Source organism: Orbicella faveolata, unplaced genomic scaffold, assembly GCF_042242905.1.
Source record: "Orbicella faveolata isolate gen_17 unplaced genomic scaffold, um_ofav_v1 contig_13, whole genome shotgun sequence".
Lineage (NCBI taxonomy): Eukaryota > Metazoa > Cnidaria > Anthozoa > Scleractinia > Merulinidae > Orbicella > Orbicella faveolata.
Window position 1 is genome coordinate 28,895,063 of NW_028301540.1, and position 70,789 is coordinate 28,965,851.

Sequence of the window (70,789 nt, forward strand, 5' to 3'; positions counted from 1 at the left end):
GACATGTGGCGCGCGCGCCCGGGGGGGGGTGCTTTAGGAATTTCTGGGTGGGGATGTGCTGCTGGGACCTTGGAACCCTCAGCCTATACCAGAGCTAGTTCAGCTGAATTTTGCTACCCTATATTAGAGTAAACTCCCTAAATCCCCCCATCTATCGATACTATTGAGGCTGATTTGCGTAAATTTTAACTTGCCGATTTGATTTTTTCATATTTTTGAGTGGCTATTCCTGGTTTCCTTAGTCGAGATAAAATCTTCAACTAACTAGTCAGTTTTGGGAAAAATGATACCCTATTCTAGACCCAAATGCTCTGCTTTATATACCCTATCCTAGAGTAAACTGCTTGAAAACCATACCCTTCACAGCGGCACATACCTATATAACTCATATATGGCAGTGCCCTCCCCCCGGGCGCGCGCGTGCTAAAATATATGTCTAACCCATAACTTGAAATTTGACGACGGTGGTCAAATATCTGTATTTTTAACGTACTTTGAAAAGCTCTCGCGTCGCTCACAATCATTTGCCCAAAGAAATTTTTACAGGAATCTGTAGACCATCCTTCTGCGATTCAACCACCAGAAGCTTAATCCATTTGAAGGTTTCTCACATGGTGAAAATCAATTATTTTTACGAAGTACTTTTAAGCGAATGAAATACATGTGTTCGAAATTTAATTATTTTGCACCCAACAAAAACCTCAACATTCCCTAAAATGAACCCAGTACACAATTAAACATTGCAAAAAAATATTTGAGTGTTTTAAAGACGGAAGAATGATGTGGTTTTGCATGCGAGGCTTTCAAACTTGTTTAATAAAATGGTGCGTCAAATGACGATTTGAACGGACTTTGGTAATTTGCATATTTCTTTGAAATAAAAGGATATTTCGCCAAAAAAACTATCCAGTAGTTTTTGTCATACCCTAGCCTATCTACCATAAGAATATGAGCGAAATCGAATTTTCGACCCTTGCCGCGAAATTAAGAATTTGTCTGATTTTTACAGGCAGGCTCTCTTAAGGTGTTTCCATAGGGTAATCATTTATGGCGTTGCGCGCGCAAGTGATTTTTTTTTTAATGCTGTTTTTGCATTCTCTTTCACACCTAGTCCTCTCAAACTTATGACATATAATATGCAATGATTAAATAGTATTTTGCTATCATCTCTTTGCTAAAATTTTGAGATTTAGTCTTGAATTATAAATGCCCAAACAAATGTGTTTTTTATTGTTTTCATGGAAGGAAACGCGAGAAAATTCACTGTCAGCTTTGCTTTTTGTGCTCATGTTGACGTAATAAAATATCGAAAAACACTAACGTTTTCCTTTGAGCGCGCGCAGATTACTTCCTCAGCCCTCGTGCCATCGTAAAACTATAGGGAGCCACATTAAAATAGACATATTTGTTGCGAGAATGTTGTGTATAATCTTATATTAAAACATTGTTATTTTAATGTCGTATTTGATCTAGAAAGGTAATTCGTATACTTTTTGGACGGTTTCGGGGGAGAAACCATGTTTTAAGATCTTAGTTTCAGCAGTAGGTGGTGCGAAGAATTTCTTCAACAGTAATTTGTACACATTTTTGGTGGAGCTTCTTTTTCCTCTCTGTCAAGAGCAAAGCTAAAACCTTTTATCATGTCAAGATGCAATTCTCCCCAAAACGATTTATAAAACTCTGCAGGTAATCCTTCTGTCCGCGGCGAGTTTTCATTTTGGAAATCCTTTAAGGCATTTAGGCATTCCTCAGTGGAGACATTGCCTTCATTCAACATTTCCTGCAACGCTCTCTCTCTCTCTCCCTCTGAAGAAGTGATGCTGAGAAAGTAGTGTCCACCATGCTCTCCCCCCTTTTCTATTCAATGGTGTGAAAGCAGACCTCGTGAACGTAGCGCGCCCTTTGGAAAACTAGCTCAGCGAGCGAGGTACTCCGTGTCCACAACAGCCAAACAATTCAAAAATAAGATTTACTTAGGTATTTCTTACTTTCAATTCTTCCTTTCTCCTTTTCTCACTAGGTATAACTCCACTCTGGAGATCCGGTCTCTATTTGTGTCACATTCAATATTCCTTCCTGCTTCTTACGATTACTAGTTATATATGTTTTGGAAGGTCTTAATTACATGCACACAGGAGGGAGGGGGCGACTCTATTGTTTTCCATTTTGGATTCTTCTCCTGCATGCACATAAACTGATTATATTTTCTTAACAACTAATGGGTTAAAAGATCATTATCGTATGCTTATTATGATCACGCAATTTTCGTTACTAACCAAACTTTTACACTTAGGGCCTGTTTACATGGAGGGAGGGTGCTCCGGCTAACCGAGCTACCCTGGGAGGGCTAACTTCTCATACATTTCTTTAGAAAACGCATTGAGGCGTTTACATGCTAGACAGGGGCGCCTACCCGGGGCATCCGGCTAGGCGGGATAGCTTTTTATCCCGGCTAGCCGAGGTGAGATAAATCGCGAAAACATGGCGGCCCGAGGTGAATTTTTTCGTAGTTACCATTACCAACAGTCCTATACACTGAAAGGAGGCCGCTAGCGGAATGAGCGATAAAAAAATTGCACTTGTCGCCAAAAAGTTTCTTTGCTCGGCCATTTTGTTTGTTGTGCTTAGCGGCCGCTCAAAGAATAGCCCACGCAATCCACTCACTGTCCCGGTTAGGTGAGTTACATGTAAAGGCGGGCTGTGTCAACCCTCCTAGCCGGGTAGGCTGATTAGCCGGGGCACCCTCCCTCAATGAAAACAGGCCCTAAGGCTAAACCTGTACAAATATAATACAGCTTTCACTGGTAAGTAACAACACTAGATGTTACTAGAAACTATTTAACGGTGAGAAACCTAAGTTTAATCAAATAAACACATAGTTAAATCACGACTAACCTCTTGGCTGTTCTACGAAACTGTAAACAAGAGGCAACTCCCAAAAGATAAAAGTCTTAAACTAATGAAAGTGGCACTGAGCCACTAAACTCAGAAAATGAATTATAAAAAGCCAAGTTATAAACACACACACACAGCTACTCCAGCTCCATTGAGTGACGAATGACGCCATTACATCCAAACAGATCCACTAATCAGTGGCGCAGTGGAGTAGGTGAGAGTGAGTTCGATTCCTACCAGGTATATTCCATTTTTGCGTTTTTTTTTTTTTCGATTAGTTCGGAAAACGGAAAAAAGGAAAATTGACAAAAATATCGTTTTTAGCCACGAACAAGATTTTTTAATTTCTAGATTTATCTTAAAATTAGAAAAATGGAAAAATGAAGCGTTTTTACTGACCCGTTTTCTAATTTAATATTTTTCTTGGTCAGCTGAAAATGAATACAGACAGTTTAGTTGAGTAATATTTGCTTATTCCATTTTTTCAAGAAAATTGAAAAATTGAATTGGCCGAACCGTGCACGGGTCTATCTCAGTCAAAATCGTACGAAATATTTGTTTATATCCGAGATAGAGAATTTTTAGCTGAAGAACTGATGAATTATCTTCTCTTCGTTCAAGAAAAATCGACTTCCTTTCACCTGATTTGATCATTTACGAGTTCATTGCCACTTACTCAGCACCGAGATTGTTTCCTCCGAAATTTAGTAACAGCGTGAGACTCTAAGTATTGTTACTCACGTACAGGTCCACAAATATGGTTGAGAATAGGGCAGTTCACGGCTAGTGAGCGTAGAGGAGCGGCGAGAGATGGAACACGGAGGGTTATTTACTCTTACTTTTCATCGCCCCATTGGGGCTCAAAAAATGCGGCACAAGTCGCAATTTACCCGCTCGTATTATACTCGGTTAAACCATCGAATAAGGTCTACTTATTCCCTAGTAACATTAAGTAGATACGAGCGTTACATAACCAAACCTGAGTGCTCACCTTGCTCATTTGAAGTGAGGATCCTGTCCACATTCCACAGTAATAGTAATAGCGAGAAAATAATGTTCATGGTGGAAAATAACTGTCTGTCCAATTCCTCTGTGCTGTTAAGTCACCTCTCCTGCATATAAAGATATCATGACAATGCAATAGATACCTCTTACTAACCGAGTTCTCGGTCCGTACTGTAAGTTACGGACCGAGGTTTTTCCCCTTCGATTTATATGGCGAATCGAAGGGGAAAAGCGAGGATCCTTTACTTACAGTACGGACCGAGACGAAGAGGTTAGTAAGATATTTATTATATCTCTACTGTGTGTCGGACGAGTTCGGGAACGATTTCTGTTCACGCGGAACGGCTTATTCCTGACGCACGTCCAGAGCAAAAGGAGTCAATTTGAAATCGTTGTTAAGTCGTTAGCCCCTTTTAATACACAGTTCAAAGTAAAAGAAAGGTTTAAACTTTTGCTTGCTATCAAAGTCAAGAACAGTTAGCGATAAATCACGAAAATACTTGGCAATAAAAACAGCTTTAAAGTTTAGTGGGTCGTACAGTAGAATACGGCCCACTAAACTGAACAATTACATTGCACGTAGTAACTGAGTGACATAATAAAGAGCAGTAACTGGACTTGACAACCACCAGTTTAACTTAGGGAAAACGACGGATCCGAGAAAGCGTTTCAAGCGAGTTAATTTTATGACAAACCAGTCAGTCTTTGTATAAAGCCCGTACCAGGCATTTTTCCATGGTGTCATTGGCTTGTTTTATCAGTGATACTGCGGAAGTTTCTCTATGGCATGATGAGAAGCAATGGAAAGCAAACAAAACGAGAACGAAGCAAGCGGTGATCCAAGGCTGAAAAATGTACCAATTCGTGAAAGCAAGGTAAGAGAAAGTTGAACGCTTTCAACAACTGAGGAGCAATCGATTTATGGTCTGTGATTCAGTTACACCCCTAAGCAAGACAACGGGCATCATGCACCGACTCATTGAAAGTCGAATGATTTCAAGAACTTTTGAATCAACTGGATATCAAACGTAGGTTAAATCTGCATACGGGCCAATGAATCTAGCTGCTTGTTGTCGGTAATTTCGCATTTCACGTTCGTCATGCGATTTTCTCCACTGATCAAATGACTAAACAAAACCCGATTTTTGGTTTCGTTGCGAAAGTTGTCAGATAGCTCAGTTTGTATGTTTCTATGTGCAACACCGTACCACTCGTTCGATTTAATCATGCCTTCTTCCCAAAATCACAGCAAAGTATTGCATCTTGACAACTGACAGAAGGGGCAGCTAATATTAATTTGTATTGCACTTATTAATCAAATAAGGCAAAGCCAAACGAGATCAAGGACAATACCTTTTACATTGCTTGAAAGATTTCAAATATCCAGCGTCGTCTTGAATTAGATGCCGTCCGAGTTACTGGACAAACCCGGCCGTTCTTGTTCAGGTCAGCAACGTTATATTAGAAGCCTTTATCGACTTTATCGTGATTGGTCTGGATAATGCTAGGCAATCTGTTGAGTGTTTATTGGTCGACAGAATCATCTGGTGCACGTTAACCACAATATGTAGTGATAAAAAACTGTAATGGCACAAATATTATCAGCGCATGGCTTTATTAGTAAAAACTAGGTGCCGTAGTGACTGGCAGAAACCGTCCATTCTGCAAATGTTCATATAATATGTTCAATTAATTCGGTTTCTGAATAGCCCTGCTTTAGTTTTTCTTCAAGGAAATTAGAATCACCGGATATGATTAGGGATTTCAGCAGATCGTTAGGCTACAATTTCTCAAACACATTAGTAATTCATCACGTTTAAAACCTTGATGTTTGGATAACTTATCTTAATTAGCACAGATTTATACGACTTTTTTTACCTTTTTTTCTCAGTTTAGTTTTGATTGGGAAGATTTATCGAGTACTCGAGACAGTCTTTCAGCCCATTTCCAAACACCTTGAAGTTTACCGGAAAAAAAAGTGTTTAAGGTGATTAAAAATGTAGTAAAACACTGTCGATCGTGTTTGATATATTACCTCAAAGCACCCCTTTTTGTCGTAATATCAGTTGAATTCTGAGGATCGACACCGACGATAGCAGAACTCTCAGTAAGTTTCTAAATTAAGGGTTTCCTGTGAACGAATAAAACTCATACAAGGTATCGTTTTCAATTGTGTCATTTACTTATTTTATTAATACTGAAGTTATTTATACGACGTGTAGAAGAAATACAATACATGCCAGTATAATAAAAGAAAGAAGTAAGCGGTGATGCAACGCTGAGAAACGTTGAAATGCGCTGAAACTTTTAAGGAAAGTAAGATAATCATAAGCTAAGGGCTTGAGTCGCTTCCTTATTGCCAATAAGGCGGAGCTCGATCAATTCGTTGCCACCGTTTCCACGCCGATACCGTAGCCCGCTGACCCACTATCGCTTGGAAATCTAATTCACCTTAGACTATCCATTTGCAAACGTACCTAGACCTTTCGCAAGCCATGCCTTCATCCTTAAAATAGAAATCCGGAATTAAAGCTTGTGGCCTTCTTGCTTGATCTAAGTTCCAAACTTTAATTTGACATGGTTGGTGTCGGTCATGATTATCAAAACATATTGAGCAAACTCCTGTGGCATTGTTCCCGTATGCGCTAATAGCAGAGTTATTGGGTCTCTTTTTTTGTAAAAATAGCAATGACAAAATATTTAGTCCCCTAATCATTGAGTCTGGCGTCTGAGTTATTGTATACTCTCGTGAACTAATCTGTTGCTTAATTCTACAGCAGAAGCTGTTATTTTCCTAGAATGGCGATCAACGGAAAACAAGAAAATAGCTAATATATGCATAGTTTTGATAGCTTTTTTGTTAAAAGAGCTTATTTAAAAGCACATCTGTTCGAGAAATCTTAAAGTTTCAAGTTCCACCCATTCAACCATTCTTTCTTCTCGAAATCACAACCTACTGCAAGTTACCAAGTGTCAACAGAGAGCAAATATTTCTAGTTACACGTCGGTGATAACACAGGGAACAGCCAAAGCAGATCAAGGACAATACACCTTTTATATTGCCTCATCATGAAAGATTTGAAATATCCAACGTCGTCTTGAATTAGATACCGTCGGAGTTAGTGGGTAAGGCAAGCAAACTAAAAAAAAAAATCAATTCAAGCTTCACAGTTTCTGTTCAGGTTATCAACGTTCTGTTAAAAGCATTTAACATCATTGGCTATGATAACCAAACCCCATTAACAATCTGTTGAGAATGAATTGGTTTCAATGACAGAGTCATCTGGTACGCTTGCACAATATGATATAAAATCCAATTATACAAGCCTCACCAGGGTGCAGCTTGATTAATATAGGTTAGAGCCCCGAAGTGACACTGTCCATGCTACAAATCTATTACTTCTCAAACTCATTAATACATCATGACGTTGACGTTACCAAGTGTCAGAAAGGACAGCTAATGATTCTAGTTACACGTGATAACACAGGAAACAGCCAAAGCACCTTTGATATTGCCTGGAAGATTTGAAATGTCCTGCGTCACCGCCTGAGTTAGTGGCTAAGGCAAGCAAATTTAAAAAAATCAATTCAAACCTCACAGTTTCTGTTTAGGTCATCAACGTTCTGTTAAAAGCTTTTATTATGCATTAGCTTTAAGCACAAACCCCAGCTAACAATCTGTCGAGTATTAATTAGTCTTAATGACAGAGTCATCTGCTACGCTTTAACCACACTGGTGATTCAAAACCTAATCGATACAAACCTCACCAGTGTGCAGCTTGATTAATACAGTAGAACTCCGCCTTACGGTCACCTCGTTATTACGGCGACTTTTTTTTGTCCCGGCGAAACGCATATACAGTTTCCCATAGGAAAACCCCGTTAATGCGGCCACCCGGTTAATACGGCCAACGGCCACATTTTGAAATCCCAGTAATTTGTCCGTTTTCTCCGTAGTTTTATTTTCGATTGGGAAGATATATCAAACACTGAACACAATATTTGACCACATTTCCAAACACCTCACCTTCTCAGTATTTGGTCGCGTTTGATCTATTACTTCTTAAACAAAAGTGGTTTGCTGTTCAGTTTCTAAAAAGTTCTGTTTTAGTGTTTCGCCGTAAGAATCGTCAAAGCTAATTCAGGAATCTTATAGTCAACAGTTTTGTCACGTTTACAAGTCGTTAGGAAAGAAATTTCTCAAATCAATAATTCGTCACGTTGAATTTGAAACCTTGGCGGTGTTTGGATATCTGACCTTAATTAGCACAGATTTTCAGGGGTTTTTTTCGTTTTCTTCTCTAAGTTTTAGTTTTGACTGAGAAGTTATATCAAACAAGAAAGTCTTTCAACATAACTTCTCAAACTCATTGATAATTCATCGAATTAAAGCAAAGAAAATCACGACCGTGGAGGAGGTTTGGATACCCAGTGTTAATTAGCATAGATCTTGACGATTTTACTTCACCGTTTACTCCTTAGTTTTTGCTTCGATTGGGAAGATACATCAAACACTCGAGACAGTGTCTCAAGTAGGCTATCCAAACACCTTGAACTTCGTCAAAAATACTTCGCAGCGCGTCGTATTTCTCGGTGTTTGGATATCCCGATGAAACACTGTCTTTCGTGTTTGATATATCACTTCAAATTGAAATCGCCCTAATTTGTCGTAATACCAGTTGAACTGTGAGGACATCGACAATAGCAGAAATCTCATCAAACTTTTACAGGTCACAGCTTAGGCTCCACATTACGCTGGAGAAATTAGACAACGCGACCTTCACCGGTTATTTGTATTTGTATTTGAGGAAAAAAAATTACCTGATTATCGTGACGTTTTCAAAATGTTTTCCGCCTACACTTAAACGCAAAGCCGGCGCGTTTTCAAATTCCTCCGGCTTGAAGGGTATTTTCGAAATGCTCCGTTTTTGTGACGGATTAGTGTGGACGGTAGGTCTAACCGTAGAAATAAAGTTTTCAAATTTCAATTTTTTCAAATTTTTGCGGCCTGGTGTGGACGAGGCCTTATAATTGTAGGTTACATATGAATCTGAGTCCAAGCAAGATTGATCTCGTGACAATATCCTTTTAAATTTTGCCCAGTTAATAAAAATGGAATTGGAAATTAAAGATTTTGGCGGCCAGTCTAATAAAGTGGCTCGACAAGACACAATCAGTACATTGGGGCATCGAGATGTTTTAGGAGCAAACCATGCAAGGAACTTGCAATGTTCACAGACACGCCCGCCGCCACCCCTCCTCCACCCCCTTAGAAGATTTTGAGGCAAAACCTGCATCCAAAAAGATGGAAGGGTACATGCAGTTTAGTGCCAAGGTAACTCATATGTAACGCAGGGTTAGCGTGTATTTCAGTCTGCAAATTCACAGTTTTCGCTAGTGACGAATGGTCAGCGTGTCCACATATTTCTCTGTCAAAACAGTTACTGACAAAATATTTTTTGACTATATTGCGCTTCTAAAGTTGCAGCCTATCACCAATGGTAATCCGGAGGCATCTTTTAAATACTTTTGGCTAAAGCAGCAGGAAAATAGTGGTCGCGGAGTGGTTTATAGCTAACCCCCTCATTTGAGAGACTGCCTTAAAAAATATTACTTAAGGGTCTTGTGCTTTGATTTGAGTCCATTGCGTCCACTAATTAGGTATAAATATCCTGATATTTATTACAATTTGTCTTTTCTTTTTGTAAGAGCTAGGATACAAAGGAACAGACCACTCTGTAAACTTGAAATATCCTGTGGAACTCTGCTTCATTCCTTGGAAGAAAACCAGAGAGAGAATATTTCTGTCTTTCTGTCAGTTTGAGGTGAGAAGGTGAATATACACAGTATTACTTCAAGGAAATAGTCGGTGAGTCGTCACGAAATCTCTCCTTCCATCATTACGTGGCGATTGCGTGACAGGACCAAAGATGGTCTCCTTAGGAGGCTACAAAGAGCAGTGATCTTACCAATCTTACGTTGAATTTCTCTTGTTAAAATACTGTTAAAACAGACTGACTATTCAGTCCTTTAATTCCTTTGATTTTCCTGTTCAAATCATAAAGCTGTATTCGAGAAGATTGTGGCGAATGTCTTGGTGTTAGGAGTAGAAGGTGCGTGTCCGAAGAAGAGGTGTGGGGAAAGGTACATTTTCCAGGTTTTGATCGTCAGGATTTTGAAGACAACAGCTTGATGATTAATCAGGCTCTGTTAACAAGTCTATCAAGGAAAGAGATCAGTTTTTATTTTCTTCTTTGTAGCACTTGTTCAGTGATCTTGACAAGGGCATCCCTCTCAGGTGATGGAGACAACTTGTTTATTTGCTTCACTGCTTCCTTGGCATACTGGCTTGCCAATGTATACGATCGAGCTATACCATCACTCTGTAAACAACGAATTTATATTTTGTTCTATATTCAACATGCTTCTCTCGTATTTGTAGACCACGTGTAGTCCCTCTTTCGCTTAGTCCGTCGTGCGTGACGCGAAAGAAAACCGCGAGAAAAAAAAAATGGCCGCGCGTTTTATTTACGGTCTCGCGCGACGGACTAAGCGAAAGAGGGAATACACGTAGTCTATCGTATCTGCTAATTAAAAGTTAACATATGAAGAGTCCTGTTTCGAGTTAATTATGTCCGCTGAATAAAGACTAATCTGTATGGTACTAATCTCAATCTGAGGTGAACTACTCACAAATACCTCTAGTAAAGTGCTGAAGCGTAAAATGAAACAATCCACAGAGCTGCAGACATTTCATGTTCTCGCTGGCGTTTGCCAATACTTTACTTCAGACTCACTGTACAGACGCGTCCTAGGTCTAATTTTTTCAGCTCGTAACTGGAGCTTGTATTGAGTTAACAATTGTGCCAGCCTGAACTTTTTTCTACGAGCATAGACCAGAAAAACAAGATCACAATCCAAATACATGAATAAAGATGCCTATGTATGGGTACACCGAGGAAGGAGACACCACAAACTTAAATGAAAGAACACTAGACCTTATGGACAGCTTGACGTGCTTCCTCTACATCATTAGGTCCTTTAAATCTACGCATAATAAGGGCATTTAGGTCAGGGAACTGTAAAAAAGATAGGATATGATAACCGTTAATGCTACTTCTCAGACTCATTAATAATTCATTAAGATTAAACAAAGGAAATCATGACCGTGGCGGTGTTAGGATATCTGATCTTAATTAGCATGGATTTTGACGATTTTATTTCTCCGTTTTCTCCTTAGTTTTAGTCTCGACTGAGAAGATATATCAAACACTGAAGACAGCGTTTGACCACATTTCCAAACACCTCGAAGTTCGTCAAAAATACTCCGCTGCGCGTCGTGTTTTTAACGCTCTTCTCGGTGTTTGGAGATGTGGTCAAACACGGTCTTTCGTGTTTGACATATTACATGACATCATGTAGTGTGTGTTTAAAAGACAGAGTCCACGCTCAGAATATATGCAAAATAATCAATTATAACATAGCCCGCGCGCTAGTCCTATCTAGTTCCTATTGAGCCATCGTGAACGAAATCTCTATCTGCCTAGCTGTCGCCTCGAGCAACTCTTTCATGCTCTCCAAACCTCCCGCGTATATCCATAACTCGATATACGCACGCTAAGCATGTTCCTCGTTCTGTAACGGTGAGGTTGAAGTACCAAAGTAAGCTTGTCCCACGTAAAAACTCCAGGGCTGGCGTTTTGACCTACAGTCCAAGATGTGTGTGCACATACCTTTGTGTATTGAACTTATATTTAACTTTCTCGACCTCATTATGGCGCGTTCCTCTGCGATTTTCTGGATCAGGAATAGTGAACTGATCCAGATCCAGATCACCCCAAAGAAACGCACCCTTATTAATCATCAAGTTTAAACAAAGAAAATCATGACCGAGACGGTGTTTGGATATCTGATCTTAATTACCCGGTTAATCAGCATACAGATTTCTACGATTTTATCAGTCCGTTTTCCCCTTAGTTTTAGTTTCGATTGAGAAGATATATCAAACACTCAAGACAAGGTCATGTTTGACCACATTTCCAAACACCTCGAATTTCGTCAAAAATATTCCGCTGCGCGTCGCATTTTCAACTCGCTTCTCCGCGGTGTTTAGAAATGTGGTCAAACACGGTCTTTCCTGTTTGATGTATTATTCCATCATCATCATCGTCATCATCACCTGCTCACAAGCAAACAAAACAGGTGCCGTCGCCAGTCCAAGTCTTAGATCTGCAGCTGTTGGCTTTCCCATCTCTCCATCACTGGCAACAAAGTCCAGAATATCATCCACTACCTACACCACCACCAAAGACATTATAGAAAATAAGGTGTTATCCTTTCAGGGTTCCATATGAAATGAGGATGGTCAACTTGCGAAGAGTCCAGTGAAATTTATTTCTACAGAAAATCACACAATGCACAACCTCAATTACAATTCGTGACGTCACTTCCAATTCCGGGTTTCGATTGGCAGGTACGAAGCTTCATGACGTCACTTCCTGTCAACGAATTTCCGGTTATGTTGTAATTACTCCCTGGGGTGATGTTTTCAAAGTTTTCAACATTGCTTTGGGAACTTTGAAAACACCAAGAGCATCCACTGAACATTGACCTGTACAAGAAGGCTGTGCCTTTTTCTCACAATATATTCACACGTAACAAAATTGCGACTAGGATGATAAATGGTATTATTGCTCTGTGTTTTACTCATACAAGATTTGCTTATTTTGTATGACAGTAACGAACGCATAAAATAGATTTATAAAGATAATAACAACAAGAGTGCTACAGTACGTACCTGAAATGCCATTCCAATATTTCTGCCATATTGAAAAGCTATCTCCTGTACTGTAGGGCTACAGTTTCCAAACACAGCAACCTAAAAAAACAACCATGCATATTAATGCCCTTTAATGTGTGTTTAAAATTACACTTACAATAGCTTTATGGAATTGGTGATGGAAAGTGTCCATTTGTACAACTTAGTCAGCTGGTACAATTCTGCCATGCTATGCCGCAAGTTGCACAGTGAGACATCCAGAACAAAGGAATTTGCACCAGTCAAACTTGAATTTCCTTTGTTTCGAGTTGCACTGACCCTGCCCAACTTTCACCCCAGCATAAACAATTTTGTACTATGTGACCAGGTCGAGCAAAGAGGCCATTTGGTGATTTTCTAGGAAGCTACAGTCTGTATAAACATGGCTGTGTTGTATTACATTTGAATTTTGTTATTTACATCAATTAGAAATAGAAAATGATCCCTCAATGTTAGCCTGATAGAAACATGCAAGAAACCTTGGAAAATTACATGAACACCTGAATTTCCCAAAGCTTCTTAGATGTTTACATCAACCCACGGAAATAAAAACCGAGGCTTCCTCTATGGCTGTCAGTATGACGTACTGTAAGGTGTCCCACAAATAATATCTTTCGAATGGTATACAATGTGTGGTTCTTGAGTCTATGGCTACTGTTTAACAAAATATGTGGTTTTCCCCACGGGAGTGAAAAGGTTGAGCTTTGACCATGGATGTGGTTATTGCACATTAACATTTAGTACTGGCCACCATTATTACGTGAACTGGATAGTTAACTTTGCTGGAACTCAAAGTACTAGAGGAAATGACAACAATGACAAACTTACTGCCTTACAGCAGCAAGCTATCAAACTTGCAGTCTTCTTGTATGTCTTTTCTAAGTAGTGATTAAACCTCTCGTCTGGATGTTCTTTAGAACCTAGTTGCATAAATTCACCTGAATAAAAGCAAGGTGTGAAATACATATTTTATAAATTAGTAAAATTACATGGAGATCTATGCATTTATGCTGATCTGCAATCAAGAAAAAATCATCACAAGTTCTTCTGTTTAGGCTTAGTAATTTGGAGCTTTTTTGTAAAAATATAGACTGATGATATTCATTTTTACACTTTACAAGTTTCTTAGCTTGTATTTAATGTTAGGAGGGCAGCTGGTTTATTTAGTGACTTTATGCTATTTTTATGCTTCCCTTGATAAATTAAGACCTTATAATTAAAACAGTTTTGCAATAACTGCAATGCACAAGTCACACATTCTATTTTTGTCTGGTTTACAAAACGTTCACCTCTTACAGGTATGCGGACAACAGCTTGACAAAATTTTCAATAGCACAAGGTTATGAACTATTAGGTGGCAATTCAAGGAATCTTGAGACATGTACCATTCTATATCTAACCTTGAGTTGTGACTGATTACCATTGATAGCATGCCCTACAGAGGTTGCACCTTGATAGGCACTTAGTCTAGTAAACCTTTCAGACTCCAAGATCAGAGTCACTCCATCAACGATGCAACTTATTCTTATTTGTTATTTACTTAAAATTCACCTTTTACTAGGTCATCTACAACTTTGGCTAATAACTCTACCACTTCACTGTTTCCAAGCTTTGCCAAAGCCTGGGAAGCACAGGAAAGGATGTAGTCTCCAGCCAAAACTGACATTTTTTCTCCGAACATTTTGTTCACAGAGACTTTGCCACGTCTTGTATCCGCACCATCAATAACATCATCATGTATCAAGCTAGCAGTGTGAATCATTTCTGATACCATAACTACAATTTCTTGAGATGGAAGGATTGTCCTGAAGAAGAAAAAGAAGGGAGGTTCAAGCAAGCAGCCCAGTCAAAAAAAAAAAAATTGGTGTGTGACAGGAAACTGTTCACACAATGGACAAAATGTTGGGGGATGACAGGCAGAGTACTTACAGCATCTTGTGTTGGATTATCACCCTTTCCAGGGGGAGTAGCAATATTAATAATAAAAAAAAATTATAATAGTAGAAAAGTTGATCCCAGCTCTCCTAACCCTTACATATGATGTACTTGTCCATTTGTCCATACATAATAAGAAATTGAATGATTTGATTTGGTGGCACCCTCCTTTCAATAAAAATCAGCTTCCAATAACTGCCTCCACAGTGAAAGTGACATTCAGGGCACTGACATCAGTCTGACTGATTAGACAAACAAATTATGAAATCTGCTTTGTCAGCTGAACATACACTGTACCAATGCCACTAGGACTACCAGAACATCGACTTACTGATTGTAGTTCATTTCTTAAGTTTAACTATCTGTTGTTTTATATACATTTAAAAATTGTTAGCATCACTTACATATACAGATGTACAGAGGTATATGATCAAAAAGAAATGACCACCCTGTACCCAATGTTTCTGCCAGACCGCGCCATTGCGGGAATCCCGTGTCAAAATCAGAGATGGCCCCAAGAAAAAGAAAAAAAAGGGCCAATTTTGCCCTTCCTTTTTCAAGGCTGCAGGCATACAGGCATAGTACAGGCATAGTATTTTAAAAGACATCCCAGGGCTCAAAATTGCAACCGATACAGTCACCAAATTGAATGCAACTAACATTTCATCTTTGGCAACCAAGCAAAAAGTCTGGTTTAGTTGCCATAAAGGCAACTACATTTCTCAGTGTTGACGATCAATAACCGTTATTTTGTCACACATTACGCCATTCTATAAAATGACATTGAAAGACCTTTGCTTCTAAAACATTCAACACAAGAAAAGAAGTCAATCCATCCTTTTGCTTCTATCACATCAAAAAACTTCGAAATGGCTGACCGTGTTTGAAATCACCCTATAATGCATAATTTGCAAACTCTTGATCACTGACTATGTCATGTATGCCTATGGATTGCTCTCTTATAATACACGGATCCTTCATACTAGTATCTGATTCAAAAGAAACTGTATTAAGTAGAAACCCTTCAAAAAGCACTTACTGTTAAATTTTATCATAGATCCTAATAAAATGCTTTATTTTCCTTGGTACACTGATGCATTTTTTCTCTCTATAGCTTTCAATTTATTGGCCCCTTTCCTAAAACATTGGCCCCTAAATATGGTCTTCAGGGGCCACTTTAGCCCTCAAGTAAAATTTTCTGGCTGAAACACTGTGTACTGTACTACTGTAATATGATCATGTGTACTAAAGGCATCCGCGGACGAGTGTGGATCGATACCCTTGATTGATACCATCAATCAACCCCCGATCAACTCTCCATCAACACCTCAGTTGACACTTGATCGACACCCCATCGATATCTTGGTCGACAGTCAATCAACTGTCAACTAATGTTAAATCGATGCATATGAGTCGGTTGACACTTGGCCGACTATTGACCGTCTGTTGATCAAGTGTCAATCGAGTGTCGACTGAGTATTAATCAGGATGTCGATCGAGTACCAATCAAGATGATGATCAAGGGTATTGATCGAAGGCATGGATTGACAGTCGATCGCGGATGCCATTAGTACATATGATCCCTGTAGTAAGTGTCCCCTCTCCACTAACAGGAGTTTCAGGAGGGAAAATGGTTGTCACAGCCGGGTAAAACTTTTTGAACTTAACTTCCCTATAAGAAAACCTTTCCTCTATGGTCAATCCAGGCAGGAGGAAAATCATCCTTGCAGCTGGTCAATTTGCCCAGTGACCAGCCTTTAATGAAACCCCTGCAATAAATGTCCCCTCTTGAGCAACCAAAAGTACGTTTAGTGCCTCGGGCACAAACTTGAATCACAGGACTACACAGTTAACTGCCTCTAGTTCCCATATACATGTACCTGATAATAACACTAACCTGGTGTCAGATGCATGTAAGTTGCATGCCCCTGCTGCCAGCAGTACAATCATTGGTCTGATGTACTTTCCTTGACCATCAAAGTAATAATGGCTTACCTCTCTAAGAGGTGTTATGGATGAGTTGAGTTCCTGCCAGACCAAAAAATAATTTCAACTTCCTTACTTTTCATAAATTAACATCTTGAAATCTGATCTTCTGGTATCTTTCTACTGTGGAGCCAGACTTTCAGCCAGGAATCAAACTAACCTTTTGGAGGAGGGAGGGGGTGGAGAGTTTAGAGATATCACCCCTGACCATTTAAAGGGTATTTTCTGCATTTGTAAACATGATTTATTTGAATTTTTCCCAATGTACTGATAACAACCCTCAAGCCAGCAACAAGTTAGATGTACAATTTATTATGTGGGAAAGAAATTAAAACACTCTTGTTTTTCAAAACAGTGAATGTCCACAGCACGATAAATGCCCATTCTGCTAAACTATGTAGTGAGTGCTCTCTTAAAACTTCTTTACTTTCTTTCCTTTGATGCAAAATAAACTTTGGTTTACCTTCTTTATTGTTTCACACAGATGAGAAAGATGCGGTCTTGTTAATGTCTTTGGGTCAGTTTGTGTTTTCTCAATATGTGAACTACCTGAACAATATCTCCTAAAAGGGAAGCAAGAAAAATAATTCAGCCACTTGCATACGGCAAAGACGTAGATCGAAAAAAAAAATGTAGAAAGCACACAGCCTCCTAGAAAATGGGAGAGAGAGGTCGGCAGCCTCAAAGTGATATGGGTTGTCCAAAACAGCTGGCAGCTGGCGAAACCAGTGCCTCATGATCATGGCAAGCTATTCTGTAGGTGGATGTTTATAGTCTATAGATTTTCTTGCGCAACCCTTATTCCATCAAGCGAATATAACGCAAAACAAGCTACACTTTGCTTGACAATCCCACGTATATATGTACACACGGGTCAGCCGTACTTTAAGTCTGAGGTAACAACCTGGGACAGTTACGTAATTCATCCGGACACACACTGTACCGTGAAAATGCCGCCACTGAAAGCAAATAAACACTGATTCAGATAATCCTCCCACTCAAGAAAATACACCTACCTACAGCAATACCAAAATAAACTCCGGTTCCACAGTCGCGGAAAATTGTGTGCGTTTCTTGGTGCCATGAGAGATAACAGTCTAAATCCAAAACGATCGTGAAGAGACGCCGGCAAGCGATTATACGAAAATACATCATTGCTGAAAGAATTGTTGTTGGATGCATGACGCTTGCAGACTACTACAAATTTCTTAACACCTTGGATGAGATCCCGGAGAGCGACATGTTTACAGGGTGACAAACGTCCAAACGGACATGCTGCTCCCGCCATATTGGATTCACATTATCTCGTTCCCAGGATCTCTGTTACACGAAATATTGACGGAACCGACGAAACCTGAGTTCTAGTTTTTCCACTGACCACAAGGAACGAAGATTTTTGTGACAGGCATCCTGGGATTTGTTTGATGTTTTTGGCGTCGCGTCGCTCTTTTGTTTTGATTGTTTGTGTTGTGTTTTTCCCAACGGTCGCTTGTTTTACAGTTCCCAGTTGTGCGCAGCTAATATTGGGTAAGTTTTTAATCGTCCATCGTTATTCTGCGCTCAAAAGTGCTAGAGATCTCCTCGATTACTTCTTTTTTTGATTTATTTTGTTCGCGTGACATTTTCGCGCCTCTAATGCCCCTCTGTGGTGTTCTCCCTTATCAACTCTGTTGTGAAATTGACATGACTGAAATTTGCACGCTTAAAAATAATGCATCCACAAACGCAAATTCAACCATGTTGCTCCCAGATGAAAGCTTCTAAAATTTATCTAATCGTTTCAGGATTTTCTGGTAGAGTGCATAAAGAAGAAGACCTGTGATCAGAATGCCAGACGTCGAGGCAGCAGCGAGCTCAGCAAAAAAGCGTGGTCGAACCGCCAAATCGCCCGCTCCGGCCGCCGTTAGCGAACAATCTGGCGAACCTGTCGTTAAAAGAGGCAGGGGTCGACCCAAGGGCTCGAAATCGACGAAAAAGAAAGAGGCAGCTCCTAAACCCACAGGACCAAAGCGACCTCGTGGACGCCCTAAGGGTTCAGTGAAAAAGAAGCCAGAAACGAATGACAAATCAGCCACTCCAAAGAAGAGCGCGAAGAAACCAAGCGAATGATGGAAGTTTCTCCGTTTCACTCCGAACGATTACAGCCGTTGTATCAGAGAAGACAAGACATGAAAACTGTTACTTGATATATCTATATACACCTTTGCATATGGTATTTTCCATGCTGGATACACACGTACTTAATCTAAGATGTAACTCGAAACCAACCAGCTATATGCGCTTTCGGAGATTGTATCTGAACACTAGCTAGCGTCCCGCTGTTATACAAACTGTGCGATAGTTTATTTCAATATGTAGTGGATGGTGTACTTGCATGAAAATATTTTTGGAAGTCAGCACTGTTTTGCATTACACTCATTCTTTTAATGTTTTGTTTTTAACTGTTATTTTGGGGGGCGACAGAACACAGAAACAATATCAAATTTTAAAATGAAGGTTCTAGAATTAACCATTTTCTTTTAAAGATAGTAATAAATAGCACATAGAGACCCTGTCTATTAATATTATTTTTATACTTGCTTGGAAAACTGACAGTTCTTCATTTCCAGAGCGACGTCTGTTTACTCAACAGTGGCTACCTAATATAGTGTGTATCTTTATCAAATATGAAAGGTTTGCATACACTGATTACCTTTGTAATAAACCCTTGATAAAAATCCTTTTTTTGTTCATTTTGTGACTTTTTAGCTAGATACTGGTATCCACTGTATTCCAGGTTTCCCTGTTCAGTCTTAGTGGAGTCACTGAGTATTGCAATCTTTCAGTAGAGAGGACCAAATGCCCTTTGGTTTCTGTATCAGGACAAGCATAATTTTGCAGTGTAGCTGTAAATTCCTTACTCCTTACTCTTGACCTGTTGTGAGGACATTTTTACTTGCCTGGTTTGACCATCTAAAGGAACATTTTTCTTGAATAGTAGTTCAGTTCAAAAAGTTTTGCCCGCCTATAAAAACCAGTTGCCCTCTGCTGAAAATTTAAATAGAACCCTGCTTACTAGTCCATAACAAGGCACAAAATGCTGTCATAATATGTCCTGCCTTGCACTCCTAGGGGCAGATCCAGGATTTTTCAAAGTGGATGGCTGGTACCTTAGGGATGCTGAATCAATGACGCTTGCCCTTAAAATGTCGCAAATTTGAGAATTGCAACCTACTGAAAACTCTCACACTAGAAATGACGTATTTTTATCACTGTTTTAACTAGGAAAAAATACCTGTAATTACAATCAGGTACCTGTGTTCAGAGTGTTTGCCTTTAGTTCTGCTATTATGTCACAATCATTTTTATTTTTATTTTTTGCTTCTCCATCCAAACAGGGGAAGGGGAGGGTCAGTAACCACCCAATCCAGCTCACCTCCACTCCACCTTAAATTTATGTGCCCCTCCACATATCTGGATAAATTTGCCCACCGGCAGCCCTCTTTCTAGAAGCTAGTTTACCAGCTGCTTTTCTCAAGGTATAATTTTATCATTCTGGAGAAGCCCCATACTGCTTGCATCTAATCTCCATAATTTTTTAGGAATTGTTTTGAATGTGAAAAATTGGTTGGAACAAATTTCTTGATCTGCCTAAGTTTTATCATAATTCGGATTCCCAAATTTGGCCCTTACTTCTAAGTGGCCGAAGATTTCTGAAAGTATCTGGTTCAAGAAAGCGCCAATCAATGTTTTAGAACACATGTACAGTGATTTTAAATATTTTTAAAGACAGATTTTGTTATTTAAGAAATACATCTTATTTGTTACACCAGCAACTAAAGTTTTTTGAATCCACTCCCTTGCTGCAATGTGAAAGAAATTTTGGTTGAGCCATGCAAAAGTTTGCACACATCCACAAAAATGATATAATTTATAATCTGGTCAAGAACTCAGCCATATCAGTGGAAAAATTTGCAACAGACCAGCTCAAAATGTCCAGCGAGGTTAAAATGAGACTAAAAAAATTGTCAATGGACCAGTCAAAAAATACACACTAGTTATAAAAAAGGAAAAGTTTCTAGAGTTTAGGGGCTATGTCGTGTGATGGTCTGCGACAGGTCGCAGCGATGTGGGCGGGTGGTGGGGGGTGAATCATCCCTTCATCCCCACCCCCCCCCCCCCCCCCGCGCCACCCTAACCTTCCCTTTTCTCGATCCGTTCGACCCAGATCCTACTCCTGTCGAAAGGACTGGAACAAATCACTGGGACATGGAACGAGCAAAACAATCTGATCGGATCATTGCAAAATCGTCAAGGAGTCACACAGCGTGGTCTTTGGACTTTACGGAGACTGTAATAACCACATATCTGTTTCTAAGTAGGTCTTGGTTGTCAGAGTGGTTGAACATTGGTCAAAGTCGACTGCGAAGGATATCTGAAACCTTATATCACCACGTGAGTTCCTTCTCTACGGGCTTCTTTGACCGGGTAGTTTGACCCAACTGGTTCAACTTTCGACTTAACTTATTGTCTTAAACTGAAGGAGCTCACTTCTGGCTTTCTGGTACCTTGAGATGGAAAAGGTTTCCCTATTTCTCAAGTGAGGAGGTTTTGGAAGTAGTTTGGAGAGGAACATGAGTGGGAAAAACAGGTCGAGATTTTCGAGCTTTTTGTCCAGTGGATGAGTAATGGAAGCCAACAGCGATGGAGATGTTGCAGAACAGATATTTTATGATACAGTGAGAGAATATGTGGTGAGTGTTAAGTTAAGCGTTTTCTTATACTTTGTTAAGATTTGGTCGACAAATGACCGCAGAAGAAGCAACGAAAAGGCAAGCATAATTGTAGCTAATCGAATGAAAACCACTGACAGTAAGCTTATAATGTGAGTAGTTCTAGTGTCAAAACTTGTTTATTACCAAACCTAATTGATGTTGCGCCGTAATGAAGACTGTTTTCGTGTTTTTCCTATCTTTTCGTGGTATGCAGGTATCATAACTGCAGATCACTCGAGGGTGAGAAATATTGCATTATATGAATCTTGATAACCTTATTAATATTGGTAATCAATAATTTAAAAAAAGCTTTAAAAAGTGATTTATTACTCTTATGATCAATTTCTATCTCGGGTTTTATTTCCATTGTGACTGGATCAGAAGTACTATTTCAATATTCAGCTGCAATTTGTCATTTAAAATTGTCCAGAGATATTTAACTGACTGTCTGGTTCAGAAAATTTAATGAATTATAAAGCAGGACAAAAGTTTCAAATGGTTTCATTGTGTCTAGCATTTGTAATGGAAGTCATGGCTGCCAGATTAAATTTATCTCTTCCAATTAATGATCACAGATCACTAATCACACATGCAACATTTGAATTTGTTTTGGCATGACATCTTTAAGCTCAGGAAAATATATCGGAGTTGCTTTAGTTACAAATGCAGAAAACTTGAAAATGAAGTTTAACCCCCATGAATGAGGCTGTGTTCTTACAAAATCAATCTATGAAACCCATGCCCTGGGTTCAGCCCCCTTGAACAGATCCCAGTAAAAAGAAGAAATAAAGGGGGGAGGGGGTATTTAGCATGGGGCCTTAGTTTTTGCCAATTGAAGACAAAAACTAACTCCCTGTTGTTAAAAGAAGAAAAAGGGAGCCTTAGTTTTTGGTCTTCAGGTAAATTCGCTTTTGGTGTAATGAGTAATGAGTAATGAGTACAAGAGGATGTGTAATGAGTAATGACTTATGAGTAATGAGTAATGGTGTAATGAGCAATGAGTACCAGTAATGAGGCTGGACAAGACGACCCAAGAATAGCAAACTCAGAATGGTTTAATGACAAAAACTAGAACTACAACACAATCGCAATGAGTACATTGCGATAATTACAAAATCAATCCATGAAGCCCATGCCCTCAGTTCAGACCCTTTGTTAAAGAAAAAGAAAGAACGAAAGAAAGGGGGGAGGGGGTATTTAGCATTTGGTCTTAGTTTTTTGGCCAGTTGAAACCAAAACTTACTCCCTGTGGTTAAAAGAAGAAAAAAGGGAGCCTAAGTTTTTAGTCATCAGGTTTTGCTTTTGGTGTTAAATGTTTGGTCTTTAGGTCTTTATTTTTGAGGGACTTTCACTAGGTATTCAACCTTTTATGCATGGGTAATTAATTGACCAAGCATGAGCTCAAGGGGATTGCATATTTGCCGAGTTCTTTTTTTGAATGTTTATTGACCAAGCTGGAGTCAAGGTTCATTATAAACAGGGTAAAAAATGAATGATTCCAATATCCAGTGATCTTGACCAAACAAGCTGGGTCAATAAAGAATTTACTGTCAGTATGAGTTTTGGGGAACCTTGTGGGACACAGGGCGTAATCCTGAGCGGACAAGATCATGTCAGCTTGCGTATTTGGGTAGCCAATCACAGTGTAGTATTTGGTCCATCTTTCCTGCTTACGCAGCTAGCCATATAATGAGCTCTATTATTATTAATGAGTGTGTTATTTTGTCCAATTTAGATATCCCTGCTTGTGTTCATTATTTTGTATGGTATTTCTCATGCTGTAATCAGCACTTACAAAAGACGAAGAGATGAACTTGATTCAGGTGAGAGAGGTGACAAACTTCACCTAATGTTGTTGCCAATTACATGTGGTTCCCTGTGCATCTAATCAATATGTAAATTCTCTAAATAAAATACCAGGGCTTGAAAAGAACTTACTTTTAGCTTGCCCTTGGGACAATTAGCTGTAAAATTTTGCTTGCCCTGGGCATAAGTCTTAGTTTGCTTTTTCAATGATTTGGTCGACAGAGGACTTAATTGACTGAATCACTCTGCGATTTGGGCAAGTTAGAATAAAAAGTTACTTGCCCAGAGGGAAAATCTACTTGTCCTGGACAACTGGACCATACTTTTTTTGAGCCCTGATTTCATACAATTGCAGTCAAACCAGATTTAATTTCTCAAGGGGAACTATCTATGCAATGCTGTCGGTCATAATAATATTATTGAAAGCTTTCTACGCCACAAAAATTCAATTTTCCATGAGCAAGTGGTCAATTTTAGTTTCAAATTTCTTTAATTTACAAGTTTTGGCTATCATTTTTTCTGTGATATAAAATACAATATTTAACACCATTTTGGGATCGGAGTAGGAGCAAATAATTGGTCATTTATCAACAGAATGGGAGAAACAAGCAACCGATTGAGTTTAAATATGTTACCAGTCAAATGACCACGAGAGATTTATTTTCTACCTTTTTATCACCAAATGAAAGTGGTAATTATTGCATTTTATATCAGAAACATGTAAACCAGAACTTGTCAAAACTCAAAGTTCCAAGTTTCTTGATGCTTGACTGTACAGTGTAATATGGACACCTGACAGTAAAATTTTTAAAACTGAAATTAATGCAAATTTTTATACATGTATGTGTATTTTCCAATCTGACCAACATTAATAGATGCTTATTGCATGTTGCTCCAGAAAATATCATGGAATGGGCCGATACTTCCCCCACAGAAGGGATTGGAATTTTCTGGAGGTGTGAAAGGGGGCCAGCTGGTGGGGAGGGCGAGGGAATGTATGAAGCTTTATTGCAACTTCTAAAGGGGTGGGGATGGGGTCTTAGAAAAAAAGCCCCTTCCGTGGGGGAGGAATCAATGGATGTTTTCTGAAACTACACATTAATACATGAGGTATCTATTTATTAGAATTAAAACTTTTAACAACACCACAGAAAATGTTACTGAATTCAATACAAATTACTGTACCTGTAGTAGTTAACTTAATTTTTCTGCTTCATTTAAAGATGAAGAAGATGCCTTTGTTTATCGGATTTCGTAAGTATTCTGTCAAGTTATTTCATACATGAGAAATATGTATCATTTTATATATGATCATTTTCCATTAGGATGACTTTGAACATTTAATATGCTGTGTATACATGATATTTTGCAGGTTTTGGCTGTGCACGTTTACCCTGACAGTGTCTCTTGGTGCAGTCCTTCTGTTGCCAATGTCAATCTTCAGTAATGAGATCATGATTATGTATCCCAATAGTTACTACATCAAATGGCTTAACGGCTCACTTATCCATGGTAAGTGACTTAAGATAACAGGGTTGTCATTAATGGCTGTCGCCCATTACACGTGTCTTGGTCTTGGTATTCTTGGTTTTTCCTTGATGCTTCGGGTAAAATAGCCCTTTTCACAATTAGTTCTTCTCATTTGCATTACAATGTAATCCAACATAGACGCCAGGCAATTTTGGGCTGAGCCTGAAACTACAAAATAACCCAAAATTGCCTCACATACTGTACATCTTAGATTACATTGTAAACAGTAATGCAAATGAGAAAAGTTAACCGTGAATTTGAGTGCCATTGCTTGCTGTTGATTCACCCACAAAGTGACAAGTTTGCTACAGTTATGGACAACAATGCTGCACTGGTGACTCAAATTTTAATGACGGCCCATGTTATGTATGCATCTAGTGAAACAATGCAAACAATAGCAACAGCAACAACAATGACAAACACACATTGTATTAATTTATATTTTTTGTATGTATATTTGCTCATGATTTTCCTCTTTGACCATCTCCGACAGGAATGTGGAACCAGATATTTCTAGGCTCATACATGTCACTCTTTGTTGCTATTCCATTTGCATACTTCTTTACTGAGTCAGAAGGATTCGCTGGTTCACGAAAGGTAACATTCATTATAATTACTTTAGTTAATAACCTCTTAAGTTACATGTACTGTACATATATACATTGCATTGTATTTACTAATAATAGTCAATGCAACAACCAGTTCATTATCAATGACTTGGTCAGTGATCTACTGACTGGGCTACACCTAAGTTAGTGGTTGATGAAACAACTAATTTATAAGCTGCATGGGCAAGATTACATGTTAAAAATTATCCCTCTTACTTGTAAGGTGGCTGGTAGAAGTTTCCAGCATTTTCCAGCAGTATTACTTGGAGAGGTCAATATTACTACAGTGATGTTGCAATATTAATATCGTGTAAAATACGCCAAATCGTCGGTGTCATCTTCATGGCATAATAGGTTACCATAACAATGGTAGAACCTATTAAATTAGGTCTCTCTTGACTTTACGTCCTCATGGCTGTTCCATGTTCATCTTTCATATGTCGTGTGAATTCCATTTTCTTGTAGGGTATCATGGCACGCGTTTATGAGACATCAGTGGTTCTATTCTTGCTGGCCATTCTGGTGACCAGCATCGTCTGGGTGGGTTTAGCTCTGATTGACAGGGGACGGACAAGTGATGAAGGTTAGGCATTAGTGGACAGACTGTTTGTCAGTGCTCCAAAACACCATTAATAGTAGAGCAGACAGTGACAGTGAGTTGTAAAGTTAAAAGTCCGTTTCAGTTACACCTGATGGCTTATCAGTACCAAGCTTAACTCTGGATCATGTATGGTGAATTCATTTTTCAGCCCTGCTCTACGATCCAGAGTCCAACATGGTCTAGACCATGAGGCATACTATTTTGTTCTGTGATAACTTTGAATGTGGCATATGATGTAAATTAATTGTAAGTGAATTATCAAGTGAACATGGAATACTGTGATGTACCTACTGTGTATACTTCATCTACATTGTATAACTTTGTGTGGCTCTGTGTAAGGCATACAGTATACATAGCACCAAGGCCTTACAGTGCCTGTTCACGTGAAGAGAGATGATGATGATGATGATGATGATGATGACATCAACGACCAGAATGATGATGATGATGATGATGATGATGATGATTGTGGTGGTGGGGGTGGTGGTGGTGGTGGTGGTGACACAACAAAATCATGGCATACCCAGTTTATAAGATAAAGAAGTTGAGTCATGGAACAAAGGAAGGGGAAAAGGAGTATAATTACAATTATAATAATTCATTGATGACAGTCGGGATGTCAATAGGACAGTCAGTCATACAAACTGGGTAGTTTTCAACTTGTTAATTAAGTGAACATTCTGTTTGTTTCAATTCAGAAGTTTGGATTCCTGGTCTTCCATTCATCTATTCATGTATATCACTACTTGGATGTCTGATGCTACTAAGTAAGTGCAAATACATACATTGTAGTTTCTGACTTAGAGCATTATTTCTATTTATTCCAGGTATGAACAGAACTTAATAGATAATCCTGTGTGTTCCTCTGAGGCAGCCTGGCAGTTTTTCATTGCACATATATAGCCTGTAAAACCCAGTAGTGACTTTGCCAACTCAGGGAGACCTGAATCCATTGACGACTAAACACTGCTTCATATTTTCTTCTGATCTTTAGTTTGCACCCCAGTTGGATTTGCACGGATGTTTACTGTCTTGGGACAGTACGTGGTCAAACCTCAGGTACATGTATACTTGTGAACGTCAAGGCTTTAAGAAATAATTATATACTCAACATACACTGTACATTACACTGTACATGTACAGTGTCACAAATCATGATAAATAACACCAATCAACAATCTTTTAAGTTTCAAATGCACATTTCTTGCTCGAAGCCACATTACATGTACGTCTAGCAAGATTGATTTAAACTATAATAGAGCAGTTTTCACTTGAGTATTGAAAAGTAATCTCTACACCATTTGCTTGCTTGCACACATTTTGCCTGGCATGCTTTGTGACAGCTATATGTATGTACTTCAGGTTTTGATTGGTGTACAGTGTAATTGGATTGTATGTCTCCTTTGTGCAGTGTACTTCAGTATTAGTAGTAGGATTTTTTCCTTGTGTCATGTTCTTTTTCCTTTTACCATAATTTTTCAGTTTCTTCGAGACCTGGATGACGAAATAAGTGCAATTAGATTAGAAGAAGAGAGTTTAAAAAGGAAAATGAATGGTAAGTTGCTTGTATACCATGTAGAATGAGAAACTGAGTACTTAGTACAGTTAGGTTACTGGTAGATTTTTCGACTTCTAATATTAATTATTACATCATAAGAGTGGAACTTTAAAGTGGACATGGAATTGAACGTCAGCATGTGCAAAGAAAGTTTCGTTTGGTACTTACACATGTGACTCTATTGTGTATTTGTTTCAGGTTATAACAATGGAATGACGGTGCGCAATGGTGTTCACCATGATCCAGACAAATTGAAACAACTGGAGATCGAAAGACTAGAGCTTGGTTTGTATCACCTTCAAGAAATTGTTTTTCTTTTTTGGCCATTGAAGTTTACCGCTATTATCACCACTATGAGTTAGAGGACAAGTTTGAGTTTTCCCAAACTAGGTTATGTTTGCAGCGAAGCCTAAGTAAATGCTCTTGAAATGTTAAGATGTTCCTTGTGATAGACTAGCACGGCAGTGCTGTGTTTTTATTCTCTGATCTTGCTATTGTTGTTTGTTCGTCAGAAAGGAGCATCAGGGCATCATCATTACAAAGGAACTGTGTGTATCCGATTCTGCTTCTCGCTCTGTTGATCCTAACAGTAAGTACCTGAAGAAGATGACTCCTTTAACTTGAAGCAATAGTACAGTAATTATAACAAACTGAGCACTTGGTGAAGATCAGTGTAACTCTGGTATAGTACACAACCTTCTAAACATATGCAATCAAGTCATAGGTGTAATAAGATGTTCTCATCATGCTATAAGTAATCACTGCTTGGTGCTGATGCCTGGGTGGGGTACGGGGGGTGGGGGTGGGGGTGGGGGTGGGGATGGTATCAGCTTGTAATCCAAATTTACATAGATATGTACCACATCAAAAGACCTGGTTTTTGAGCTTTCTTGGTCTCAACATGGGACATAGATGTCGCCATTTTGCTTTGAAGGTATTAAACTTGAAGTTGAAAGAGAGCGAAAGAAGTAAATAGAAACATATCACTTGGTGTAGTTTGTTAGATTCACGAAAGAGCTAGGTCTGAAAAGGAGTGGATTTTAGGAGCATAAATGGGTCCTGGCAGATTGCAAGGAAGAGAAATCTTGAAAGAAAGAAAACTAACTAATGTTGGGGAGGGGCGTCATAAACTTGTTGTATCTGTGATGGATTACCATCCTATTATTGTTTGTTAATCAGACCAGCTGCATGGCCATGGTAGCGTTAAATGTCCTCAGTCTGTTGTTTGTTCATGGAGCCCTGCCCAGAAAATCCACGGTATGTCACTTAGATTAGATTGACAGTCTTTTAAAATATGCTTGATTTACAACTTGTCGTCTTTCTTTTTTTGATACAAGGTCAGAAGAGTTAAATGCAATTTTAACTTGCCTGTAGTGTTAGTAGAGACATCCAGGACACCACGTCTCCCTCAGCGCGAGCTGAGGCCGTGTTCTCACAAGACCAAGCGAGTAGTGTACTTTAATCCATAAGCGTATGTTTGAAATCGAGCTTGTATTGCTCAATGAGGAACACTCCATCGAATTCGCAGCGTTTGGACATACATTCCTGAGTTGCTGATTAGTTATGTAATTATAAAGTACTGTGACGGTATACTGCTGCATGTGGTAACGTTTTCTCGCTCAACCCGACTTTTACGCTAAGTGCATGCGTGGTATTTTCTTCAACACATCGCATTTTATGGATATTTGTCTTGGCCGACCTGAAGCGATTTAATTTTGGAAACAGTAAACTCTGTTGGTTGTTTGCAGGGTTTGAGAATAGCACTGGAAAAGAAAGTGTAATAGGACTGTTTCTTTACAAGGTTTGTTTAATGTCTTTCAGGTCCTTGTGTTGGGGAAAGTATCTTCGTCGATGATGGGAACACTTGGTGCTCTTCTAGAAATAATCCTGATATTGTATCCTTTTGAACTTTTTACCAGTTTACAGGCTTAAATGCAAGTTTGAGTAGAGAGATTTAGCAAAGGCAATGCATATATATAGATAGCGCCCACACGGAATAGGCTTAAAAACGACTTCGCTTCAACAGCATAACCTACTGTATTCTTTACAGCGGTGAGTTAAAATCAGAAATGCAAGCCCGTGTTTTACTTTAACCGCCTTTAGTTACTTGATGATTGCGTCCTTGGTGGGATTGTACAGCGTTCCATACTTCGCGCGCCTGCGTCCTGTGGTGCGGGAAACTGCCACAATAAAGGTAAGCATGCCGTGCCAATCGGAGTTTTCGCCCTTCTTGGAGTCAAAAGGCTTCTTTTTAGCTGTAATTGAAGCCCGTGAACTGTATTTTGAAGCAACAATTAAATCAAATTAACTCTTACAGTGCCTCTTCACCCATGGGTTTAAGCGTGGGTGCCAGCGAATTACCGAAACAATGCTAGGGGGTTGGGAAGCGCTTCTAGGCGAAGTATAGCACATGTTCAGGTACCAATTCTCCTCGTCGCTCTAAGCTTCAGATTTAAGCCGACATACGCGCTGGCACCGATCGGTTTCTTTCTCCCTCTTTGATCGCCAGCGAACGGACTTACACTCGACTACATCCTTCCGTTTTCCATGAAGGTCAGAATGCATGTAAGGCCTTGCTTTTATAATTCATTGTTGTTTTAATAATCTTTTGCCATTTGATCCGCAGGTGATCGTTAACTGTATCGTGCTGTTGATTCTTAGTTCAGCTTTACCAGTTCTGTCTAGAACGCTTGGTAAGTACGTGGGAATAATTTGACGTGAATAATCGTGACGTCGTCACGATACAGGTCTTTAGGACATACATGTAATGATTAAGAAAACCTGTGTGACGAGGATTCCTTTAGACTGACGTGATGGTCAAGTTTTCTGTCGCAACAAGACGAAAGTTAACGTGCGCCTTTCGACGACATAAGTTCAGGTAAATCGAATAAGGTCAAATTTTGACACAAGCCAACGGAAGCTTTCACCACTTGGTCATTCATGTAAGACAATGCATTTACTTCGAGTCCTAAAAAGTGAGTTGTAGCTTACGGAGGAGCAAACCTCTAGCATTGGTTCAACATTGAACTAGCGTTTTTGACACTTTGTGAGTGCACCAAAGAGCAAACTTCTGAAGTGTGTACTCTCCTTTGCCCGTCGCTCGTCAGTGAAGCATAGGCCATCTGCAGTCCTCAGCTAACTTCGCGGGTCCCGAGCTGGCTGCCGTAGCGTTTCTTTAGCTGACCGCCCTTAGGTGGGCTTAGGTCTCTCTCGATTCCTTTTCCCTTGTGGGTTTCTGTGGACACTTACCTTCAATTTTTACGTGTTTTCCATTTTAGGGATTACCAAGTTTGACCTGATGGGCGAGTTTGGCCGACTGGATTGGCTGGGGAATTTTCGTGTGGTAATCCTTTATAACCTTGTGTTTGAGGTATCCACCGCCTTCTGTTTGGTGAATAAGTTCACGGCTTCTGTCAGGAACGCTTTGTACGAACAGGTTCATGTACCTACTGTGCAGTTCTTCAGACGATTCAAACCAAAGGCCAAGGCGTCGGATTGAAGAAATGTTACGAAAGGGTATTAGGTCGTTAGACAGTTTGAAGCAACGACATAAGACCTTGACACATAAGAGAATATGTCATGAAGGATGATGTGGAGTCTATTCGAAGATGTAGGAGTTCAGTGATACGAGAAGCTAGGTCTTGTTTTAGGAAGAGACGAGAGGATGTTGGCAATTCTCGAATTTACCACGACAGATAAGATAGTGGAACAGACGATTCAAACTCTTGTACCGAGACTTTGTTCCAACTAAAAAGAAATTCTGAAAGGATGTCAAATATGCTTGAATGTATCTACGATGTTGAATTAATGAGAAGATAATTGACTGCTCCACTTTGTTACAAACAAATTGGAAAACAAATACACTGCGGTGAGATAATGAGTCTACACGAAAACGGGAGGTTGAACTCTCAAATTATCACAAAGGTGGCGCCAAGACCTTAAAAAAGAAAACAGGAAAAAAAAAAAAAACTATTGGAGAGGAAGGAAATGTCGTATAAAGATATACTGATTCGCTTTGCTATGAAGCTGGAAGTCTTTGTGCGTTTCGCACAAACTAGAACACGCAAAATGTGGCGTCTGCGCACTCTGAGAATTTGGTTGACGGTTTTCTATATTCTCATTACTTGTTTGGTTAACTGTGTCCATGTACCAAGGAGAAACTACATGATGATAATGGCACTTGAATGGTCGAACGTTTTTAACCCAGTAAAACAAATATCTTGTTATGGCTGTTGTACATGCATCCCTGTACACAACAGCAAAGTATGTACGTTAGCTAACTTATAGTTAGGTATCTTAAAATTTTCTAGTTACTAAGTATTTTGTAGAAAACACACCAAAAAGCTTTGTTAGGTTGACAGTGTTATAACTGAAAGCTCTTTACAGAGTTGGGCTTCAGCTCTCATGTGGTGCTATTAGTGATAACATAACAGGTAAAGTTAGGTGTCTTTTTTATTTGTGTAAAGCTACAATTTTGGTCGCGTATTCGTCAGGACAGTTCTAATGTTTGCTTTCATTCCTCAAGTGACTGAAATGCCAGAGTCGAAAGAGATACGCTAAGGTGGGACAAGAAGTTGTTGTCCATAGCGACTGTTACCAACGTAACTGTCTTCTCTCATAGAATGGGCTATTTCCGAATTACCAGTTGCCTCTGTGTCGAAGCGTGTCCTTTTGTGAAATCATTCATATGAAATTGTGTTCATTTACAAGTTCATTTTCACGCAAATCAAACTCATTTTCATATGAAAGGTTTTGCACGGGGACTCGTTTTGAAACAGAGGCACAAGGTTATTCGGAAATGGCCTGTTATGACGTAATTGTAGTCACATGGAGAGTAAAAAAATGTTTAGAACTTAACGTCATTGTGGCTCTCCTACACAAGGAGAGACAAATGACTGTACGTATTATAGTTAGTCATTGCCGAAAATACTTTAGGTTTAAATATTGTGGATAAATGAAAAGATTTAGAAATGAAAAGGATCGAACGAAAAATTCAAAATGGTACAATAAGTCAGGACAAAAGCAATAATTACTTATTATCATTATGATCTGGCCTTCTTCTCTTTGTTCAATTTACTTTGAGCCCCCAGGCAGTGGCGCCTCTATTGGGGGGAAGAAGAAAGATGACTTTCGGAAGCGGTGCACCATTCCTTACACAATGATTACTGTAAATAATCCTTCTCGCAATCGTACGCTCAATAATGTCGTTATAGTTGATCTTATATTTATTTATTGCTTTTGTGCACGAATTACACAGCTTAATATTGCAAATAAATGGAAATTTAGAACAACATAAAGTTTTTCTACATTCTTTTGTTGACAAACAACTGTGGGCAATCCTGAAGTCCATTCCTCTATTACTAATCCAGCTGTACGTCTTGACTGTTTAAGACGAACCGGTGAAGATCATTCGAATAAAATCTTTACTAGTCTCGTTACGAGTTGGCTATAATCATAATCATCTCTTATCCAGCAAGCGCGAGTGGAATAATTATTTTGTTAAAAACGCACCCGGTCTAGAGAAACCTGAAATAAAATAGAAACAGAAACGCCCCAAAAATTGCGCATAGGCTTACCTTATTTGTAGAGCATGGCATAATTGCTCTTATAATCCATCAAATATTTTCACTCGCGCGCGGTTGGTCTAAACACGTCACGTGACCGAATATTCCCCAGCTAGAACTTGGGAATATCCGAGAATATTCCCCAATTTTCCAAATTAAACTTGTTGCGAAAAAGATTTGCGGAAGGATAATAAACACAGTAGCCTCCATTTGGCGCGAAAATATACTCGAATATTTGTCCTTGGACATTATCTGTTCCTCGAAGCTCACAGTTTTCTTCGAGCTACGCTCTCGGAAAACTGTTCGCTTCCCGGAACAGATAATGTCCGCGGACAAATATCCTATATTAGTATATACCACACAAGTGAATAGTGCTTTTCGCGCGAGCGATTTTAAAATTTCCGACCGCTTGTCACACATAAAATAAAGTTTTGGTCCGCTAATTATTCAGCTTGTGTGGTATATACTAAATCAATTATTCACCTCAGAGTCGGTGAAAGTGTTGAGTGTTTACCGAGCCGCGAAGCGGCGAGGTAAATATCCACCACTATTCACCTCCACTTCGGTGAATAATTGTTAACTAGCATATTTTCGCGCCAAATGGAGGCTATTGTTTATGTATACTACGCTGGCTAAGCCAATAAAATCTCTTGAATTGCGTTATCCAATAGAAGTAGGCCTCCGTCGGTCAGGGTTGACCATGAGTAGCAGCCTAGTTGTCTGCTTGGCTGGAGCACCGGCGTCTGTGGCTGCAGAGGTCGATGCAGAGTGACAGTCTCTGTTGCAGAGGCGGCATCTGTGCTCTGTCTCTGATCTGTCGAGGCTGTCGCTTTGTTTTCTGCGGGTCCGCCTCTCTGTGGCGGCTTGTGTCAGCTTCTCCTCCCCTTATTTGAGGGGTCAAATCAGGGGAATCCAGTGTTTAATATAAGCAATAATACTCTTATCACGATAGTGATTACTTTGAATATCCATTTCCTTTTTTTTTTGCTACATAACCACCTACAGTACATGTAATTTCCCTGTGCCAAAAAACGTTTTGCCGTTCGAGTTCTGCAAAGAGAAATGACTATGGAATCAGTTGAATCCCATTTCTCAGCCCAAAGTTTTCCCTAATCCCATTTCATGATACCCGTAAATTCTTGCCGAAATCTCAGTCCCAATCTCGTCCCAATCTAGTCCCAATCTCTCTGGCACACATATGTCATTTCCCGGAAAAAATTGGTAAATTTTAGCTCCTGTATTGGGGGTATACCTCTTTAAGACCCTTATCATGATATATAGTCGGTCTCGTTGTATAATTAATCAGCAGGAACATCACACTGAACAGTTGCCAAACAATGCTGAGAACATTGAAATTGAAACTTGGATTTTATTTTAAGAATGTGTTAGTTGCATGGTTAGTTACACACTGACCTCATGTGAGATCATGTCACAACATAAATGGGGAGGAAGCCTTTTTATCTCAAGTTACCTGATTCCTGAAAGGGCCACTATGATCAAATTCTCCATACCCTTTTTTGACATTTTCGCACACAATAGGTCTTTCCTAGATTTTTTGCCAAATTTCAATCCATTATAAACATTAGAACTCATGTTGTTTGGACCTTTATTTCCGGGAATTTACGGCCGCCATTAATTTTCCTTGTTCCAAGTCTTGGTTGAGAATTTGAGAAAATGACGTCATTTTCTCAAAAATACCACACGGGGTGAAATTATAATAACAATTAGCACAGCAATTCGCATAAAAAGTAACAAAAACTATGGCTCATATATTCGTGCAATTTTTGACATTAATTGTTATCATAATTTCAACCCGTGCGGTATTTTTGAGAAAATGACGTCATTTTGTCAAATTTTCAACCAAGACTTGGAACAAGGAAAATTAATGGCGGCCGTAAATTCTCGGAAATTAAGGTCCAAAAACCACGAGTTTTAATGTTCGTAGAAAATTGAAATTTGGCAAGATATCTAGGAAAGACCTAATGTGTACGAAAATGTAAAGAAATGGATATCGAGATTTCATCATAGTGGCACTTTAAATCTCATGATTAACCTTTGACCAAAAGCAAGATCTGTGTATTTTCTGTCACAAAACAATTGTAATCTTCTAATGACTATGTGCCAAAACTAAAACTGACGACGACATCTTACTATGGGACATCTTGGTATTTGCAAAGCTGCCTGCGCGACGAATGGGTAATAACTGCAACAGAGAGACTGGAACCAATACCTTTGAGTGACTTGCTATGAACAACAATAGAAGTTTCGATTCCTGCTTTATAATCCATCCCGACCTTTGCCCCTGAAGATTCGTCGCGTCTGCTGGAAAGCACGATTCTTTTCTGTCCGAAAGCACGATTCGTTTCAGTCTTTACCAAAAGAGACTCCGTTTTCTCCTCGGGCAGTGTTAAGCGAATACTCAAAGAGAAATAGTACCAAAGCACTGACTAGCATGCCAACGACAAAACTCAAGTGGTACAGTCCTTTTGTGCTTCTTGCTGGAGCCATTTTGAGTGTTGCTGACCAGTTTACAGACATACTCACACTGGTGGAATTTCGCCGCGGGGATCAAAAGACATGGTTTGTCATGGGGTCCATTATTGTTTCATTCCAAATTTCCGTGGTCCCGTTGACTACGTGCATTTTTTGTGGTTTTGCACCACCTTGGAGCGTCAAAAAAAATGCTTGAAAAATTTAAAAACTTCCTATTGTTAGATAGAAGAAAAGCAAAGCTCTTATGCTAAGTTTACACCGTGTTCTAGTTTTGTAAATTGTTTCAACGTGAATACCAAGAACTTTGTCAATTTTCCAGATATTTGTTGCATATTTAATGAGGCAAAAAGCTATATTTTCGTTGTTTTGCGAATTTCTCGAAGACTCTAAATTCTAAGAAAATCGGAATAATATTTTCGAAAGTAGCTCCCTAAAAGCGTTCTTTAGGCAAAGTCTCAGTATTTTCGATTTTTCTAACTTGGCCAGCCATTCTCGATATTTCTAGTCAGTGACTCTTAAGTCTTGCTCGGAATTCTTTTTACTCAAACACCTGAAAGAAAAAACGAAGACCTTTGTGCGACGTGTTTTGAGTGGAAACATGGAACTGGTAGAAAATTTGCATTTGATAGATTTTGCACCGGACATAAAGTTTTGATTAATGTAGAAATAGCATCAACTCTGAAAAAAATCCGAGTTCCAGTCAGTGTGATTTGAACCCACGACAGCTTTCATAGCTCGATGTTTTCCCATATCGAATTGCACACTAGTTTCAGGAAATGCACGATGATAGCATAGCAGGCCTCTTAGATATAGCAGCTGGTATAATGTTAGAATTACAGTGAATGTTATAAGGAACGATGAGTGCGAGAATCTTAAATGTAGAATAATAAATAATCTTGCAAATGTTAACATGAAAAGAAATGTCACTTTAAGAAAAATCTTCATAACAACTGATAGTTCGGTTTTTTCGTTCAACATCAACATGTTGCTTATCATGAAATGCGAAGCAGCATATTTCCAACTTACACCATCATTTACTTCTACATCTTGAGGAAATCCTAGAAGTTTTCGTTTACGGAAAGTCTAAATGTTTATAATTTGTCGTAACTTCTTTCCCGGTATTGTTATATCGTTAGAAATAAACCTATTTAACCAGACATGCACTTTATAACACATTCCATTTAATCTAACTGACCAGATGTACACTAAGAGTTACCTTTGATTTACCCTCTACGAGGTTTAAACAACAACAGAGAAAGGAAGGAAATCCAAGAATTTTTTTTTACTCGCCGGCTGAGCGAATAATTGAAAAACGGCACGGTGAAATTTTTTTTATATTATCCGTTATTGATTAGCTGGATCTTTAAGGTAGCTCTGAACCCCATTTACAGATTTCTTTTAAAACTTTGCCAAAAGTTTCATCTTATCTTGCTAATCAATATTTGATAATATAAAAAAAAATTTCACCGTGCCGTTTTTCAATTATATGCCCATAATGCTATCATTAGGGGTGTTTTTAGCAGGTTATACTGTTGCTATGGCAACCTATTGTGTCACGAGAATAATAGCAGCATGTTCGCCAATGATTGAGCAGTTTCTTGATAGCATGATTATAGCATCAGTTGATGAAGAGTGGTCATAATGACCCATCAAAATTTAAGTCTTGGAAAATGCTGAAAACTGTTTCGAGCCACCCGGTTACAGACATACTCATACTTTAAGAATTCTACCGCGCGGATCACACGGAAGACATGGCTTTTCCTTGTTTGGAGTTCTTATTATTGTACGTTTTAAGGGCTCTGGAATTACCCGGACTCTCCAGTTGCACTAGAGCACGTTTTCAAACATTTCTTTGTGGTTCCCACCATTTGCATGCGCCTTTGCTTGATTATAAGCGTTTCATTACTGCTTGGAGAAATGGTGCAATCGAAATCAATTAGAGCAAACTGTTTTCAAAACTAGTGCGTTTTTCAAATGCTCAGAGATGTTGAACGTTCACCTCAGGAAAACGGTTTTCCGCGAAAAACGTTATATTTCAGAGTATAAGACCACCGTAAAACATTTAAGGGCAAAAACACTTAACAATTACAGGGCCTCTCTCCACGTTCAAAGCTGGGAGTAACCCTATCATGGATAAACAGCCCGCTTCATGCTACAGAAACCGGAATAAGCACCGGCCTGATGGGCCACTTGGCTCGTATGGAGACTTTGCCCTTACCCCTTTACCTATTACACGCAGTACTTTAAATACAGCACTAACACAGTTTTTGTTGCATTTAGACACAAATAATAGAGGGGCTCTGTCACGGGTTTTTAACTGTTTATCTTCGTAAGCTGTGAGTTCTAAACTTCAAATTGGCAGAGCAACAGTCTTAACAGTCATGCATGTATTTAGGTAAAATAACGGCCACAAAACCAACAATGATGGTGTTTGAGCATTATGCCGGCATGGCACTTTAGGCGGACAAACTGAGGTTAACTTGAACCACGTCGGCCCGACCGTTATCCAAGTTTGCTTGAATATTTTAATCTTCTCCAGTTTTCTTCATGCGCTGCCCTTTTTTGGCTTCTCTTTGTTTCCTTGAGTTTTCCTTCAGGTTAAGCCGTTATTGTGATATTTCAGTTTATACCATGCCATATAATAAATACAGCCAATAGGAATACAGGAAACGAAGAATTGTTACTGAGAGTGAACTATGCCATGTATGCTGTGTAATGCATGGATATGTTTCTCATTCACAATTTTTGGTTTGTTATTTCCGGTCCCTCTTAAACACAACGCCTTTTTCCTCGGCAGTGTAAAGATAGATAAATCGTACCTCATTATAATATATAGTCGGCCTCGCTGTGTAAATAAACAGCATGAACATCAGACAACACGGTTAAGATAATTCAGAATTTTAACTGATTGATTATCAGAACAACGCTTCTAGATATGCGCTAGTTGCAAACTGGCTCATGTGCGATTAAGTCATAACACACATAGAGAGGAAACATATATATATATATATATTTTTTTTATAGATAACTGATTCCTATATATGAATAACCTTTGTCCAAGCTGTGCGTTTTCCGTCTTAAAACAATTCTTTCAGCGGATTGTATGTATGTCGAAACTTTAAATCAAGGAAAATTTTGTAAATTATCCTCTTCTTTTAGTTTTATTCAAAGGCTGGAGCGATAATCATTTTATTCTGTGATTTAATTATACTTATTGTTGTTAGTTATACTGCATTTTAAATTGATTTTATCTCTTATCTATTGTATTTTTATTCGTTATATTATCTCATAATTATGCCATAGTTTTAACATCCGTATTGTACATAATTTTTAGAGGGCCACTGGTTTGTTAGTATTTTTATACTATTTCAGTGCTACCCTCTTTAAATAAAGTCTTTACTTACTCACTTACTTACTTACTTACTTACTTACTTACTTACTAATCAATAACAATGATAATTTAACAGGTCGTCAGTCGACATGTTGAACCATCGACACATCATGAAACAATATACCAAGTCATAGACTACTGGGCCTGCAAGTGTCTAATTTACAACTCTGTCTTTTTAGCACTATGTATTTACTGCTGAACTCTACTGAGTACAAAAAAGACGGCATTTCTGACATTTCTTGTCAAGGTAATTAGCATAAGGATAGCTACCCTCTCTGAGAAAAGTTCGTTTTGGGCGTGACTCAGATTCAAAACAAATAGAGTCTTGCTCTTAATATCGCCTGGAGGGGTGCAAAATGAAAAAAAAAAAAAGGAAATCCGCCAGAATGTGGATCTATGGAAGTATTTTATACAATTTGTTTTAAGTTCGATCACATTTGTCTTTTACGCGAACCTTCTTCTATACCTTACCCTTCTTCAGATGACAGTAGACAAAGTAAGCGAGCTGTAAGCTTTCTTTTCTTTCCAAAAACCAGCGACTTTGTAAATAAATAAAGTCCGCTTTGTTTGCCTGGTTTACCTGGTTCACGTATTCACAAGGCTAGCTCACTTGGTCTACGTCGTTTATACTTCGTTGCTTGCTTCATAAGGTTCGGCCGGCGCCTTTAGCCAAGTTAACGGCTTGGTTCACTAGATTTGCAAGTATCGTATTCCTTTGGTTCAATTGTTACACTAAACTGACAAATCTGGTCAATAGAACTTCCACTTCGCTGGTTCTCTTGGTTCAACTGATTCACCAAGATGGTTAACTGGGAGTCGTTAATATGGGTCAACTGGATAGTTTGGCTGGCTCAAGTTGCTAGTTTGCTTCGTTTACTTGGCTCACACGACTGATTCACTTGGTTAACCTGGTTCATCTGGGTCACTTATAACTAAGCTGCTTCCAACCAGATAAACAAGTAAAGTAGCTAAGAGCATACGAAAATCAGCCAATTGGACGAGTTAAACCAGGCGAACCAGCAATGTAAACTGGGTCAACTAGGTGAACCAGGCAAGTGGACCAGCCTTGTTAGTAAGGTTAATCAAGTGAACCTGCGAAGTGAATTTTTGAGGACGAATTGAACCAGCAAAGTAACCGCGAGAACAGTCAATCAATCAATCAATCAATCAGTCAATCAGTCAATCAGTCCATCAGTCAAACCGCCAATCAGTCAGTCAGTCAGTCAGTCAGTCAACCAGTCAATCAGTCAATCAGTCAATCAGTCAATCAGTCAATCAGTCAATCAGTCAATCAGTCAATCAGTCAGTCAATCAATCAATCAATCAATCAGTCATTCAAAAATTTTATTAATGCATGTGTCAAAGTTTAGCAAGGCAGGGGGAAACAGCCCTCTACTAATTGGGGACACTTATGATATAATTATATTATCTCAAAGGACTATAGGAGCCAACTTAATGAACTATAATAGGTGAGCCAAGTGCAGAATCTGGGCGAACCAGGTGACCAAATGAACCTGCCATGTTAACCATGCGAACAAAGCAAACCCGCCTGGGTTGTCATGTAAACCCAGCCTGGTTCACATGCATGGCTTGGCTCACTTGGCTGACTGACCTAACTTGTTTCCCTGGCCAATTTGGCTGGTTCACTTGGTTAACCTGGTTTAGTTGCCAAGTTTACCACTTTCAACTAGTTCACCTTGCTCGCACGTCTTGTTTATTTAGTTCACTTGGGTAACCATGTTTGCATTCTTCCTCGCCATTAATCACCTGGTTCAGTTTATTTAATTTGGCCGGCTGTTTCGTTTGCTTAAGATGGTTCACTTTGCTGAGTTTCTTAGTTGATCTTCAAGACTTGTTTACTGAGCTCACCTGGTTTCCTTGGTTAACCTTGTTATGGTTTGCCTGGTTTTAATTGCCTAGCGGTTTAGGTATCTATAGTTTAAACCGGACGCGCTACATCGCCTTCACGCGATGAAGCCTAAACGTATGGTAAAGTCTGCATATGAGCCAAGTGGTCCATCACACCGGAGCATATTCCGTTTCTGAAACACGAAACCGACTGGGAGTATTTCTACTCCCTCCTGGATGGGATGTTAGTCAATTGTAGGGTTACCGCCAGCATTAAGTTCCTCGGTACCCATTTATACACCTGGGTTGAGAGAGGCACTGTGAGAGTAAAATGTCTTGCCCAAGAACACAACGCAATGTCCCTGGCCAGGGCTTCAACCCGGACCGCTCGATCCGGAGACGAGCGCACTAACCATGAGGCCACCGCGCCTCCCTCGTAAACAGTATCGGTAAACGTAATTCCTATGCGTGTGCTATCTGTTTTATTCTCTGGAGCGGAACTTATGGTTCAATCACTTGCTTATCATTTTGTAATTTAGAACGACCAGTCACTAACATAAAATGGTTGCATGGGTCCATATGTATGTCTTGAGACGTCATAAAATGGCGGGTTCGCGAAGCGGGTGTACCTTTGTCGAATGGCGAGGTTACACCTGACGTTGCTAGCCCGTTGCAGCACGCAAAAATGATAAACATACTATTTATCCTATATTTAATCGCTTTTTTTTTGTTATACCTAAAATATATTGGTGTACAATATAACAGAAACCGAAAAAGTAGTGGTCCCCATATACTTCTTCTCTTTTGCTTTTCTGTCGAAAAATATACGATTAATCATTTTATTTAAATTTAGAAAGCCACTTGCATAAAATGTCTGATCATTTCGCTACATCTTTTAATTATGATCATTATTATTCCTAATGAAACACACCGCAGTTTGAACTTTATGACCTTCGCTATGTCTGCCAAGTAAATTGTCAAACCAAGAATTATTTAGGATAGTCCCTTTTGAATTTTAGCTCATATGATTCACGGTTACCATTGCTTGGTCACTGATCTTAGTCCAATCCCTAACGATTGCAATGATTGTTGTTTACTCCAGTTCTGTATTAGTGTCGTACCCTCGAGGCTAAACTGCTTCAACCGTGAAATAATCCTATATTTTGGAGACACCTTAAATTATTCAGCTGTTTTTACAACTGAATTCAACTTAAATTTGGCCGTTTTAACAACTGAAGAATGTTGAAAAAGCCCTGTATGTTTGAGGCCATCGCAAGCAGATTGTGAATTGCTAAAAAGGCTGATCATAATTTACCACTACGGTACAAGATTAATTCTAGTGTCAGACACAGTCCAATTCACAGTTTGGCAGCAACTTCAGTTAAAATGTTTGGCTTTCCAGTCAAACAGCACCTTCGAGTTTCCTAGTAGGAAAAGCAAAATCTCAGTCACAAGCAGTTGGTCCATATTTTCTTAAGGTTTCGTTCTTACGAAGTCCTTGAATGGTTTTACGATTCATCGGTTTATTGTATTCTAATTCCTGTCTAACTTCCGGCCTCGTTAATCTTTGATCAATTAAGTCCAAATGAGGTTTTACGTGTCGTGACATGCCCCAAGGACGCACATAAACATGAAAGGAGTCGAGGATACCAGATTTGCCCAGAACTCCAGGCTAAGTACCCTCAAAATGTAGAGAAAATAGGTTTTTAGGCATTAGTACGTACTAACGGTTTGAGCTTATTGGCAATTTATTAAGCGACACCGATTTCATTGTTTTGTACCGGACATTTGATTGGCTGGATTCGAAAATGTTGGAATCTTTTGTTTCAGTTTCTGCCTTCTGATTGGTTTTCATTGTCTGAGTGGCCCCGGTTTCAGTAAACGCACTGTATCGCTGGAATCTAACTCGGTGCTGTTTATCAACATTTCATGCTTCATTTGATAGCTCGACTGCCGGACAACAAAGCATTTTGTTAACCCTAACATATAGCTACCCATAACTCTCAATCCGAAACGTCGCAGGTCCTCCTTGTTATGAAGGCGAGGAAACTCAAGTGGTACAGTCCTTTGCTACTTCTTTTTGGAGCCATTTTAAGTTTTGCTGACCCTTTGACAGACATACTCACGCTGGTGAAATTTTACCTCGCGGATCAAAAGATATGGTTTGTCGTGGGGCTTACTTTTGTCATTTTGCCCTGTCTGGTGTTCCCAATAATATACACTGTCTTTAAGGATCGGGATCTATCACAATACAGCGATTCTAGAAAATGTGCGCAAGTTTTTCTTTGTGGTTTCCATCCGTTTTCGTGTGCTTTGGTGAGACTGCAGGGCTTTGTTTACTTCTTGAAGAAATGGCTGAGGAGCAGCGAAATCGTGCCTGCAGGCATCACCTTAGCGAACAGTGTTGATGCTGACGATCTTGTGACCCACATCGATTTTGCTGTGCTCTTTGAGTCAGTTGTAGAATCAGCCCCTCAGTTTATAATTCAGCTGTACGCCGCGAGTGTTCAAGAGGAACCGGTGGAGGTTATTCAAGTAATTTCCTTACCTGTCTCTTTCCTGAGTCTAACTTGGGCCTTCACAATCGCTGATGAGATCATCCACGAAGGACATATCATCCCCTTGAAGATAAGACACAAACTTGCGCTTTTTGTGACACATTCCTTTCTTTTGAGCAGTCGGTTGTTTGCTATCTGTTACTTCGCCGTCGGCTACTTAACAATTATTCCATGAAACCGCGTTGGATATGAAGTGATAAATAACCAACGAGCGCGTAGCGCGAGTTGGTTATGATCACTTCATATCCAACAAGGTCGAATGGAATAATTGTTTTAGTATATTCTTAATCGGGTTTTTGCCGCCGATTTTTATTTCAACAATTTTACAGAGCGGAAAATTTTTAAACTTGGCGCACTGTTTTCCATATAAGGTAAAACTCCGACTAATGGCTCATAGTCGGAGTTTTTGAGCCAATCAGAGAGCTAGAAATGCAATAGTCGGAGCTGAGAATATACTAAAAGTGGCTAGTTCTGGTCGTCTTGTCGTTTCACACTTTAGTGATTGTGGTGGCAGACAACATTCGGTATTGCCAAAAAGGCAGTTACTGGGTCCATTTCGGATTTGGATCAGTCTTCTTCGTCTGCGTCCACTGGCTAAGAGATGACCTCGCAGGACAGCAAGCTGAAGATGATGACTTCGACACAGAAAACAGGAAGAGCAGAGTATTAAGAATGCAGCTGTTTTCTAATGTACTGTTCGTCTTAGAAAACCTGATGATGATTATGCTGTTCTATTTTAGCGAACGGTCCAACACGTGGTACTCGTTACCAGTAACAGTCTGCGTGTGTTTGTTGGGTGTTATGGGAGCGGTGATCAGAATAACTCTCTTCAAATTTCTTCTCCTACTCAGTAACAGTGACAGATATAGTGACATTGAAAATGACAGTAACTGCAATGAAACTCCAGAGTTAAACAACGATGATAATTCGCCAGATGATGGGTGGTACGTGACACCAACAGTGTGGCTGTAGAATCTGGACCACATGGAAACCGGGGAGAGGGGAAATCAAGTTCTTGAAAGCCACGCGGGTACATTTTGTAAATTCTGTAAATGTACTATAAACATTTCGCAGGGAGTTACAATAATAGATGACTAGGCTCGTAAATAAATGATTTAGGAATAAATTCATTCAAGATTTTATACAGTTGGGATGGAAAGTGAACTTCGGGAATGTCAAATCAAAAACAACGAATTAAAACAAATATGCTCAAATGTTCCTTCAAATATTCAACTTTTGCTTGTTTGTGTATATCACTACTTTCTATTTCATGGATGACTAAGACTCGTTTGCATAAAAATGTAATGCGATTATTTTTGTAGCTTGCTTTCAGCAAAGCCATTCGTGGACAACGAAATGCCAACATTAAAATTGTTGTTGTTAGTCGAGTGGGACACGTTGCATGGCGTTTTTCTCAAATCTTCCAATGTATCTACCTCAAAATAACGGGAAATTAAGAGAACTCGTTCTGTTTACACATTCATGCAGAATAAAGTAGAGCTAAGTAGAATCTTGAAGAGTGACTTTTCGTAAATAGTAAAATATGACCCATTCAACTTTGTTTACTTTGCATTAGGGGATGCACGCCAGGGTTACGGTTGAAATCGAAGATAACATGTCGCGTAAATAACGATTGTGTTGTTTCTATCGTAAGTTCAAAATCTGCGGCGATAAAACACACTGAAATTATGACCGAATCGTACTAGAATTGCACCCAATTTACACGCGCGATTTGGAAATGCTAGCAAATTGAAGCCAAATACTTTCCTGAGTAGTGATTAGGGTTCTTAGGCAATGACGACAACGACGCCCAGCAAGAAATGATTTTTATTTTACTTTGGAATATCGCAATTATCTTGATCTGTAGAGTACTACGATTACTTAAAAAAAAAACCTGCGTTCAACTCCGAAAGGAAATACCAAAAATTAGCCGTCCTGGCTACCTTTCTAAATGATAACTCTCTTTGTTTGGTTACGTAAACCATATCGTTGCCATTGCCGTTAACGTTACCGTTGCCATTGCCGTCAACGCCATAGACTGTTCCCAGCCTCTCTATTTTACGCACGCGAAAGAAAAAGCGAGCGAAGCGAGTGCGAAGCACGCGGGGGTGGGGGTGGGGTTTGCGAGCGAAGCGAGCAAGAAGGCTCTATTATTCTCGGTCCCCACCCCCTACCCAGTCAAGTCTTCCGTTTTGCGCTGGCGTCCAGTTTTCTTGCGATTCTATCCGCGAGTACGATCAAATAAAAATACCAGAAAGTAGAGGGCTGTGAACAGTCTATCAGCGCGACCATTGCCGTTACTGTTAACGTAACCGTTACTGTTACCGTTACCATCGCAGTTTCTTGAGCCCCCTAAAGATGTTATAGCCCTATTATCACAATGCGCCGCATGGGGTTGTTCAAATATTTCCACTCCAAGCACCAGACCAACAACTTCGCCTGAACCACAAATTTTTATTTTTACGTAAAATTTGTCACAAGAACATGGTGTAGATTAATCTTGCGAGCACGTGCTATTCAAGGTTATCTTCTCTGGATTTTATTCATCTTTCGTTTACCGGCAAACATGTGTTTGGGCATTTTCGTGACGATCTTTCTGTCTGCTTCTCCTGTGAAATTAAAAATACAAAGATGACAGTCAATGCAATTTCAATATAATTTGCTTCAAATCGGAACTTGCTAAAGGATTTATCTAAGTTCCTCCTCTTACGCCAGGATGCCAAAACGCAACAAAGTTGTTTCGAAAGAAATAACGCTGCAGGTACAAAAGGGCAAAACTAACAAAATATGTCACAATTATTTACCAAAGTGGGGGTAAATATCGAACCACTTACACCGACAATGAGGTGAATACTTGTTTTAGTATATACCACACAAGCAGAATAACTAGCGGAAAAATAATCCTCTTCGAATCGAAGCCATTTTGTTTCTCTTCGGCTGCTAGGAGGTAAATAGTACTTCGCTAGTCATCTGCGAGTTAACCAATCAGAATGCGCGAAAAGCACTATTCACTTAACTTTTGTCTCTCATTGGTGATTATCGTTCTCAAGGTAAGACACATCGTTTTTGCCCCCAAAAATCATCAAAAGAACTTTTTTTTTTCAGGTAACTGGCACACAATTGGTCAAATCTGATGCCGAACATCCATCGGCGACAATTTTTATGTTTACTGGCAACAATTCCCCTGTCCTTGACAAGAACTTCAATGTCATTCTTTTCCAAGCATCATAGCATGTAAACTCTCAGCATGGACATGATTGTCAGATGAGCGCAGACAATAGCAATTATAATAGTTAAAAAAAAAAAAAAAAAAAAAAAACATCTTACCTGCTTTGCCCATGCGGTTGATGCCTCTCTGAACAACCTTGGACAGTTTCTTCGCTTTCTTCTTTTTCTGAGAAGCAAATGAAAAGCAGAAATGAATCGACTTAAAATTAAGCATGTATACAAATACCAACACTCCGAATACCAATTCGACCAGGATAGAGGAACCGAATGAAAAACAGCTCAGGCTGACGTGGCTTCCTCTCTAAATATTGTAATTTATTTTATTGACCAGAAGACACCTGTTGTACTGCTTCCAAAAATAAGTTCTAGAGCTGCTAAGTTTTATAATCAACACAAACACGCAGAGAGGCACCTGGCCGAAATAACTAATCTTCAAACCACCTTAATTCTAGACTACAAGCCCAGAATAAGGAGGAATGCATAACATTTTCCGCACTTAAAATCGAGTTCCGAGTTAGTAAGGATGATAGCTAAGTTGATATCTGCGACATTGCAACATACTGTAACTGAAGATAAAAGGCAAAATTGAACAACAGAGGTGAGTTAAAAAAATTGTTGGCACCCTGCTTTCCAATACACCCACCTCAGGAGAACCTATGCCTGACTGGTCACGTGGTGGCCGCGACAAGCTGCGCGCGCCGCTGCTCGTTGCTCTCTTTCTCTTCCGGCTCATTGGAGTCTGGGAACGGGCTCTTTTCGCTTCTTCGTCACCCTGAAAATAAGCCAGTCAAGACAATCATGATGTTCAATTCTTATAAGATTACTACACAGAAAAACAACAGAAGCAATAAACAAGCAAGCAAACAAACAAACAAGTGGAATAATACAGACCTCTTCAATGCCTTCCATTTCTTCTCCCAAATCTTCTGTCTGGTTTCTCCGGCTGCGCGCGGCTTGAGCCTAAAATTTGAGGAAACGTAAACAGTTTAAACAACTACAGGACATCTAAAGCGCTTTCCATTTACATGGAAATACAGGTGAGAAATTTCGTCAAGTGCAACAGTACTTCAGTTTTCAACAAACAAAATGAGACGGAAGGAGTGTGTAAAATTAGAATTGACAGCATTTGGAAATCTTTCAGTGGAAACGATAGTAATATTTCATTCCCCTGCGAAACAACTGCGCATTTTTATCAAGAAACACTAATTTCCCGCATATGCCAACAGGCCAGTCGCTTCTACTGTATTATCAGCCTTACTGTCAACAGCAAATAAGTAACACACCAAGCGAAGTTTGAACCGTATCAATTTTACTTGAAACTTACCTTCAGAAAAGTGGAACGCGGTAGCTTGGCCTTGTTGTTTCTTGGTTTCATCTCCCGATGCGCCTTCACAACAAGCTGCTTCTTTTCTCGGATTCTGGTGGAAACAATTTTCAAAGCACCACTTTCAAAACACGCTTAACCAAGCAATTTTAAAAATTTGAAACGTTAATCCTTAATCTTCAAGTTCGCCGTTTTCAATCCACCTCGGTCTTATCTAGCCCGGCAGCACTCCTTGTTGGAACCTTTTTCGTTGAATTTAGTCTTCAGTTTTAGTGTTTTCATAGGTACAGCTGTTTCAATGCAATTTAGTTATTAGCTTAGCCTTTTCCATCATCCTTGAAGTCCCAATTTTATTTGGTCCAGCACTCTAACTGAGTGTGCTCAAACAGCACTCACGGTTATTTCCTTCTTGATCAAACAAAGAAGTGAATTTTCCCGATAAAGTTTGGTCCAAATGACATTTCTCCTGTAAACTACATTAATTTTTTAATTCACAATAATCCTTAGGAACTTACTGCTCAGCTTTATTTCTGATGTCCTCCTCTTCGGAGTCTAATTCTTCCTACAAAGTATTAATTTAGTACAACACAAGGTGATAAGAATCGTTCACTTACATGTACCACAGCTTAAGAGAACACGAACTGTCTTATAGACAAACATGGCACAAGCACAGATCGGCAAGTATTCACGGGATAGCTACTTCATGTCAAATCACACAATCTGTGTCACTCACCGGCTCGGAGTCGTATAGCCCTGCAGCTTCACGTAACTCCTCTTCTTTCTCCAGCTCTTCCAGTCTCTGCAAAGAGCGAAAGTTAAAAGTCAAATCTATCGTAAAGACAAGCAAAATATTGACTTGCTTGGCTAAGTGACTGCAGTGTTAGTCTTGTGTTCTTCAAACCAATCACACTGCCACTAGCCGGGTTTGTCCTCGACATCCTACAGCTCGGTCCATAAAATAATTACCAGGAAAACAAACAAACAAACAAACAAAACAATACAAAACAAACACACTCGACCAACATTTTCCAATACTGTTGTCACGCTGGTTCAATGACATATTTTATCCACATCAACTATCAATGGAGATTATATTTTCTACCTTTGAAAAAACAACAATTCCCAATTGCGACCCACCTTCATGATGTCTGGATCAATGAAGTCAGCCACGTTCTTCCCGAGGTAGATTTCGGGTATAATGTCTTGCTTTTCGTCGTTCTTTGTCAAATCCCAATGTTGTCTCAGGTCCATGTAATAATCTTCACCCAGTTCATTTTCAAGATCCTTAGCCAGTTTTCTCTTGGGCTCGGCTCCCTCCACTGACATGGCTTGTCGCTTGTCTAACACAGCCTGTGTTAAAAAAAGGAAACAGAGATTAATGTACCTCATAGTTGAGATTTTAAAGGGAATGTTCTAATTGGAACAGAAACAAGATCTAGCACATTGTATTACTGTACAAGCAAGGTCGCTGCGGAGGCTATGATTCATTAAGAAAACCTTTAGGTAACTTTAGTACCAGAACGACTGATACAGTTAAATATGGTATTACTTAACAGTGATGCAGAGTCAATGTATTCATAAGTAAGTTCAGTTAGATTTATTTAACAGTACCTGAGGTATGCATGGTGGTCTCTCCTTCTGGTCTCGCAGTGTTGGCATGGCAACATGAAGTCTGTTCATGACATCCTTAGCTTTCTTGCTCTTCATTTTAACTTCAACTCTCTGAGCTAAAAGCTGATCACAGGCTTCAGTCTTGACAGTCATCACGCCTTCTTCACTGACTGTGCTCATCGGAAGAAGTGTTACTCCTAAATGCACGTGTACAATTAGATTGATCAACATTTTATTTGTGATATGTCTTGCAATTATGGATCAGGTATAGTGGTGGCCTCACGTTTAGTGCACTCAACCCCAGATCAAGCATTCTGGGACTGAGCCCTTGCCGGGGACATGGGTTACAGTATGTTCATGGGCAAGACACTTTACTCTCACAGTGCCTCTACCCATCCAGGTGTATAAATGGGTGCCAGCAAATTGAATGCTGCGGCTTTTTCCTTACTTTGGACTAGTATTCCATCCAGGGAGAAGCAGAAATACTCCTTGTCACTTCATGCCACAGAAAGTGAAGATAAGTGCCAGCCTGATGGGCCACTTGGCTAGTATGCAGACTTAATGGGTCCCTATGGATACCAGCTTTTGAGCTGAACTGGCTACCCTGTTTAAATAGAGTTTTACTTTATTTTACTTACATGTAATCTTCACTGTATGTCTTGCAATTAATTTATTCTCGGAACCAATGAATTCAATATACAGTGAGAATCAATCTTACACTTACCGTCTTGATCAAAAGCTTTGAGTAGCTCTCGCTTTTCTTCAGACAGTTCCTCAGGTCTTACCACATCTACTTTGTTCATCACAACAAGCAGTGGTTTGTTAGCAAAGAGAGGTTTGATGCCATTAAACAGCTCAATCTGTTCCTCAAGCGTGTGTCCACACTGCTCAGAAATATCCATGATGTAAAGAATGGCTGCTCTGAGATGTGCAAGAGCTGTGATGGCCTGCAGAAATTAAATTTCTTTACAGTTAGTAATTGCATTTAAACACCAAATTATAGCTACATCTGTACTGCAATTTAATGTAATTAATGGCACCAACACAGAAAAACTTAAGAGTAAATCACCTAGCCACTATTGCAAGGCTTGAAAAAAATGTCGTCCGGTTGTCCTGGACAAGTACATGTACATTTTCCTTCTGGGCAAGTAACATTTCATTCTCACTTAAGGGATCAGGCAAGTCGTCTGCCAACTAAATCATTAAAAAGAGCAGGCTAAAGACTTCCCAGGGTGAGCATTATTTGAGGGATACTTGTCCTAATGGCAAGCTGGAATTCAAGATTTTTTTTTCCAAGTCCTGTGTTGGTATAAAATTATTAATAATGTAAATGTAAGCTACAGAGGGGCAAGCTAACTTAAATCTTGAACATACAATGTATACAACAGTTGTAATCAGATCTCTCCTAGCATTATGGGCAGTTTAATACTTCCCAGAGAAAACAGTTCATAAAATCTATGGACACCTTCACAGCAGACACTCAACTCCACTTTACTTGCATACATATAAATGAGGTTCAATAGTAACTTTGCATACGGTTTAGTTCTGGGGCAATTTAATTCTGGGCAAGGACCAACAAGTATAGGGTCATTGTGGAAAAAGATGCAGTTTACACTACAGTTTATATTCTAACCTGCATTTCTATGGTATTTCGTTCTTCTAGTGAGTGATCAAGGATTCCTGGAGTGTCCACTACCTGCAAAGTACACAAAAAACTTTTGTTTTTAGTAATAGAAAAATAACATTTTAATGAAATTTACAGATATCATCAGTACGAGGAGAGGAAAAATAGCTGGCATCAATTTGGAAAGTTGATTCAGTTTTAAGCTGACCTGCCATCTGAGGTATTTGTAGTCCATGTGACCAACAAACAGAGACTTGGTTGTGAAAGCATATGGTTGGACCTCGACATCTGCTCTTGTCACCTTGTAAAATAAAATGCATATTAACTAATAACTCACAGTTCTCATTAATTTAGGGTGTAGAGGGCTACATGTACACGTAGTTATGAAATTAGGAGGCTCTGAACTGTTGTTTGCAATGCAAGATTCAATCATGTTCCAAAACCCTCTGTGTTTTCCCTAAGTTACATGTAACCTTTACAACTTACAGTAAACATGTATTATTTTGTGAAAAGTAGGCACCTCAAATATCGAAGTACTTAGCCATTTTCTTAGCCAGTGGGTGGCACTTAATGAGAACCTTATAATACATCAATACCTAAACAATATCACCAATCTACTAAGAAATGTATATTGTGATAGTCCTGATACATGCATACAGTGTTACTACATGTACAGCGTACATGTATAATGCTTAAGATGCAAATGTGTCACTGGTAATAGGCAACAACCCTTGCCTAGATTACTTGATGTTTGATTCCCTGAAACAATAAACTGCTGTACACTGTTGGTATGTTAATCAACAGCCATTTTTCAGCCACTGTATACTTGAAAGCTACTGTACTACACATACAGTGTATGTGTACCTATCACCGAAGCACTTTCCTCTGGGCATTGGTTAAAACAGTAAAGAGCTCCATAATATATAATATTGACTGATTATGTTTTTTTTTTCCATGTAGATGTCAAAAGAAACTTACCTTATTCATAAAACTTGATTTTCCAACATTTGGAAAGCTGAGGAACAATGACAAAAACAAAATAACAAAATATGCCACCAATCCTTTATAATGACCTATTTTACTGAATAAATTACTCAAAGTTTTTAACATGAACATGCTTATAGTGTTCTCTAGTATTAAGTGAGGTGTAACGTGATTACATTCAGTATATAACTTGGCACAGTGACACATGTAAATACACGTACAAGTACCTGCCTATAAAAACATCACTAAATTGTACATTTCATGCACGGTAATGTACAGTCACGTGATTAATTGACTGCTGGGCCTGTGTAAAGGGATCATTGATTTTTTTTTTTTTTTTTTTTTTCATGCTCTAAAGACTGTCCTTGTTATCATGTTTATCATGAACGAGACAAGTTGAAAAGAAAACTTCACCTGGTAGCATAATCCCTGTAACAACTCTGACATTATAAACATTAAAGAAACAACTACATGTAGTCAGGGACTCCAGCAGACCTTTTCAAACTATTCAAAGACTTACCCGCAAACGAGAAGAGTTCTTGTGTTCGGATCTATAGAAGGAAGCCTTGCCACATGCTGACGAACTGTGGATGTAGCAAAGTACATTTAATTACAGTAGCAGTTATATGCAAATAAAAAAAAATTATTAAAATAAATATTTAAATATTACTACAAGAACATACTTGCAGGGGTTTCTTTATCTTCTTCATAAGAATTTTTTACTACTAACAGTGTCCATGATCAAAACTGGGCAGGCCAAATCATTATCACAGCTGGTCAATTTTCCATGTTGCTAGCCCTCTCATTGAAACCCCTGTTAATTACTTGTGATGATCAATACACATACATGTAACAATTGAATCTAAACTTTCTGCTATACAATAATACCTTACAGTAATTTAAAATTTTACTTTGCGACTGTCTCACCTTGTTCTAAGTATTGCAAACTCTGATTTTGCCTTTTCATTATTGTACACATTCTGAAAGAATTGACAGATGATTATGTATTCATATGTACGCTCTACATGACTGTATATCTCTATGTTAATTAACATGACTTGTGCATTGTACATTTAGTTGTAATTATAATATTATGCCTACACGGGACTATGCAGCATTTGTTATCCAAATGACATGTGTACTGTAGTAAGACGGATCAACAGTACTGTATCTACATGTAAATGTGTAGATCCTTGGAAACAGTATTTCGTCAATTAAGTGTCTTGAGTGTGTACATGTAGGTACATGTACATATAAGTCTTCCAAAGACCAGAGTCTGCGATACAGTGAAATAACAAGGAATGTCAACGTATAAGATTAACAAGGACCAATACAGTCAGTATGCACACGTACATGTGGTTTGTACATACCTCCCTAGAGCTGCTCGTTTTAACTGTTTACATCTGTACAATGAGTCACCATACTTCATGAGCCTCACATAATCCTTTGCAACACTGTGAAAACATATGTATACATGAACATGTAGTCGATTCATCAAATTGTACTCTACAATGTACAGTCTACATGTTACAATGACATCCTGTACATTCATGCAAGCAAGTTTCAACCAACTCTCTGAAAACAGACAACTTCCTAATGTGGACATATTGTACAGGCAGTTGGCAGGGTGATCCTGGCTGAATTTCACTTGTTTCTCAAATTACCCAAAAAGCTCCTAAAGGTAGACACACCTCTAAAGCAGGAAACAAGGTGAAGAATTAAGTGATATTTTGTAGAGGTGCCTTTACTTGCACTTTTAAGTAAATTCTAAGGCAAGAGATTTATGGAAATGTCCATCAGGCTGCACTGGCTGCAAAGTACATATATTATACATGTACACTATGTAAACAACATAATTTTGTAAACAGTGACCTTACTTGTCAATCAAATGCCTCGCAGTGTTAATTTGCCCTAAGGCCAGCTTATAATGATCCTTATCATAGAGCACATTCATCAAATCAGCATAGAATGGATGGATATCCTGGGGAAAACAATTTCCAAAAAAATCAACCTTACAAAAAAAAATTCAGTTCTAAAACATCGGTTACTGCTGTTTTCTTGCCTGGGAACATGTATTGTTATAAAAGATATTGTACACAGTGCAGTACCATAAGTTACCTAAATAATGGAAAAAACATTAAAGGGACTCGTTACTGAGAGTATTTTAGCTGCTTACTTTGGTTACAATTGTAGCTGTGAGCTCTAAACTTCAAATTGTCAGAGCAACAGTCTCATGTATCTGGGTAAAATCATGGCCACATAATAAACAAAGAAGGATGATATCTGAGCATGAATTATAAAATTAGTGAAATTGAAATAAACTGAGATAAACTGAGCTAAACTTGAAAATGTTGACCTGACATTTTTCAAGTTTGCTTAAATACAATCTATTTTAATTGTCTCCAATTTTGCTCATCCATGCCTGTTTTTTGGCCTGGTGTGTTTCTTTTACTGTATGTCTTCTACAGTTTTATACCATTAATGTGATATTTAATGTGTTTATTCCACGACCAGTTCATCAACTCTTATTTTGCCTAAAATTACATGACCTGACCCGCTAAATCTTGAAATCATACACTGTACCTCCAGCCTTGGGAAATCTGTGATAATCTGAGTCAGTTTGTCATGATAATTCTGTTGAGTGAATTTGATCTTCCGCATGTAAAAACCACGAATCCGGCTTATCTTGTAGTGTCTGGTGAAAAGAAAGAACTTCAAGTCAGTCTAAATCAAAGTTAGATAAGACTACATAATATACTGTACATGGTTTCTGTATTTCTTCATGGGTTTCAGTATGGGCAAAACTTCTTTTCAGTGTTTGGAAACAGGGTCGGGCATGGCTACCTGTGTGTGATATCCTACATCGAACATTTTACAGTGTACATACTCTATGCAACAAAGAAAGAACACCCATGCAGTGACAGTCTAGTTCCTCCTAGAGGCAAAGATCCTTGTGGTTTCCACCAAGAATCAGGACCCCAAGAAGGCGACCATGTTCAGAGACAATTCTTGGCTTTCGACACAATACAGAGTTAAAATTGAATCAGATGCAAGTGATGGTAACCGAAAACATGCGTGGCGAGAGAAAGCGAAAGTAGTATACAAGTATACAAGTAGGAACAGGAAAGAAAATGAGTATTCTTTACATCTGCATGTACAGTCTTTCAGCACCTTTAATGCAAAAGCAAGCCAATTAGTTTGTCATGACAGCTTATCACAACCTTACCACAAAAGCAAACTGAAACTACAGCTCCATGGTAATAGATGTCCAACAGTAGCAATTAAATGAAAGAATGAAAGATGCGAATGCAGCAATAACACTACTGGAAAAATGACCTGAAAAAATTTCAGGCTCTGAGCTGTATTCGAACCAACGACCTTTGCGTTACCGGTGCAATGCTCTATCAACTGCGCTATCAAAGCCACATGAGAGCAGTCGTGTGGCTCTCATTTGGCTTTGATAGCTCAGTTGGTAGAGCATCGCACCGGTAACGCAAAGGTCGTGGGTTCGAATCCCGTTCAGAGCCTGAAATTTTTTCAGGTCATTTTTCCAGTAGTATTATGGCTGCATTCGCATCTTTCATTCTTTCATGAAACTACAGTACTGTTGGGACACAGGCAATTGTTAACGTCGATTAATTTTCCAGTTGGCTTCCTATACAGATTATCAATAAGTATATGACAGTATGACTAAAGATCTACATTTCGTACGTGTCGACTCGATATATAAATCGAAAGCCCTCAACGTTTGATGATGTAACGTTAAGCTTACATTAATTACTATTATATTTTAGTTTGTTCTTATATATTCCTAAGATAATACTCGTATTGCACAATCATATAGTTACCCTAGTAGTCACAATCGTATAGATTCTCACGACTTGTAACCGAAGAGTACAAACAGCTGAGTCAAATAAACAACTTACCGATGAATTACCGTCGGAGTTTTCCGTTGAGTTCTCGAAAGAACGATGTCGACAAAGTCCTGAAGCAGCGATCACTTTCATTAGTACCTTATAAACACTAACAGCTGATAAAATTCTCTTTTGATCCTCACCTTTGCCGAAGGCACAACCGTAATCTTCTTGAAGTTGTAGTGCGCCGCCATGATGGAATCGGACGCACGTGAAAAGAAAGAGTTTGAACACGTTGCGTAATATAACCGCTGACCAAAAGGCCTGAAAAAGCAGTTCTGTAGGTTTGCAGTTCGTACACATTCTGAACGAAGTCGATTAGTATGAAGACATGATTGATCATCACAGTGTATACACACAACTTAAGCAGTTGTGAAATTAAAGCCTGAAAAAAAAATTCAGACCTGAACGGGATTCGGAGGCCCATGACCTCTGCGTTACCGGTGCAGTGTCCTACCATCTGAGCTATCAAGCCATCTGGGAGCTGGTCACTCAGTTGTGAGTTCATAATATACCCGTAGATGGTGAAGAATACAAGTGACTGATATGAAATTATATCACATATTTGGACTGTGGAGAAAGATATAAGACATGATTGATCATCGCAGTTATGTACACAACTTAAAGCAGTTGTGAAATTAAGAAGAATACAAAAGCAGAAACCGACACAACGTAGGATAATTTTTTGAAGGTGTACTATATTTCGGCTGAAAAAAAATTCAGGCCTGGAGTCGATTAGTTTCTGGCTACATTCTATTCTTTATTCTCCATCCTCTAAACCCTTCAGCAGCTCTTCAACTGGTGTGTGATTTATTTCTGTGTATTACCGTCTGTTCTCATCCTGTAACGCGTAAATTTGTTCAGCTTATCATTTAGTGTTCTTTTTTTGATCATGTGTTCTGATCACCTGTTTCAGTTCGCCTCAACGTGAAGATTCCATGCATCTTGACCTTTGAGCTGGTACTATTTTACTCGAAAACCTAGTTGAAGAGGCGCTGCAAATTAACTAACTCTAAACTAAAAATACTGGCACCTTGCAAAGCTTGACGTCGGGTGCAACTTAGGGTGGTCGGAGGAAGGAAAGGTTTGGGGTAATGTCAATGGTCTGCATGATTTTTTTTTTCAGGCACTAGAAATCTAAAACTCTATCCCGCCTTCATCGTCGACTTGATCAACAAAATAGAAGAATCAGAATAAAATATTTTCAATTTCATCGGGATAGTCTCAGAGCCCACCAATATTAGACTAAGTTTGGTTTAGGATAGGTCACTCAGTAAGGAGCGAAACCTTTATCTTTATTAGTTTGCATCTTTTAATATGCAAATTTTCTCAGCTTACGCCATTTTTACTAGTAATTAGTTACTTATTAAATTTAAAATTTAGTTGTTAGTTCTGTTCGCAACGGTCACTTCTGAAGATGTATGTATAATTTTTAAAAACTGATTGTAACCAGGTGTTTTATGATAAATATAAAAATGTTACACCAGTTAAGAAAGGCTCTTAAAAATCTTTAAAATCTAACATTTCAGCTATTGACATAAGCCTTCTTCAGGGATAATAAAAAAAAAATGAAGTGACAAATTTATTTAAGATCGCGTAGTTGCTAATAAAAACCAAATATATCAGGAAATTAGTTCTATTAGCAACTACGCGACTAGTTAGAACTAAACTTGACACTTCATTATATTTTTATTACCCTTAAAGAAGGCTTATCTTAATAGCCGAAACGTTGGGTTTTAAAGATTTTTAATAGCTTTTCTCGACCAGTGTAACATTTTTATATTTATCAGAAATAAATTTTGTTTTCCAACAATGCGTATTATTGTCATGTTTATCACCAAAGTTTGTATGTTTTTTTCCTGTTAAGGCAAGAATGCGTTTAATCTGCGCCCAGAGATGCATATTCGTTGAGATATTTGGCCACACATTCACGGTTCCGGTGGTCTTTCAATGTCTACTGTAAAACTAAATGGAACTCAAATAATCCCCTGCACCTTAAAATTTTAGTTGCTCGTGGTGACTCAAGAAAGTGAAGTGATCGATCTACCTCACGATGTAAACGGTGCCTGAAGTCTAATGAACGTCGTCTATTATCACACCAAACTTGGGCGGCTGGAAGTCTACGGGGATGGCGAAGCTGGGGCACCACGCCTGTAACTTCTGACTCCGTCAATTTTTATCTCTCGCCCCCAATTTTTGCGCGGCTAGTCTTTCCTCATTCTCCCCTTCCAACGAAACGTTTGCTATGCAGCTTAATCAGGTGCATTTAAAGGTAGTCAAAGCTTAATAAGCCATATGAAAGCAGCTGCTAGAAGTTCTAAACGCATGTCTATCAACTATTATAACCCAACAAAATTCAAAATTCTAGTATTTTTTATTATCATAATTGTTTTATTAACTTGAGCTTAATTCCAAGCAAATTGAGAAGTATCAGAACTCTGCAGAACTTAAGGTATAATGAGAATTTTAAATTAAATCGTCGAAAGAAAGCACTTTCTAGTTGCACTCCAGTGCCTTCTTTTTTTAAAAAATTTCCTATTTGCCTTCACAAACATCAAACAGAAATGACTAGATATTTCATTCCGTATCCCAATCAGCTCGAGTCTTACATCAGATGCCCTATAAAATTTGTCTCTGCGTTCTACCTCTACTTTGTTTTTTCTACAAGTATCTTTCAGATCTCTGTGTCTCTAGCTGAACAAATATGTAGCAAACTTTTGTCCTTAAAGAGCCCTTCGGATACAGTTCCATTCCCGGCCATACAAGGTTTCGAGAGAGTTCCCATTGCTTTCACAATATCACACAGCAACTTTTCCCGCCTGAAATAAATGAAACGGCATACTTTAGCAGGAGTTGTAAAGCTTTACGAACGTCCACTTAAGACCAAAAATATGGAGTGGAAAGACAAAACGATTAAAAAGCGATTTAAAGTTTTAATATAAGCTTACAGCTGCCTGTAAAGGTCTGCATTAACACGCCTTCCAGTCATTTTACATAGAAATAGCTCATAAGGCCATTTATCAGTCATGTCTTTACCTTTATGTAAGAAATTCAACTTGGGAAAAAACGAATACCTATCGTATCAAGCAGTCTTGCTTTGTTTAGCAATTCTCTACGACAGACCGCAAATAAGTTCCTATGTTTTGTACATTTAAACGTACTTCATTCAAGAACGCGAGAGCCTGGGAGAATGTGTGAATATATGGGTGGGACTGGAGGGAGTCACGAACGCCACGCTTCGCATTTCCCGCTCACTTACCGATCCGTTTAACTTAGTACCTTACCTCCGCCAACTCCTGCGGGTTTCACATTTTCAGGGAACTGTCCTCGAACATTCCCTGGTGGTTGATAACGTGCGACAACAAACTGCGCCCCACTTGAACTAACGGCTTTCCCGGCTCCCATTTCTTTGGAATTCTGCCAGACAATCTGCGTAAAATGACCGGTAGTAGAGGAAAATCCAGGGTTGCTATAGTTGTATTTATCGTGCTCCTCATACCACATGTCTGTCACTTTTCTCCCTGTAAGTTGTGCCCCTACGAAGATAACAAAGGGAATCGAAAATCTGTTTAATTTTACAATGACTTAATCTCGAGCCTAGATCTCCCACAGCCAAGGAAAAGGGAGGTTCAAACAGACTGAGATCTACGTACGAGAAAAATAATAACTCGGATAAACTATATTTGTTAACAGTCCTTTGAAGAAAAGCAAGTCTTTTTATTGGAAGTAATGACTTAATTATACAGCAAATTAATCCAAGGAGATCTGAAATAATGTGATCGAAGCGTGATCAAAGCCAGTTTTAAAGCGGTAGCCAGTTTGGCTATATAGCGTCTCGACGCGGTCAAGTAGTGGTTATACAACATGTAGTGTAACTCTCAACTTACACTAAAAAGAAATTTTTGAATAACCGTCATTTAGATTCGTAGCCAGCATAGCTAGCGAGATTTCCCTAACGAATCGAATGTCAAGCAAGAAATTCTACCATCTACGCAGGATATTCGATTGTAAAAGAATTGTTCTCGTAGTTTTAGTAGCGCCAGCCTCCTAAACAATATAAGAGGAAGTGTCGTTTAATTTGAGCTAAAAATATCCCTGACAAGTTACGTGACAATATCAGGAGTGATAGGCTGGTGACAATATATAAGCTGGCCCAGAAAATATATTTAAGTTAAGATTGCCGAACTTCTTGCTTATAATGATATCCCAAGGTTATAATGTATTATTTAAAATGTTTAAAAAAAGTCAGACCCCCCTCACCTTTTTAATGACACGTTCTCAAAGCCAGGCCTTAATTTTCTTGTAGTCCGAAGTAAGGTTAACATTCCAAACTTCAGCGTGGATTGTGAAGTCGCGGTAACTTATAACCCAATATAAGCTTATAACCTTCAAGAATACCTCACTACCGTGTTCTTACCGGACATATAAGCGATGTTCTCTCCGTAGTCGTTGGAGCTGCTGGGCTGTATAGTGTTCCTACTCGCCAAGTCTTCTGCCCAGCTTTGAGCTTCTGACGCCAGTTTGGAATTCCACTTGAGAGAAGTCGCACCGTGTTGAGCGCGGATCTCGTTGTGTGACTTGAGCATTTCATTTTTGAATTCTCTGGCACTCTCTAATTTGTTAAAAAAAAAAGAGAAAAAAAAAAGGGAAAACAGAACTGAAGGTAAATAAAAATGTTTCACGTTAGTTGGTAAGTTTATATTTTCACCCGTGTCAATTCAAACAACTATTGGGCAGGGGGGATGGCCTAATGGTCAGTGCGCAAGAATCGATCCGGAGCGAGCGGTCCTGGTTCGAGCCCTTGCCGAGGACAATGTGTTGTGTTCTTTGACAACAGGCTTCGTTAAAAAGTAACAAACTACCGAAACCAATCTTTTCCTTCGTTTTGAAATTGCTTAGCTTTTATTTTTGGCTGCAAACTTCTAGTTGAAAGTAGTTCAATCAATCAAAACAAAATTTTCTTCAGTCAGTCCGGCACTCAAAAAACCAAAACCGTGGATTGGGTCAACGGCTAACGTATAACACCTTTTCCCCACTTGTTAACTTTTCTTCTCCGTACTTAGGCTAGGGCTGTCCATCGCCGACATTACGAAAACAGAAAGCGCAAGGATAACCTAATAAAGACGTATTTACGCTTTTGCAGCGGTTAAAACGGAAGAAATTACGTTTAGAAACACCTTTTGTCCTGATAAGCGTCTGTGCTTTTTAGCGGGAAAATCCCATCTTACGTTGCTGCGAGGTTGACTGCGAGATACTGGGTACCCTATTTGCTACGATTTGCCACTATTTGCCACTATTCGCCACTATTCGAGACTGTTCGCGACTATTCGAGACTATTCGCACTATTCGCTATTCGGGACTATTCGCTGTTTACTATTCGCAACTATTCGCTATTAGCTATTCGGGTTTTCCAGACACCCAATTGGGCATGTGATTACGTCATCTGTTTGGTTTGCGCGATAGACATGTCGTAAATTAGCGCTCTACTAAGACCAAGCCAAAAAAAAAGTCGTTGTTATTCATGCAATTCAAACTTACGTGGCTTGTCTTTATCTCCACCGGTTTTGACAGTCACGTGCACGTTCCCATGACCCGTCGGCTTACCACGTGGCTGTTCCGTTTGTTTACCAGCGTCCTTGGATATTTTCGACCCCTTCGGTTTGACATTTTCTGGGAAGCGCCCAAGCACATTCCCTGCAGGGGAGTAACGTGCGACCACGAATTGTGTCCCATTAGCGTTGCTAGCTTTGGCGACACCCATCTCCTGGGAGCCTATCCAGACAACCTGAGTGAAGTGGCCAGTCCCTGAAGAAAATCCCGGGTTGCCAAAACTGTAGTCTTTGATCTCCTCATACCACATGTCCACCGCCCTTTGACCTGTCATTTCATATCCTTTGGATGAAACGAAGAAATTGACAGAGGTGTTACGCTTTCCAAGAAAGAGGTCTGTTTTGACCTGGTTTACTAAGTCAGGTGAAGGGTCTTTGTTTCGAGTAACTTGGTAGCGTGTGTGTGCGCCTTATACAAGTTTTCAACCTCGTTCCCAGGGGAAAAGCCTTGGAAACGAGGTTGAAAAGTCTTACCTCTTTCACTGTCAAGGATCCGCCAAGTGCAACATTAAACAAAAGAATATATCAAATGTTTCAATAAGCATTTTGTCCTCAATAGCTTTTATCTGAATGGTTACATCTCAAAGGTTTCATCCAGAAGTTTGCTCAACAGCTTAGTAAGATAAGATTTCACCCATAAACTCAAATTTTAGAACCATTCTGTACTGTAAATACTGATAAGACAGGATAATTAATACCGCTCGATAGCCTTCATTTAAATGGCATACCTAGGGGTTCGTCCACGAACTTGGTTTACAGATAATTCATCGGCCACGTAGAAAGCAAGAGGACTCAAATGGCGCCAAAAAGTAGCGTACAATTATAATTGCTGAAACTTTCATCATTTGAATTGCAGCCGTTAACAAGGAAACAATGCTTCCTAAAAACGTTCAAGACTTACCAATTCTAAATAACTGGCAAAACCTGAATTGAAAAATAAAAGCTTGGATAATATACCTGAAGCATATGCAAGGTTTTCTCCATCATCCCCACTGTAGTGCTGAAGGCGGTTTAGCTTCACTAGCTGCTTGGCCCATTTTTCTGCGTCCGAAGCCAGTTTTGAGGACCATTTTAACGGCGGTGCTCCGTGCTGGGCTCGGTACTTATTGTGGGCGCTTAAGCACTCGTTTTGAAATTGATTCGGCATGGCTGCAAAGATTGGACGGAACAAGATAAGTTCAGTTATCAGAGACTGGTTTCAGATTAACACGCGTTATGGTCTAACGCGAAGAAGAACATAAATCTCGACGGAGCTGGAAACATCTGCCATAGAATGCATGATCGTGTCCAGCTACAAACGAGTGTAACCGTACTTACGGAGTGGCACTGACAAATAATGATAAAACAGCGTTAATTGTAACAAAAGCGCGCAATCGAATTTGTTGATCGTACTAAATTCTGTATTTCTCTCATATGTTCCAATTTACTAGAAAAGAAAAAGTACGAGAAAAGTTAAGAGTTTTGATAACGAATCCGAGTCACCACTAATCGACTTCCTTTCAAAACATGCGAAAACGTTGCCCAATCTAGCTATGAATAACTGCGCACAAAAATACGGTGATTTGCAGCGGTGTCCAAACGCACACTTCAATGTTTCTGTTTCCGGCCGCGATCGTTTGCTTCTGTTGTTACGGCGCAGTATTGCGGCTGTGTTTCTGTAAGGTTCATAAAGATTTAACTCTTTGATTTCAAGGGTATAACATGATGGGTTTTCACCTAATCGCTTCTCGTGCGGAGTACTACAAGCTCGAATTCAAATTCAAGATCCAAATCAAGTATGATGCAATAAGCGCGTTCATTGAGGGTCCCCGCTTGAAAATGCTTTCTGTTCCTTGAAAAGTCTGCTATTTATGAATAACGGTTTCCAGGTAACTGTTATCTGTCAGATGTACCGCTCAATTCCGACGACAAACCCCCACTCACCCTCCCCTCCCCCCTCACCACAGGGAAGGTAAGCAGTCCTCCTAAACACGGAAAAAGTCTATTAGCGCTTCTTTGGATATAGCACTAAGTGAAGAGTATTTTCTCATAATAAGCCTCCTACAGTACCAGTTACTGTCTAGACTTAATTTTCATACGATATCCTTACAGTATATTCAGAGATTTCCGTTGTTATTCGACGAATGTTGAGCTTATTGTAGCTGTAGCATGTCTAGAACCAAGCAGTATAACAAAAGCTGTTTGTTTTGTTTTATTTATTTATATATTTCTTTTTTTTTTTTTCTCTCGGACATAAAATGTTAAATTTAGGTATGCTCAATTTTGAAATGCAGAACCCATTACTCAGGCCTTCACACAAACGGGCCCGATTACCCCTGTACCTGAAATAACTTTCTAAAATTACTACTGTTTAAATACGTGTTCCGCGATACTCAGAAACTGCATTGAACTTATGACCTAAAAAAAAATTATCAGAAAAAAAAAAAAAATTTTTGCCGGAAACCTATCTCGGCCTGCGCGTTCCCCGTTCTCTGTCTTGAACCAATCAATATACTCAGTGATTCTATCCCTAGCTTCTACCGAACCAAACGATGGGACATGATCACAAGAAAGCGCGGACATAGAGAATATACGAACCCAAAGTTACGGAAGTGAGCACAATCTCATGAGCCATGCGTGGCAGTTTTGTCTCGTAAACGGGACAAATTAGTGGCGCAATATATATTCCTCCCAAATAGCCCATTTATCATCCTGGTCATGCATTTATAGCGGCTGTCATGTCCCTAGTAGTCTATTCACAGTCCTCAGTTCTATTTTTGTCCTATGATTGTCGCCTGCTATGTAACTTATTTTCAAAGATTATCAGGCAAATTATCAATGTATCAGGGCGAGGTAAATATACAGACTGAGAAAATAAACAACGGGCCAAGACTTCAGGAGGTTGATTATTTTACTTTCCACAAACAAGAAATACCAATAACTGCTAATTTGCATGAGATGTTTTGGGTTTTTATTACCATGGCCGTGAGATTGTGAACCTCCGCCGAGATCTGGCGATATTCCAGGCTTAGAAACCTTCGTGGGAAATTGATCGAAAGTGATTCAAGGTCATTCAAAGAGTTCTATTTCCCTGGGAATTACTCAGTGATTTGACGCGCAAACCGCTCAGGAAACTATTCGCGATTCGCTTTGGAATTCGTTTGGTCATGCATGTAAGAGCGGAAGGCAAGATGAAGTACAATATCGTTGCATAATCCTTGAAGGAATCTTGTTTAACGACGAATTGAGTACAAGCTATATCATGACCAAATGTATTCTCATTCTTACCTCGTTTGAATTTGGAGCTAGATGTCCTACCGTGTTCTGGTAAACCCTTCTGATGCTGTTTCAAGCCGTTTGGGAACGATACTCAATCTATTTATCTATTTTTAGGCGTCTCGCCTCCTAATAAATATTAAATACCCAAACAGTTTTAGCCCGTTACAGGCAAAACCGGAAAGGGACTTTTGAGCGTTCATCACGTCACGCCGTCACGTGTGTCACGCGAGTCTCTTTGGCCTTCACGTTTGTCGATTCTTTGTCTTTTCAAGCGAACATTCGGCCTCTAGACGACATAAACAGCCCACAAATTTTTTGTAATTTGTAAATTTATAAGGAAATGTCAGCATTCACCGAAGAAAGAACTACCCCGGAAGTGTGCAAAAAGCGAAAAACACACGTCAGAAGTTTCAGTTTCCTGTTTCTGCGCGTGACAGATCAGTCGGCGAGATTATTGTATTGCACTGAAAAAAACTCATTTTCATTTGACATTATTAAATAAAAGAACTTAAAAAAAGGCTACTTTTAGAGATTTCGACGTCCAATAACTGGTCTTCTCGCAATCAACACTGCAGGATCCCGTGACATTCGTGTGATACTGGCGCGCACTTGATCTCCAATTCGTTTCGTTTATTTAGAAAATATTTGAAAAAATACAAATAAAATACCTGAAAATTGACGAGCGGTTTTAGTTTTACAACAGCCTTCATGAGGAAACCTTTTCCTAGGTTATTAACTATATAAAGTTTTCAAAGCGAACGACCGAAAAATTAGTCAGCGCTTCATAGCACTCTCGAAGGAAAATAATGACTGATTGATCAACATTTTGCATGTGTGATTCGATTAAAAACTGACGACTGGATAGTTTTCAAATGGGATAAAAAGGGGATAAAAATGGGATTAAGGCTTATGAAACGACGAATGCGCATGCTATTGAATCTCGATGAACAAGAGTAGACATGTCTTACGTGGGAAGAAAAAAAAATTGTTGTGTTGACTTGTTTTTGTTCCACCAAACAAACAATCTCCCGCGTCAATGTGAAGGCACAGGGTCAAAGTTTTTGACCTTTAGATTGATGCTGTTCGAACTTTAATTCATTCAGTCTTAAGAGTCTTCAAACTTTATTCTAATAAAGTTCCTTATTGTTAAGTTTAAAGGCACTTCTAACAGATAATCAGATTTCTTTTGTCGAAGATTATTATTAATATTAGCCTCCCGTTGCACGCCCCAGCGAGCGGAAAACTGAGAAGCTTGAGATTGATTTACACTGTAAAATCGATAATTGTGTATATTTTTACATTATTCCACACGTAGTATGTTGTGTATAAACTCGCAGAGAAATTTTTGTCCTAAATTGAAACAGTACTGCTATACCATTTATCATATATTTCATATTATCATAATGTAACGGCGGTTGACTGAAATGAAATTCGGTCATTTCATTTTGTCAATAGAATTCTGATATGCGACCCAGGCATATCATAAAGCTATTTTCAGGACATTGAGTTCTTTAAGAATACTGCATGAATCGGAAAGCAGTAAGATGTAATGACAAGCAGTGCACAATTGCGCTTTTATTCGCCAAATAAATGAAAGAAACGTTTTATAAAATAAATTGTTTGTAACTGGTCGTCACCAAGTTGTTCCACGCAAGAGCGCTGTTTAGAATATAAATTTGCTGGGACAAATATATAAATAAAGCTCTATACAATGAATAGTATCTTTTCAATATTATAGTTCCCGAAATTTCCTGCCGAGAGCTCAAGATTTCGTGAAATGAACAAATTACAACGTGCCACTGAAACAATGTAAACAACTTACCTAAAAACGCAAAGTTCCAAACGATCTCAAGACTTCGTCTTTTTAGTACGCGGAGACTGTCCCTGCCTCGGATACTGGGTTTAAATTTTGCTCCACTGCACTGAGGTCTGTTTTGATAAATCTGCTTATAAACCGAATCACGAGGATTTTCAGTCGATTAAGACTTGGCAGCTAATAATGAAACATAGGCACGCAAGACGTGCAAGAGTTATTTTTTTCTGTGAAGTTTTGGAGATAGAAGCATTCATGGTACAGTAATGATTTGGTTAATTCGACAAGTTTTTTTGGTTGCGATGTTACATCGGTCATGGTAAGATAGCTAAATAGTAAGCCATAAAATGTTTGACTGAACAAACTACAGTAATCTGACACGTCTCCAGATTAATGTAGTTATCATCTTATTTTCTAACGGGCAATTTGATTCGCTCTTTGATACAACCCGCACTCTGATTGGTGTGACACCCGCACATGCATAACTCCCTCGCTCACCGATCACATAACCCTTCCAACCCCCAAGAGAAATTTTTGCTCAAAAATACTCAAGTTAATTTAGAGACTTTTTCGCATTTTACACAAGTCGTAAGTTTACCTTTTTACACAACACAACACAACACAACACAACTTCACCGAAAATAGAAAGAAAGAGAAAAAAAAAACCTCTGACACGTTAAAAGTCTGATTTAATTAAATGCACTTTAACTTGGTGCCATGCAGTCTTCAAAGAACATTTGAACAGTTTTCATACTTTTTCCCTTAAAAAATATCGGACTGAAATGAATGTCATCAAATAAAACTATTAAACTGCTACTGCAGAGACGTAAAAACCGTCCAGAAACAAAACCTTCTTTTTTGTTTAATATCCTGGAAACAATAGCCGAAAACTTGTCAGCTCTAATTGAATTTACTCCCATATAAAAAACAAAAGTGTTAAGTTACCATTTGTTACTAAAGATAGCAAACATCTCGTGGGAAAGAGTGATGACGATTCGTCCGCTCTAATTGAATTTACTCCCTTGTGAAAAACAAGAGTGTCACATTACACTTTGCAACTAAAAACCAAAAATGTCTCGTTATATTTGCATGCAACAAGAACAAAACAATTGTTACCCGCACTTACTATTGTAAACGTTAGAACTGTTTCAAATCTAAAGTCTCGTCCCCTCTAAAGCAAGTCCTAAGAACTAGACGCGACGATTCGTGACCTCTAATTGAATTTACTCCTTGTGAAAAACAAAAGTATCAAGTTACCTTTGTAACTAAAAATAAAAATATCTCGTTGCATTTGCATACTACTAACTCACGAACTGTTTCAAACCTCAAGGCTCATCTCGTTCATTTAACTAAAATCCTCAGCCTAACCCACAGAAAATGTCGAAGTAAACCCAATATATGAATACTTCCTCCTCTTTTATAGAAGAATAAATATGGCTGTTCTGAACTCTATCGGGATCAAATCTTCTCACATACCATTTACCTTTACAACAAGAAATTTGATTGGCTGTTTATAGTAGATCCAATCTGATTGGTGTGACATACATACATCTCTCACTCACTCACTCACTCACTCACTCACCCATTGACCCGTCCATAACATACCCGACGCGCCGACTAAGAGGTATTTTTTTTACAAAAAAATAACTCAATGAGTTGACGTAGACAACACTACATTGAAAATAAAAGATCGCACGTTGATTGGTGCATCTAAAACAAACTTGTCAAAATCAATTGAAATTTATTCACATGAAAGAACAATATGTCATGACGAAAGAAAAACAAACTCGGGTGATTTGGTATTTCCAGTTGGTACAGATGTTTTCAGCTATAATTTTATGCATTTAACATTTACTCGGAAAAAAAAATGCTACGTTTTTGTTTTCTTGTTTTTGTTTTGTTTTTGTTTTTTTTCGTATAAATTACATTAATAAAAATAACTCTATCTAAATTTATAGATAAAATCAAACCCTCGGACTGAATTTAGGAGCACTGGATCGTCGGACTAGTACCAGATGAAGTACCCGTGAGCCTCTATTTGTTGAGTCATTTCTCGGTTTGCAAGTATTCAAGCTATTATATATACGGTTTGAGTAAACATGAAAACTTAATATAAAATGAAAGCGATTTTTCTCCCCTACCAGTCTTTTTTTTTTCCAACAATAACTACGCCAGCAATAAAAAGTGATGATTGCGGTAAACAAACTAAAGGATATCGTCGTTCTTGTAATACTTCTCTCAGTTGTGTTCAGCATATCCTACTCACCGACCCAAGACAATAATAATAATAATTTCGATTTCTGATAAATTATGCGTTTTTCCAGAATTTAAGTCGTCTAACTACGGTGCAATGGACCTATAAAACAACAACACGAGCTTGCATAGTGGGCTATGGACTAAACGTCATTGAACCACTATAAATTTTTATTATTTTGTTTTAGTATAAAGGGGACTTTGACTGAATCAAATCTGAAATGAAATAAAATTTTCAGTCCACTAGTTTGAAGTCCATTCTATCTTTAGTATTCCAAACTTTAAAATAATTCGTGGTCTTATTGTTTACACTAGATTGTTTGCGCAAAGGGAACGATAGCAAAATTCCGCTCAGCTTACATTTCAGAGGAAGTCAACAGCACTGTCCGGCACAACTGGTGCATTGATGCATATGTAAATGCAGCCGGTCAAACCCCCCCCCCCCCCCCCCCCTCATAACGTGAGGGTTTGAGTCTTGTGTTAATGAAAAACTTGAAAATAATTCATAGGCCCATTGCTGGGTGGCAAGCAGGTACCTGCTGGGCTTTAGGTTTCGCAACAAATGGCTGAATGTTAGTGTGGTGGTGGTTGCGGGGGAGGGGGGAGGTTTACAAGGGAATCAATAGAATTCAGCGAGAGCTATTTCAAAAGAGTAAACGGATACCTAGAAAATTTTGAGGTATTCGTTTAGTCATTTATTAGTTTTTTCCAAACCACAAGACTTGGTAAACAACTGAGTACGTTTTGAATTCTTGTAAATTGTACACTTCCGTGTCATGACAAAACTTTTGACCTGTGCTATCGGTCAGCGGCTTATTTCTTACATAAATCTCCCCACAGCACATTCAACTGGCCTTGGAAGCAATTAATTGCATAAAGAGGGCCGTGGTGGATTTGACTTGCCAGTCACTTTACTCTCAATCTGTTGAAACGTTTTCTCATAGTAAACATGACACAACCGTAACCTAAATGTGTACTGTATAACTTTAAGTGAAATATCGTTTAGGCAACTTGATTACTTTTCAGTCCTTATGTTTAACTTCAGCATGAAACGTTTGGTTTACTTTCATCCAAACGTAAAAAGTAATTTAATCACACGTTTGGGCCCCATATGCTGCAAACGCCTACATGTAATTAAATGAAACGAATAGTAACCTGCAACGAAAGTTTTTAATAAAACCCAGCTATTTTTTTTTTCGTTATATTAATCGTAAAAATTATAATTTCCTCGATTGTGATTGGTTGAAAAAACTCCTTCTTTCCACTAATTCCCTTGCCAAGTTGTTATCGGACGGTTTGTTACTGGACAATTTGTTGTTGGACAGTTCAATTAGCCAATCACTTTCAAAGTTGTAGATTAAGTCAACCAATCACATTCAAAGTTGTAGTTTAAATGAACCAATCTCAATTTCAGAGCGACAGTAAACAATTTACGCCTCCTTTGTCAGTCTTTTAATACAAATTTTCCCTTTCTTTCATAACTTGGCTATTCTTCTTTTCTCGAAAATTGTAATTTTTATGATAAACAAATCGGACTCCCGCTGCGCGGTCGTCCGATTTTGTTATCACTCGTATGATTACAGACCGAATTGGACTCCATTCAGTCCTATTGCCATTACATATTATAGAACTCTTTCAAAGTGAGGCTTTTGAAGAAAACAATCTGTGCTCAGTTTGCCTGCATACACGGATGAAAGCGACGTGAATATTGGGTAATATATGCTGTAAATCTTTTCAATTAATTACTGGCAACGATTAAATATTAAACTCTGGCTGTGAAATGTAGAATTATACTAAAGCCGCTCGCCACCGCTACCGCTC

General features: G+C 38.9%; 5 protein-coding genes and 1 long non-coding RNA gene across 7 annotated transcripts; 3 read left to right on the forward strand and 3 right to left on the reverse strand.

Moving 5' to 3' along the window:
* Positions 1-8,898: 8,898 nt before the first annotated feature.
* On the reverse strand, positions 8,899-17,946 carry LOC110045078 (all trans-polyprenyl-diphosphate synthase PDSS1-like). Its single transcript, XM_089285340.1, has 9 exons — positions 17,656-17,946; positions 17,103-17,202; positions 16,551-16,681; positions 14,270-14,523; positions 13,547-13,656; positions 12,698-12,778; positions 12,080-12,193; positions 10,899-10,979; positions 8,899-10,283 (listed from the first exon to the last, which is right to left on the reverse strand). The coding sequence occupies exons 1-9, from the start codon at positions 17,925-17,927 to the stop codon at positions 10,143-10,145; spliced, it is 1,284 nt and encodes a 427-aa protein (XP_089141466.1). The 5' UTR covers positions 17,928-17,946; the 3' UTR covers positions 8,899-10,142.
* A 103-nt stretch (positions 17,947-18,049) lies between these two features.
* Positions 18,050-19,193, forward strand: LOC149115898 (uncharacterized). Its single transcript, XR_016206160.1, has 2 exons — positions 18,050-18,166; positions 18,424-19,193. It is a non-coding gene; the product is annotated as an uncharacterized LOC149115898 (long non-coding RNA).
* A 1,700-nt stretch (positions 19,194-20,893) lies between these two features.
* Positions 20,894-32,793, forward strand: LOC110045093 (limb region 1 protein homolog). Its single transcript, XM_089285341.1, has 16 exons — positions 20,894-21,372; positions 23,129-23,216; positions 24,423-24,453; positions 24,572-24,711; positions 25,223-25,326; positions 25,803-25,920; positions 26,637-26,705; positions 26,933-26,997; positions 27,421-27,493; positions 27,695-27,781; positions 28,009-28,085; positions 28,676-28,753; positions 29,318-29,391; positions 29,600-29,690; positions 30,123-30,189; positions 30,775-32,793. The coding sequence occupies exons 1-16, from the start codon at positions 21,307-21,309 to the stop codon at positions 30,993-30,995; spliced, it is 1,449 nt and encodes a 482-aa protein (XP_089141467.1). The 5' UTR covers positions 20,894-21,306; the 3' UTR covers positions 30,996-32,793.
* A 9,872-nt stretch (positions 32,794-42,665) lies between these two features.
* On the forward strand, positions 42,666-44,867 carry LOC149115899 (uncharacterized). The gene is made up of 2 exons (XM_089285344.1): positions 42,666-43,507; positions 43,810-44,867. The coding sequence occupies exons 1-2, from the start codon at positions 42,827-42,829 to the stop codon at positions 44,320-44,322; spliced, it is 1,194 nt and encodes a 397-aa protein (XP_089141470.1). The 5' UTR covers positions 42,666-42,826; the 3' UTR covers positions 44,323-44,867.
* Positions 44,868-45,784: 917 nt separating this feature from the next.
* Positions 45,785-56,276, reverse strand: LOC110045094 (GTP-binding protein 4-like). The gene is made up of 20 exons (XM_089285342.1): positions 56,179-56,276; positions 56,048-56,106; positions 54,705-54,816; positions 53,999-54,102; positions 53,492-53,575; positions 53,049-53,101; positions 52,642-52,705; positions 52,116-52,152; positions 51,346-51,438; positions 51,147-51,209; positions 50,238-50,460; positions 49,514-49,710; positions 49,040-49,252; positions 48,636-48,701; positions 48,418-48,464; positions 47,903-47,996; positions 47,470-47,538; positions 47,222-47,350; positions 46,678-46,744; positions 45,785-45,959 (listed from the first exon to the last, which is right to left on the reverse strand). The coding sequence occupies exons 1-20, from the start codon at positions 56,227-56,229 to the stop codon at positions 45,874-45,876; spliced, it is 1,911 nt and encodes a 636-aa protein (XP_089141468.1). The 5' UTR covers positions 56,230-56,276; the 3' UTR covers positions 45,785-45,873.
* A 2,114-nt stretch (positions 56,277-58,390) lies between these two features.
* On the reverse strand, positions 58,391-66,898 carry LOC110045090 (uncharacterized). 2 transcript variants are annotated; one of them, XM_089285346.1, is made up of 6 exons: positions 66,725-66,898; positions 62,602-62,793; positions 61,574-61,927; positions 60,453-60,647; positions 59,320-59,571; positions 58,391-58,854 (listed from the first exon to the last, which is right to left on the reverse strand). In XM_089285346.1, exons 2-6 carry the CDS (start codon positions 62,789-62,791, stop codon positions 58,826-58,828), a joined length of 1,020 nt encoding a protein of 339 aa, XP_089141472.1. In that variant the 5' UTR covers positions 62,792-62,793; positions 66,725-66,898; the 3' UTR covers positions 58,391-58,825. The 2 variants fall into 2 exon arrangements, with proteins under 2 accessions (XP_089141472.1, XP_089141471.1); XM_089285345.1 differs by lacking the exon at positions 66,725-66,898 and adding an exon at positions 64,912-65,075.
* Positions 66,899-70,789: the final 3,891 nt, after the last annotated feature.

Bases quoted from the DNA above. Each gene is read 5' to 3' on its own strand.
- LOC110045078 (XM_089285340.1), bottom strand. From the start codon at position 17,927: ATGGCGGGAGCAGCATGTCCGTTTGGACGTTTGTCACCCTGTAAACAT. The intron at 16,682-17,102 runs GTAAACCAAAGT...TTGGTCTGGCAG, and splicing joins TGTGTGAAACAATAAAGAAG to GAACTCAACTCATCCATAAC. The intron at 10,980-12,079 runs GTGATGATGACG...TCTTTTTTACAG, and splicing joins TTTTGTTTGCTTGTGAGCAG to TTCCCTGACCTAAATGCCCT.
- LOC110045093 (XM_089285341.1), top strand. From the start codon at position 21,307: ATGGAAGCCAACAGCGATGGAGATGTTGCAGAACAGATATTTTATGAT. The intron at 24,712-25,222 runs GTAAGTGACTTA...CATCTCCGACAG, and splicing joins TAACGGCTCACTTATCCATG to GAATGTGGAACCAGATATTT. The intron at 28,086-28,675 runs GTAAGTACCTGA...TTTGTTAATCAG, and splicing joins TCGCTCTGTTGATCCTAACA to ACCAGCTGCATGGCCATGGT.
- LOC149115899 (XM_089285344.1), top strand. From the start codon at position 42,827: ATGAAGGCGAGGAAACTCAAGTGGTACAGTCCTTTGCTACTTCTTTTT. The intron at 43,508-43,809 runs TTAACAATTATT...AGAATATACTAA, and splicing joins GTTACTTCGCCGTCGGCTAC to AAGTGGCTAGTTCTGGTCGT.
- LOC110045094 (XM_089285342.1), bottom strand. From the start codon at position 56,229: ATGGCGGCGCACTACAACTTCAAGAAGATTACGGTTGTGCCTTCGGCA. The intron at 53,576-53,998 runs GTAAGGTCACTG...ATGTTTTCACAG, and splicing joins GCGAGGCATTTGATTGACAA to TGTTGCAAAGGATTATGTGA. The intron at 46,745-47,221 runs GTGGGTGTATTG...TTTGCTTCTCAG, and splicing joins CAGGCATAGGTTCTCCTGAG to AAAAAGAAGAAAGCGAAGAA.
- LOC110045090 (XM_089285346.1), bottom strand. From the start codon at position 62,791: ATGCCGAATCAATTTCAAAACGAGTGCTTAAGCGCCCACAATAAGTAC. The intron at 61,928-62,601 runs GTATATTATCCA...TTTCATCCAAAG, and splicing joins AAACCTTGCATATGCTTCAG to GATATGAAATGACAGGTCAA. The intron at 58,855-59,319 runs GTAAGGTACTAA...CATTTATTTCAG, and splicing joins ACCCGCAGGAGTTGGCGGAG to GCGGGAAAAGTTGCTGTGTG.